This window comes from Tachypleus tridentatus, chromosome 8 (assembly GCF_004210375.1).
Source record: "Tachypleus tridentatus isolate NWPU-2018 chromosome 8, ASM421037v1, whole genome shotgun sequence".
Classification (NCBI taxonomy): domain Eukaryota; kingdom Metazoa; phylum Arthropoda; class Merostomata; order Xiphosura; family Limulidae; genus Tachypleus; species Tachypleus tridentatus.
Window position 1 is genome coordinate 80,305,481 of NC_134832.1, and position 72,089 is coordinate 80,377,569.

General features: G+C 34.2%; 2 protein-coding genes across 8 annotated transcripts; both read right to left on the reverse strand.

Annotated features, from left to right (window-relative positions):
- Positions 1 to 872: 872 nt before the first annotated feature.
- Positions 873 to 33,560, reverse strand: LOC143222781 (RNA polymerase II-associated protein 1-like). 7 transcript variants are annotated; one of them, XR_013012482.1, is made up of 12 exons: positions 33,342 to 33,560; positions 30,314 to 30,476; positions 20,252 to 20,365; positions 19,147 to 19,187; positions 10,567 to 10,650; positions 9,959 to 10,085; positions 8,168 to 8,218; positions 7,089 to 7,241; positions 3,418 to 3,606; positions 2,139 to 2,214; positions 1,337 to 1,396; positions 963 to 1,096 (listed from the first exon to the last, which is right to left on the reverse strand). XR_013012482.1 is itself a non-coding variant. In XM_076449744.1 (11 exons), the coding sequence occupies exons 2-11, from the start codon at positions 30,468 to 30,470 to the stop codon at positions 909 to 911; spliced, it is 1,164 nt and encodes a 387-aa protein (XP_076305859.1). In that variant the 5' UTR covers positions 30,471 to 30,476; positions 33,342 to 33,560; the 3' UTR covers positions 873 to 908. The 7 variants fall into 7 exon arrangements, 4 of the variants coding, with proteins under 4 accessions (XP_076305859.1, XP_076305858.1, XP_076305861.1 ...); XR_013012481.1 differs by lacking the exon at positions 33,342 to 33,560 and adding an exon at positions 32,943 to 32,966; XM_076449744.1 differs by lacking the exon at positions 2,139 to 2,214 and having other exon boundaries at positions 873 to 1,096.
- Positions 33,561 to 67,244: 33,684 nt separating this feature from the next.
- LOC143224194 (uncharacterized) lies at positions 67,245 to 70,845 on the reverse strand. The gene is made up of 3 exons (XM_076452627.1): positions 70,318 to 70,845; positions 69,573 to 69,742; positions 67,245 to 67,449 (listed from the first exon to the last, which is right to left on the reverse strand). Exons 1-3 carry the CDS (start codon positions 70,605 to 70,607, stop codon positions 67,253 to 67,255), a joined length of 657 nt encoding a protein of 218 aa, XP_076308742.1. The 5' UTR covers positions 70,608 to 70,845; the 3' UTR covers positions 67,245 to 67,252.
- Positions 70,846 to 72,089: the final 1,244 nt, after the last annotated feature.

A 72,089-nucleotide genomic window follows, 5' to 3' on the forward strand; every position in this document is an offset into this window, starting at 1 on the left:
TTTATATAGAAATTTCAATATCAGCCTGATTTCTCCTTTATGACATTGCTAGTCTATGAAACAGTCCTATCATAAAGTGTTCTGATTTTTATCATGAAAATTTATTTTTATTTTAATTTTTATATCTTTCTGTTTGAGAACCTAAAATTTAACTTTATTATGTTTCTTTTTCAGCTTTAGTTTTTGTTTCTATTATAAATATAAAATTTTAAGATCATTTTTCACTGTCAAATCTACCTATTTTTTAAATAATAATAATCAAATAAATTGTTAGTTACCAATTTTTTTTTGTAATTAAAAAGTGATTTACAACTTATAAGCATGTGAACAAAAGTTAGTCATGACTCAAAGGGCAATAAAACATTAAACTTTAATTATAGATAGACATATACTGTTATGAACTTAAAGTTAATTAGGATAAACAGATGTAATTTTATATTACATTACAAAGTCATTATAGAAAGAAAAAATGGTAATTTAGATAGATTTATTTCAAATTTTCTTGGTGGCTATGAGGTCAGACAGATTCACCAATCCCATTTTAAGTTAGAGAAAATAAACTTTCAGGTTTTACTGGACAAAAACATTTGAAATATATTTAGGAGGTCTTAGAGATTACACAAAGGAAGTTTAAGATTTTTAAGATAAGGAAAAATATTTATAATTTTAACATGAAAATTAGTGTGCACATCAACTATTCAAAACAGATACTCAATATATTTGTGGACAAATCTTTATATTATCAGAAATACTTTACTAAAAATATGATTTTTTGCATGTTAAAAATTTATAATATTAAGTGGAATATTGTCAAATTTTATGAAGATATACACACTATATTGAAAAGTTAGAAGTATTAAATTTAAAAAGACTTTGAGTTCAAGGAGTCACGTAATCAGCCATATTGACTAAGCTTGTATTGAGAGAGTTAAGGTATTCTTTGGACTTATAATTTTTATCACCTTAGAATGTATTGGGTTTGGTTTTGGTAATAAAGTCATCCAGGACAGTTTTTCCTTTTCTACTTTGTCCATATGTAACCACTGTTGAGCTTCACAAGGATTGATTGGTAGTTCTGATTCATTCAACTCAATGTCTACAAAGTAAATTCAAAAGTAATTTTATTAAAATTACTATATGAATACATAATATATTTACAAAATTAAATCTCTAGAGAAATTTAAAGAATTTATCATGTTCAAGTACATTTGCATACTTATTAGGTCTGGTATCAATCTTTCAAAAATTTCCAATAAAAATTAAAATTTTGTAAGTAATAAAGTTAAATATTTTCCTAAAGTTGAAGAAACCCCACTTTGCTGTCTGATGAGTTTACCTTTATGTCCAGTAGTACTTGAATCAACTATCTCCTTTTCACTGGATTTGTCTTTCATATCTGTTTGTAAAAAACAGAAGAAAAAGCTAACAATTATAGCTAACTGTAATATAATCAATAATAAAACTTCGCAAGTTACTACCAAAGCATGTATAATAATTTTACACACAAGAATGAAATTAATAAAACTACAAACATTGCAATTTCAGAATCTTAAAAAAAATAAAAAAAATATGGCTCTATTAAATATTAATTTATACTGTTAAAATATCATAATCTTTAGGGTTATAATGTGCCAGTAAACATATTTTGTAAATTTATGTTTGATCTTCAATACTTAATTTCTGCTTATAAAGATGTTAATCTTTACAGCATTTGTAGATAGCACAAAGTACCATTTAATTTGAATATTCCAGCATTTGTTTTTTTACTGTAAGCATAAAACAGTTTGAGAAGGTTGAGTATAATGTATTAAAATAAGTTGAATCTGCAAATCAACAAGTTGTATGAACACAATAAGTATAAATTCAGGGCTTAACAGAATGTATCAGAGCAACATTCTGAGATTGTTTGGCCCTTCAGATACTGGTTGCTTGTAAGAATAATATGTGACAACCCTTTCTTACACAAAATATTTATACAGTCAGACCACAAGGGTGTGGTTAAGATCAAGTATTTAGAATTTTTGATGTGTGAATATTTTTTTTTTTTTACTTAATGACATTGGAAAACAAAGGAATATGAATTAAACTGATGTACCAGAACTATCCAGAAAAAAAAGAAAAAAGACTGCTCTCCTTACCATAGTTAGTATAGTAATAGATACGAATCCACAAAGTTCACTAACAAAGGACATCCTTCACATTTCACAGGCAACACTATGAAACATAATCAAGATGATTTCCATCAGGAAAGAGAGACACAAGTCACATGTACACAAGCAAGTTACTTAAGAAACATATCCAGAAAAGGAAGATCAACTGTATCTGGTACTTTGATAATAGTAAAAAGTCTTGTAACATTTCCTAGTGATCAGTTGGTGGGAAAAAAACATTTCAGAAGTGATACAACATAATGTTTGCAATATGAGAATATTCATAATCATTTCTAAGCACTAAACTAAGGACAAGTTATGGGTAAGGAGAGTGAACACAAAGGTCAAGGTGAACTCTGCCTACAATCAAACCAATGTCATGTAAAATTACAAGCTTTGTATGGAAAAAAAAAAATCTGAATTAACCATGATAAGCTTTCCAGTCATATTTCTCCATCAACTGCCACATATCTGAAGCAGATAGAAAATGATACAAACATTCATGTTATTTCATGCTAAGACCTAACAGTCTTATTTAATCCAGTGCTTATGGAATGAAGAATGTAACAAAGTTATACATGTATGTTTTTCTGTTATACTTTTGTCACACGTAACCACTGCTGAGCTTCATGAGGGTTGATAGGTATTTCTGATTCTCAAATTACTACTAAAGCATGTATTATATTCAATAATTTTATCAAAAAAAAAAAAAAAAAGAAGAGGGACACTAACTGCATACATAAAGATGAGCATTTAATTTCATTAATTAATATATTATCTAATAGGATCAAATACCTAAATTAGTATCACTTACAATAACTGGTAAATCATATATGGAAAAACAAGCCACACGACCAAGAACTTAAAACATACTTTAGAAAATTTTAACTTTATTTGTGAGTTATACCTATAAAAAAAATAATAGCTTGTAGAATCTAACCAAAGAAATAAATAACCTATTTTCAAAATAAGTAGACTGAATGTTGAATTTATTTATACGAAATACTCAAAAAAGAGCCTGCAAATGAAAGAAGCTCCTTGCAAGAGAATCAATGGTAATTTTTTACCACTAGGAGACATTTTAACACACATTTTAATAAGAAGACCTAATAACAGTGTTTAGTTCATTAACAAATAACAGAACATTATTTATTTTTTAAATGGGTAGATTTTTTTTAATAATATGAAAATGGTTGCAGGCTGAATTAAAGCAACTAGTAAGCTTTTTAACCTTATGTTGTGCATCATTTCTCTATTAGATTATTACATGATGTTAAAGATGGGCTTTGTGTTTCCTCCATTTCTGAAGCCAGGACATGAACTCTACTGACTGCATTTTGGCTTGATCTTTGTTCATCACCCATAGTTGTAATTTCTTGCTGATTTCTAGTATCTACTGGACAAGTTTCCTTATTTTGTTTCCTCTTGCTTTTTAGGAATCTAACAATGCTTGGATCTAAACACAAAATAAAAGAAATCATGTGAATAGCTTCAGTCTTGACTATTTTGTTACAAACCAATCTTCTTCAATTAACGTAACTAAAAATAACGTGTTATTAGAGACTAAGTTTCATTTTGAATTGAAATATTTAAATGATTTATGCTTAATACTTAGAATTTCCAAACCTAATTACTGTATTATAACCACAAGAAAAATAAAAAATTAATACTATGAACTCCAAACAGGGGTGTTGAATATTGCAAGTTTTTGTTTAAGAGATAAATTGTGAAAACATTTACTTGCCCTCTCCCCATCTAACAAAACACACAAAAAAGTAGAATATAACTTAAGATTTTGAGTAATGATACTTACACAATTCTGCAATTTTAAAATAACCTTTTTTATTTTGTTTTTCCACCTTTCATAAAACCTGATATGAAATCAAGTGGGATATTTATTACATAAAACCATTACAAGTTATTGTAACAGACAAAAATCTAGATTACTTCTGTACTGTTTTAATATGGGTGTACATACCATCCCTTCATAAAATGCTAGTGCACTCAATGATGAAAGAATAAACCATCACTCATTTAAAAATTTTACAAAATCTATTTTATTTTTGACCAGAACCTTTATGTCAGTAACTCAATTTTATCATGAATGATGTGCACAACGTTTTGCATTTAAGCTCCTCATATATACATACACACACATATATTCATTTGCATGTATTAAGATTTTTACCATTTAGTCCTCAAAATTTCACAAAGCAGAACATTTCAAATTTCAGCCACATTGGGATTTTCAACTGGAAAATGGCAGAGTTCATTCTTGTTTAAAGTATTAACTTAAATCCATAATTTAAAGTGTGACAGGATATCACTAATTAGAGACAAGTGTCAAGATACATAAAATTATCAAAAGTCAGCTACTGAAGACAGTGGGTTTGAAAAATTCTAATTTATGAAAAACATTAAAATATTTGACATATTTAGATATGAAATTGTATGAAACTGAAGTTTAATGATTATTCTTTAGTATTATTAAATATGGTCAGGAACCATTAATAAAAAATTGAATACCCAATTGCATTGACAGCCCTTATTATTATTATAATATAAAAACTATATGTTTTATATACAATGAATTCCAAAGCCTGTGTATCTTACCAAAGAAAGGAACATACAAGTTAAATATGACACACAAATGTAATTTAAAACAATAAATTAAAACTCTTTAATATAAAGAAATCTTTATTTAAAACAGAAAACATTAAAATCAGAGAAGTTAAATAATTCTGTTAATTTCTCACTGCTAGTAATACAGCCATCCTTCATTTAATCAACATGGTGGATTTCTTGTACCCTTGTAGTTGACACTTTGGTTTCCTAGTTTCATATCTCTAAGTATGTGAAACACATCTTTTTGAGTGAAGTTGACTGTTTTAAAGCTACTACCTTCTCATGTTACTGACTTCTTACTGAAATATGTGCACTTCTTGTTGCTAATAATTAGTAAGACTGTTGACTGAGGTTTTGTTAGTTTAACCCTTTCATGATTGGCTCAATATAATGTATACAAGTTTGTCTACACATATGTACATGTTATGTATTTGCTCTGTAACTTTTGGTATAGCATGTGTATCTTCACAAAATTTGATAAAGTTTTAGTGGAGATTAAAAGTACATTGTACACAAAAAATCACATTTTTAATGAAATATTTTTACTAAAAATTTGTTTGTGAAAATATCAAGTCTGTTTCATTACTAGTCTGAATAAGAAGTGATTTCATGTTATAATTCAAAAAACTATTCTTCATCCCAAATGTCTCAAACATTATTTGCATAATCTCAAACCTCTTAATACATTTCAAAGGTTTTTTTTTCACTAAGACTTTATATTTTGTCATTTTCTATACTCTAACTATGTGGGGTCTGTCACTTGACCAACCTTATAACCATTATAAAAAAAATTATGAAATAAATTTAAATCATGCTTTCTTTCTTGCAAGAATGACTACATATTATAACACAAAAATACAAATGTTTAGTCTTAGTAGCTTAAGTCTCATAACACTATATACTTATTATATTTAATTATATTGACCTTCCAGATATACCTAGCTGACAATACATAACTTGTATTGATATGGTGCACATGCACTAATGTTACATATTGAATATAAAACTAACCTTTAGTCTTTCTTCTCTTTGTTGTGTTTTAGTGAACTGGTATTTTGTAATACACAACCACATTTCAATTATTATACATTACATATATGCATATAGGTTACTATTTAGAAATAAATTATCAAACTTATTTTTCTTAAAATATATAATAATAAATCAAGAAGCAAAGCAAACAATCATCTCCTCCCACTACAACCTTTCAACTCTGTTGCTGCTGGACATAGGTTGCTAAGCCTTTTAAAATTTTGTATGTGGAAGATATCAGTTTTTTCTTAGGTTTTATACACACAGTTGAATAACCTCAAAATCATAAATAAATACACTGATATCAAAGAATTCTACCATAATTTATTAAGCTTAGTAACGTCAAGCAAACTAAAGACACGACCTACCTTTTAGAAATCTTTGTTCAAAAGAATGTGATAGCCTTTTTTTCACAGATTAAAATGGCTGTGAAAACCACTAGAGGAACATTTTAAGCTGTCGATTGGTTATTCATATGGCATATATTAAAATAAATACATACAAGGGATAGTTTCCAAAAATGGAAAATGGTGAATGGGACCATTGTGTTTGATTCAGTACATAAGCCATATCTTAGTAAAATAAATAGATATGAAGTTCTTATTTAATATTCTAGCTTGCTAATATCAGTAATTTGAGTTCCTAATTTGCACAAAACTTCTGACTTAGTATTTTCACATCACAAACATCTTATTTTAAACAATGCTGCATTAAACATACCACATGACTCATTCAAATCTATATCTGTATATGTTCTTTTAACACTTACCTTCAAATTAAGAAATGAACCCATATATAATATTGAAGTTTGAATTACTATTTAAAATTTTAATCCAAACTTACCGAGATAAATTCATTAAATAATAGTTCAATAAGATTTTGAATGCAAGTAAACAAATAAAATGACATGGCCTTTGACCCATAAACTGTTGCAGAAGAGTGATATGATTATGTATATGTGTTAGTCTTCTGCAGTTAAGAATTTTCAGCAATGTGGAAGACTTCCTAGAAGTCTATAGAATGAATTATTGGAAAAAGAAGACAGCATTTTCCAACAAGCAAAGTACAAAAGTTTAAACGCATTGCCCCAAGGGTCAGGCAATGTAATTCCAAACCATGTTTGAATATATGTTTTATTTATATTTTTCAACAAAGATAAAGCTGAACTAAACTGTAAAAGAATGTATAAATTAAGTATATTGATTTCATCCATATCCAAGTTTAAGCAAAAATGTAAAAACTAAATCATAAATGTTAATATACATGTTAGCTAATAATTACCTAACTGGCCTAATAATTGCTTCTGTGCTGCAAGAATTTCCTCATTACTCATTTTAGCAAGCTTTGCTAGATTCTCTTCATGAATCTTCTGCATCACATCACCAGGACAAGAGCTGTTTAAGCCACTTCCATCAACTATAAAACTTGAGGAGGCTACAAATATATTAATGGTAATAATACAATTATTCATAAATACTTTTAATTAATAATATTAATTAATCTTTTAGGACCATAGGGATGTACTGATATCTCAGTAACATTAGAAGAGACTTCAAACTATTAATTTTAAAATTAGAGGAAATAAAACAAATTGTCAAGTCAGTAAACAAAGACTAATTGTATCGAGGTGTAAAATGCTGGGTTTCACTGTGATGGTTATTTACTAATCAAGAGAATGGCAAAATGGTCTCAAATGTCAATGTTTTACCTTTGTAAATAAAAAAAAACATTTTAAGGCATTTTAGGCAAAAAAAATGTTGCTAATTTGTCCTTGGCATGCTTCAGTCTGATACCTTTTGCTAGGCCTAAAAAGCCTCACTTTTTCAACTTAGGTGTTCTACACCACTGAATTAAGATCAATGCTACAGGTATTTTTAAACTTTAAAGTTTATGATGATAATACAAATATCTTTTCTTTTTACCCCAAGTACAAATGAAAATTTCATCTGTGCAATAAATGCCTTATCTATTTTTTATATTATAAGAGAAAAAAATCTGTTTCCAAAGGCCTATAGTTTAAGCAGTTCTTTTTTTTATCAAATTGACAGCACATTTTAATGCAAAATACACACATACACAATCAAAATATAATTCTCAGCAACTTTAAATTACATTTGATATTAACTTTTTAATTTCTTGTTTTCATGCTAGAAAGTTTCCCACTGTTTATATTTTTGTTAAATTAATTTTACACCTTTAATTGTATGCAATTTTCCTTAGATTCCTTTGATATGCATGCTTGTCACAAGCATATCACACTTTCTAAAAATTGTAAGAACAGATATTTTTAAAGTTTCCAGTTATTTAAGTTTTGTGATGTAATGGTAGCAACACATGGTCCAGAAAGTTGTCAAGATTACCTTGTTCTAGTTGCTTTGTTTCTTTGTTCACCATAGTAAGTGATGTCTCTTCTGTTAAAGAAAATATACAGTAATATTTAGCATCCAGGTAAAAAGGATTGATACTAAAAAATCCTATGCTGATTGCTTATAACATTGACTGTCTCTAACAAGTGGCCAATGTTATGAGGAAACAAAGGTTACAAGGTAACACTATCAACAAGACAAAGAAAGTGAATCTATCTTGTTCTGTTGAAATAGCTTTATGTTTTTTTTCTGAAATTTCAAGTAATTGGGTTTAGTATCAAAACTACAAGGTAGAAAAATGAGGGAAATATCAATGCTATCCCTCCAGTCAGAAAAAGGGTTAATACATCCCCAAAAATTCCAGAAATCTCATCTATAAATTCTAAAATCTGGATAACTCTCACAGATCCCAAGTTTGAGATTCTCTTTATTGCAGTATATCCCTAATTTTAATTCAAATAAAATATTAAATGATAAAACAAATTTTAAAAACAATTAATTTAAATGGGGCAAAATTGTTCAAAATCATCTTTTCATTTAGTAACATACCAAAAATTTTAACTTTATTTTTTCTTATCTCTAGACAAGTCTCCACTCAATTGGAAAATGTATTGGAATATAAAGTTAAAAATAACAAAGGAGCTTTCATTATGTGTTAAGATCTCTAGCCTATAACTTCTAATAGCTGAGATATAAGCAATTTATATAACTGAGGTTGCAAAACGGTAAATAGCTAAAACTGATGAAATTACAAGTATTGAAGTTATATAATTCAAACTAGTGCCATTTAATTATAAACTATTTTGAATTTCGTCCTACAAGTATAAGAGTGCTGTATTATGCTCAGAAAATAATTCAGGAAACTGACATACAAATATTTTCATTCAACACATACTGAAATCAACCAAAAATTAAAAGTATAAACATTACACAAAAGATTTTACTGAATAAATTTGACCTCTAAACTACGAAAATGTTTTGAAAAATGACTAAACACTTTTTTTTTTTTATAATGTTTCATTTCAGTGGTGCAATTTTGTTCACAGGCAGTGGGTGCATCCTGCCTTACACTATAGTGTTACACAGTGACTGTAATTATACATTATTTATGGGTGAAAACATATATTACACATACAAATAATCTTACTTAATAAAAGTAAAAAAACATTTTATGAAAATGTTAATTCACCTTATAATTTAATCTATAAATTTTATAAAATTAGAATATATTGAAATATAGGGCTGCAACAAAGAGTAAAGTTTTACATCAGAAGATTCAGAACATTAGCAAACAAAGTTTTGAACCTTTGATCACTAACTTACATGATTTATAAGTAACCATCACTATAGGTAACAGTATATACTTGACTGAAAATACTATTTTTTTACAGGTAGTCTACATGAATGAAATGAAACATATGTATGTATTTTTAAAATCATGTTTTATAACTAAATAAAAATACTTGTTGTATATCTCAAATAATTGATACTGTTTGTAATACTTATACAGAGAAAAGAGAACTAGTCATATTATCCTATGAGTGAACATATCAAAATGTAAATCATGGGCAAAAAAATCAATCTTATTGTTTTGTTTTATACCTTTATTACTTAAGTAAACAGGGTTATTAACAATTTTTAAATTAAGCTAAGAAACAATACACACATTATAAGCCAATGAAATGCAATACATGCTTATTATACTTATAGGATGGATGTTAAATCTTCAACTATTAAAACAACAAATCCACAGCTGTCCAAAAATAACTAATTTATTTAACATACCTTCAGAATGTGATGCTTTAGATAGCCTAAATGTAGTCTCTTTACTGATAGAAGAGGAAGTAAAATTTTCTCTTTCCATTTGCACAGCAAATATACTTTTCTTCTTTTTTCTGGCTTTGTCTTCAAGCTGAAGCAAATGCTTATTTTACTATAAACACTAACAATTATATACAAGGATATTTCAAACCACATTGATCTGTGTGTAGATATCACTCAAAAACCACTCTTAACAGGTTATAGGATGACTCCCATTATCAAATAGATTTCACGTGTTTATATAATTTATAATACACCTTGTATTAATCTCTTTATTCAATACAATTAAATACCATGGTTTTCAAAATGAAAATAAAAAATATGCAACAACTAAATTTGAGTAAAAAAGTGATAACATATCAAAATCCAAATTAGTGTCAAGATTGCCATTTGCAATAAAAATGTTGACCACTATGTTACTATATATACAAAACTGTGCTATAACCAACTTAAATATAGCAACAAGGATGAAACAATAGTATACAAGAATACCAGCAATCACACACAAAATTTAATTCTTGACAACAGATCATATAAACAAAGTAAAAAAACAACAACAACAGGAGGCATACCTCTTTGTCCCTTAAAATAACTTTTGGAAATGGTTCATTTACAGAGCCAGGAGCAATGACTGGATTTCCAGTGACATCTCTCTCCTAAATGAATAAGCAATATAATTAATGTCTGCAGAGTTTGAAACTCAGATAAAAATAGGACTAATACATTTTAATCGACAAGCATTTATTATTATACTTGAATTTGTAAAATGAAAAATTCTTAATTACTGACCTTATCAAATTTTAACTTAGTTTAAAATCATTTCCTACTTCCACTTTTCATGATACATATGAGAAAAAAATTCCTTTCTGTCAAGTGATTTCAAATATAAAATACTAAATTTCTCACTACCATCATGATTTTATTAAAATATTACCAATAATTATTTTCAAATTAGAAATCTATATCCATGTCAGAATTGTATCTACATTGTATCAACTGGTCCTTTAATTTATAATTATGAGATTTTTGTAATTATATTAAATCCCACTAACATTGATGTTTTGCCACATTACTGTTTTAATAACAATTGAAGTGACAAGTTTCACTGATATGTCACTCCAAGTAGTCTTAAATTTCTGGAAGATCAGCCTACAAAAATTCTAGAAAAAGGATCAAAATTCAGCCTTCCTAGGAATACAAATAAATTTACTGTTCTAAAATCACTAGAAAGAAATATAGTTTACTATATTCTAAACATCAAGTACTTTTACAAAAGGAGGAAAATTTCTTCTCAATATAGTAAAACTCACCCCAACAACAAACATTTCTATCTACAAAGTTGACCTTTTATATCACCTGTTAAAATTAAAAACCACTAGCTCAAGAAAACATTTGCACCAACCCCTGTAGATAAAGTTGGAAAGATTGGTTGGTTGGTTGATTTAGTTTTATGGCACAAAGCAGCTAGGCTATCTGTGCCAAATGTCCAGTAAAAAGGTAAAAACTAAAGTAAATGTAGTAAAATTCATAAAAGGAGATGAAGGTAAAACAAAACAGCATTTAAAAAGATAAATAGCATACAACCAATTTTGATATCTAGTCTACAATGTTAAGAGAGAAACCACAGCAAGAGAAGTTGTAAAGGACTTTCTGTAGCATAATGGTAATTATCATAACTTGCCAGAAAGACTAACAATGTACAAGTAAGTCACCTGATCAGTCCTGGTTTAACATTACTGCATTATCAAAAGTAAAGTAATAAAAGTTTTAAAAAAGACTAACTTGCCAGGACGGGTAGTTCAAACCGACAGTTCAAACAGCAGTGTTAGTCACCTGAAGTTGGCCTTTCCAGTCCTGGTGTCAAGTTATTTAATGTTATGGCCATTTTCTAATTTCAAATCAAAATAGAGAGATTGTGATTCTTAAAAGGGAACCATGATAAAAAAGGTTTAATGAATAAACATAAAACACTTAAATGACATTAAAAAGATTAATTACCTTTAAAAAACTAAAAACTTTATCAAGGTGGACAGTGTCACTGTCACCAATAACACTGTCTAATGTTATGGACAAACCTTGGGACAAAATGTATAAAATAGTGCTGTCATTGAGAGTCTTAATGATGGCAAGAAAATAAAATGTGGCTTACAGTGATCTGAGTGTTACACAAACTACACACTGGTGCAACAGTTCCAGATAAAAGAAAACAATGAGTTAAAAACTGTGACCAATGCATAGTCTAGTTAGAACTTCCTCTTTCCGATCCTTACGTAAGCAAGATGGCCAAAGTTCAATATAGGATTTTATTTGGAAAAGGTTGTTTTCGTGTTGCTCACTCCAAGTCGACTGCTAGCTGGCATGGAGCCAAGCCTTGAATATAGGACCATAATCCATGTATGGAATAGGCACTGCAGTGATAGTGCCAGAGCAGATAGATTTAGCTGCCGTGTCTGCAAGCTTGTTCCCACGAATACCAACGTGGCCTGGTATCCAGAAAAACTGGATAAAAGTAGATGTTAATGAGAAATGGGCCAGTCGGTTTTGAATATCAGTGAGAATAGGGTGTGAACCAACATGAAGTGATTCCAGACCCAGTAGAGAACTAAGCAAGTCATTATAAATAGTGCAGTTGGAGTACTGCTCAGCTTCAATATGATCCAGGGCAAGAGAAATGGCATACAGTTCAGCAGTGAACACAGAAGCTGTAGAGGGGATTCTGCGAGCAACCACAGAACTGCAACAAACCAGAGTAGAGCCCACAGAGTCACCTGATTTGTAACCATCCATATAAATTGGAATGGAAAGATTGTTCGAAGGTGTTCAGTAAATATAAGACGGTACTTCCAATTGGGAGTAACTGCTCTTCTCAGATGACTTAAAGAAAGGTCACATTTGGGGACTGTTATAAGTCATGGTGGGATGGGCTGACTAGTGGATACTGCAATGTTATCCAAGGACAGACCCAATTCATCCAACTGTACCTGGGTGCGAAGGCCAAAAGAAGCAATGGCAGATCGTCTGTTCTGAAAAAGTATGGCCCATCAAGGAAGGAAAACACAACCCCAGGTGGGATGCTTTGATAAGGAATGAAGTTTCAAGGAATATAGTAAAGACAGTTGCAGATGGCGAAGGTGCAAAGAAGGTTCAAGAGACTCTACATATAAGCTCTGAACTGGGGAGGTGTGGAAAGCCCTGCTGCAGAGCCAAAGTCCATGATGATGAATGGGGTTCAGCATCTTTAAGGCTGAGGGTCTGGCAGAGCCATAGACCAGTGATCCATAGTCAAATTTTGATTGAATAAAAGCACGATATATCTTTAACATAGAACATCAATCTGCTCCCCAACTGGTGGTAGAGAGGACACTGAGGATGTTCAGTGCTCTTGCACATTTGACCAGTAGCTGCATAATGTGTGGTATAAAGGTCAGCTTACGGTCAAAGATAAGCCCCAAGAACTTGGTCTCAGGGACCATAGGCAGGCAGCAAAACTTCACCAATATGGAGTTCAGGATCAGGATGAATACCCCTGTTGGCAGCAAAAGTGCATGCAAACAGTTTTAGAGAGAGAGAAATTAAAGCCGTTCACTGTGGTCCACTTCAGTACACGATCGAGGGCAGTTTCTAGTTGCTGATCAATATATCTCATGTTTGAAGACTGACATGAGTTGTGAAAGTCGTTGACATAGAACCCGTTTGCAACAGTGAGAGGGAGTTGTTCATCAATGGCATTAATCTTTACACTGAAAAGTGTGACACTCAAAACACAGCCCTGAGGGACTCCAAGTTTCTGTAGAAAAGAACAGGAAAGTGTCGAACCCACACGAACTTGGAATCTTCTGCCCATTAAAAATTTTTTAATAAAAATGGGTAAATGGACACACAACCCATATATATGGAGGTCTCGCAAAATTCCATACCTCCATGTTGTGAGATAAGCCTTTTCAATGTCAAAGAATACTGACACAAAATGTTGTCGATTGAGAAAGGCTTCTCTGATTGACATTTCAAGTCGAATCAGGTGGTCCATGGTGGAGTGCTGTTGTCAGAACCCACATTGGGTGGGCAAGAGGAGGTTGTTTGATTTGAGGAACTAAACAAGAAGAGCATTCACCATCCAATCCAAGGTCTTACAGAGACAGCTTGTCAAAGCAATTGAATGGTAGATAGAAGGAATCTTTCCCAGGCTTAGAGCAAGGTAAGATAATAGCCTGGCACCAGGCATTAGGAAAAACATTCTCCTGCCAGATCCGGTTAAAAACAATTAGAATAATATCAAGAGAAGCAGGAGATAGATGGCACAGCAAGTCATAGTGTACATCATCTGGTCCAACAGATGTACTGCCAGACCAATGAAGGTCCAGTTTCAGTTCCACCAGTGTAAAGGGATGATTATAGTCATAGAGACAATCAGTTCAAAAGGAAAGAGATGACTGCTTTGCCAGAGTCTTGATGGCCAAGAAGGTAGAGGAACAAGCAGAAGTGCTGGATATCTGGCAATAGCTTTCAACCTAGAGTATCTGTGATGCTCCAGATATCAGCTACTTCCTGGCCATAAGAGATTAAGATCAGAAGGGGGACAGAATTATATTGCTCACTGACCTTTCAAATCTTGTCCCATATGACTATGAAACTGGTGGTAGAAGATATGCCAGTTGTAAACTTAATCCAAGATTCCTTCTGGCTTTGACGTCTTACCCACTGAGCATGTGAATGGGCCCACTGGAAAGAGATGCAGTTTGAGAGTGTGGGATATCTACGGAAAGTATCCCAGGCCCATTTTTGATCCTTCCTTGCCATGTGGCAGGTAGAATTCCACCACAGACAAGGAAACAGTGAAAATGTGTCAAAGTTTTAGGAATACATTGAGCAGTTGCTTGTATAATACAGTCAGTTACTGCTGCCACAGAGTCATCTATTGATGGCTGACAGACGATGGCAGGATCAAGTTCTGCGATGGACAAGTAAAAAATGGACTAGTCTGCCTTATCCAGCTTTCACCAGGGCACGCGGGTTGGGTGGCATCGACCATGGCCAGTCTCTCTCAAAAGTATAGGAAAATGATCACTGCCTCATGGATTATTGTGAACCCTCCAAACAAATGGGAGAATAATGAAGGGGAGCAAACTGAGAGATTAATAGCAGTAAATGACTGACTAGGTGCATGAAAATAAGTGGAAGAACCAGTATTGAAAAGAGAAAGGTTGTGATCAGAGAGCATACACTCTACAGAACAACCCCAGAGGGAATTATGTCCATTAAAGTACCCCAGGATTAGAAAGGGAGATGACAACTGTTCAATGATATCATCAAGATCTGATTGATCAAATGTCTCTCCAGGTGACAGGTAGAGAGAACAAACAGTGATGGAATGACCCAAGGAAACACGGATGGCTATGGCCTCCAAGGGTGTGTTGAGTGATAAGGATAGGGTCGGCACTTGCTGATCAACCAAAAGTGCCACCCCTCCACCATTTAGAGCAAGAATGAAAGTAGAAAGGGTGAGAACCATTACAATTGACACAATATAGGTCCACTTCACACTCAATGGTATCTTGGTCCTTGCCACCACAACAAGTACATGTCAGGGAACCACGAGGGTTCAGAATGTACGGGATTAAGATAACCTGCCTTGATGTTGGCAGGTGCACGTGATGTAAATGTCAAAAACGAGGATATTTGACGGCAGTGTATCTCCATCTTTGTGAGTGGAGATGCACCTCACTGCAGAAACACCTATAGTGGAGAAACCAGAAAGAATCTCTGACTTGGGGATGTTCTTCAAATCCCTCTCAACAACTCCTTGTGATGAATTCAAAGTAGCATGAGGTGTAACCTCAATAGGTATATTCCCAATTGCCTTTGAATTCAAGAGGTGTTCACTGTATTGGGATGTGGATGTTTCAACCAATATGTCTCCAAATCAAAGCTTCTTTACTGACTTTGGAGAGCCAGCAAGTCCCTCCAGTCCCTTCTGAATAAAAAAGGGGGACATTTGCCCTAAAGGTTTCTCTGAAAGAGAATGTAGGATGAGAAAATGAGGTACAACTGGTGGCACACATGTTGAAGACTGCTGATCAGAGTCTTCAAGATGTGGTCGTTTACCTATTGACTGTTTTTTCACTATTTTATTTAAATTTTTATTCGGAGGATCCATAGGAAAAAAATAAAATTTCGGTTCCCACTGACCCCACCCACCATGGAGCCCTACAAGTGGATGCACTACAATGTCAAACAAGGACACTGCAGCAACGCCAGGGTTTCATGAGCACTATACCCAAACACCAGCATCAGATACAATGTCTACAACACCTATTGAGAACTTCCAACACTGGTACTTGGTTGACTCTAGCCCAAGTGGACCAGCTGATTGACCCAAGGGGGCCACCCAAAGGCCGCCCATCTACAGGAATTCAACACCAAAGTGATGTGTTAGGGTTGGACCCCTCAACCACCAGGATCATCTCCTCCCCTTCACGGGTCACCACGCATGACAAACACGTGGGTGGATGTTTAAATCTCAGAGGTAACCTGAAAGGACAGAACCTTCCATGGAAGTTCCCCTCACCACATACAGGAATCCACACCGAGGGGAAGTTAGAAAGAATTTTATATTTATCTGTAAAATATTTTATTCTCTTTCTATCTCAAAAAATGTTGATACTAACATCAGTTTTTCAGCAAACAAAATCAATACTAATTCTATAAAAGTATTAAAAAAACCAAAATGTTCCAGTTGATCATAAATATCAAATTTTTTTTGTGCTGTCCTAAACTGCATAAAATTCCTATTAGATTTAGCTTTATCATCATCTCAGTAAAAGCACTACCAAATATACTATTTAAGCAATTCTTAAATGTTTTATCAAACAATATTAAAATCAATACAGGTAATTCTTATAACAAAAATTATTGAATCACTAACAATAAAAAAAAAAAAGATACAAGGCTGCATTAATAAATTACATATTACAAACAATGTTTTATTTATTTCTTTTGTTTTATATTTTGATTACATAAGTAAATAGGGTCATTATAAAATCTAAAATTAAACTAAGATAACAATACATACATAATACTAAGGTTCTTAGCTTTCTTTTTGACTGTTATTTGGAGAGTATCTGTAAACTTTCCCATCAATTTTAACTAAAGAACAATACAATCGTTTTCAATTACTGTATGTTTAGGTGAATAATTATGTTAAATGTAACCATAATATTTATAAACCATTAGGAATTCTGATGGGTTCCAACTACTCATTAAATATAGCTAATATGTGTCTTTTTATCTAACAATCACCAAACCTAGATCAGTATCATTTAACCTTTTGATACACAATACAGATAACTTAATTTCTTTAAACAATCCAGGCTTTGAGCTATCAGTCTCTTCCATTTATGTTGTGGAAATAGAATTTGAAATGACAACTTCTCATTTTCTTAACTGACATATCTCATTTATGGCAATTTGAATTTCAACATTTGCAATAAAAGAAATGACTTCAAATTCCATGTATACATTATTCCTTCTGTTCATAGTTTAATCCCTAATACCTTAATCAAGGGTGTAATTATTTCAAAACTAAAAAGCTTTGTATTCATTCTAATTAATTTGAAAACTACAACTGAAAAACAAGTTTAATGGTTGTGATTTTCCCACTATAATCAAAATGTAAAGATTGTTTCTTTCAATAAATATAAGATTACATTAAATAAATATGGTACAATTTTTATTCTAGAAGTTATAAGTTTCATCTGAAAAGACGGTTTTCTCACTCCTGAACTTGCATTGATCATATTATTTGATGTCTTTTTTTCATTTCTTATTTAGGAAAGGACAAGTTGCTTTTGATTATGTATGGTTGGTAAAAAAAAAGTATTCATTTATTATGTAAATGTAGAGTTTTTGGTTCAGAACATTATGGGTTCAATCACATGAACCAGGCCTTCTAATAACTTTACATCTGTTGCCCATACCACTGATTCTTATCTGGAATGTTGTATAATTGAAAAATGGACTATCTTAAATGCTATATGAATGCTACTATGCTGTTACATGCCACTCATTATTAAATAGGTTTTGACATTTTTATTTCAGCATGTTTTGTTGTTACTGACAACTTTCACATGATGATATTTAGTTATGATTTTTAACTGCAAATTCATTACTACTATTAGAAAATTATGTATGCAGTAAATTAAAACATGTTGCAAAATAAATGCAACAGTGAGGACAACCACAAAAATAACTCATAAATATCAAATTAGCAATAAAGTATGGAAGTTAAGGAATTACAAACAAACCCACAACTGGCTTTTGGAAGCAAGTAATACTATAACATCAGGCATTATGAATTTGTGCATTTGTCTAACATTTTCTGCTGCATGCCTTCTAGTTTTATACCTGCATTTAGAAGAAACTGATCAGACAGGGCATCTTTACTACTACATTATCTAGTTTTTAAGATTTTTAGTAGTTTCTCACAACTGGTATAACTATGAATGTACTCTTTATTGTTTTAGTTTTGCAAAGATATTGATGGATTTCATATTACATGACCAGTAATTTTTCACCTGGATTTAATAGATAATTATGAGACAGGATATATTAACACTTCTCAACTGTTACAGCTCCATAGTCTTTGAGATTTTACAGGTACCTTTGATCATTTTCAACAAATGTTATACATTTTTTTTATCACCTATGTATATATGATGTCTTTTCTTTGTTTGTCTATATATAAAACCTATATCAGCACTGATTTGAGCTGCAACTGATCAAAATTTATTTCAAAAATAAATAGAGAGTAGGGCTTTTTTTAGTGGTTTTAATTAGTTAAAGATTCTTGTACTTTGCTGTTGAAAGTTATGTTTAGGAATTTCAGAGAAAAAATTAATTTGGACTATAGGCAAACTGCAGTCTCCACACAGAATTTAAAAAAAAAATCATCAAAATACCCTAAGACGTAGTTGCTACAGGATAATTCTCTCAGTAGCTTTTCTTAAATAATTTTTGTTTAGAATTGTCTTCCCAGATTAATTACTGAATACCAAAATAGTATAAAAATAATAAAATAATTTAAATGTTAAATGGGTTTTAAACACAAATACTAATTTACAAGTATAACAATAATTCTGATGAATAAAAATACTCACCACAATGTCTTTAATGACAGATGGAAAACCAAAGTCATGATCTATAATGATGGAGAATTAAAGTTCTTTGGTTACAAAATCTGGTGTGCAAAAATTTCAGGTGTAAAAAAAAAAAGTGAGATACTATGAAAAAATATTGAAACATTTTTGAATAAAAATTATGCTCAAGCAAAATTGAGAAACAAACTTTTTTATGTTTTAAGAATGACAAAGCACAACCACACAATATAAATTGTTTTCCTGAGTTCACTTTTATGCAGAATGGATTGTGAGGTTACTGTTTGAATAATTTGACATACACATTTCAATGATAACAAAAAGTGAAAGAAACAGAATATTTTCAGCACTTTGAACAAGAGAAATGTTTGTGAATTTTTTTTCTTTTTCTTATGGCAAAGCCACACCAGGCTATCTGTTGTGTCCACCAAGAAGAATGCCCCAAATTCTTCAAATACAAAATTCAGATACCTTGTTGCAATAGATCTGCAAAGCAAAACTGCAAAATATAATTCTGCTGCTGTGCATGTATGTGTATTTAAAAAATAGCTATAAAATATACTACACACTGATTTTGATTTTGACTGGATAACATTTTTACATTCCAAATCCAAGTAAATGTTCAAGCTGCATTGTAAACACACCATGCTTATGCTCATTTTTTTACATCCAAATAGTTTCTTAATTCTTTCACGCTCAGGTGCATCAGTTCATGTTTTTTTTCATTGAACTGCAAAAATGAACTACTGGATGAAACAGTCTCAAATTTCAGGCAAATTTTTTATAAACTGTGTAGTTTCATAAATAAATTATTATTTTTATATATGATATTTGTATAAATTTACAGCTTTGAAAATTTAAAAGGATTTCTTGTTGGTGTGTTTTTTCTTAAGAAACAATTAAAACTTGTACTATAATAATATTCTACATATGCAAAGATAAACAGTGTAAGAGTAAGTTTATTATTATTAATATGCCTAAGTTAGTGAAGCAATACAGCCTGCTGGGTTCTATTGAAATCTGGCTCTAACACACACAAGAAATTAAAATGATACATATTTCATTACATATTTTGAAACATGCAAAGAATGATACTGATATACTCAACTATCTAATATAAGGTTTTCATTCTTTTTAATGCTGGCTTTTTCTTCATTCTTCTTTTCTTTAAATTTTGACTTAATTTTTTTACTTCCTCCCTCTCTTTGGTTCTGTGATAGACCTAAAACAATACAAGATTCTTTATTAGTAAACAGTTACCAATCATGTTAAACATATGAAACTTGCTATACATTCTGACAAAATCTGATAAATCCCAACACTGGTGGCAAACAAAGGTTACAAGCTGAGCTCATGAAGGAACAGTACCCTCCAGGTAGCCAGCAAAATTGTTGGTCACACATTTGCATCATCTAGAAAAATGATGGATTGTGGCACCACAAAGAGGAGGGACAGGTAAGGGGAAGGACAGGAAACAGAAATCAGGTTCACACTCAGATCTGACTGAGATAAATAGGCTATCTAATGTGAAAAGGCAGGTTTTTGTTGGAGAGATGCCACTGGAGACTCCAAGGACTCTAGAACTTGACAATTGTCAAGTCATTTTGTATTTGATAATAGAGTAAGATGCAAATCCTAGAGATAAGGAGTATGTAAAATGATTTGAGATAAGATAGCATCATAACCTAAAAAATCCTATCATCAGATAAACCACATTTGCAATGCCAGAGACAAAGACAATAAACAAGCCAATCTGAAGGTAAGGAAGGTGAGGATGTCCCCACAAAATAGGATGGAGGTAGAACATTTGGTCATAGGTAAGACTAATGGAAGATTCAGGGCCTACTGCCAAAACAGATAAAATCACACTCAACAACTGTTGATCGAGATATCGATAGTCAGCTCTAGGATATGCAAGGGCAGACTGATCCAAAGTCTATGGGGGACAAGGCAGACAAATACCATCACCCAATTGAGAAGTGAATGGGACAAGAGAAAAGAAATTAGGGTTGAGAAGTAGATTCATGCAAGAATAAAGGACTTAGGTCGTATGATAAAGGAGCAAAGGGTAAGATAATAACATACCCAAGAAATAAAAGTCTGAACAGAATCCTCGGAAAGGGTACGTGAATGTCCGGCAAATTCAGGAGATGGAAACTTTGCTCCACATCTTCCTGAACATGTGAAGCCTTACATGATTCAATCCCATTGAGATCAAGTATACATAAATCTCCCAATGGTTTGCCAGTAGCAGAGGCCTCTGGTCAAGTGCCTATTGAACATGAGACACCCAAAGCAATGACATTAACTTCAGAATTCATGTTGTACCAATGAACAAGAGCATTTGAAGTAAGAAATAAATGCAACTATAATAAGGGCAATGAAACCTGAATGCTTTAAAACAAACAAGTATTTTAAATCAAACCACTTTGAAAATAAATTCAATCCAAAACACTAATTAAGACAAAAAGAAAAGTAGAAGTGCAAATGCTGACAAATAAAAAGTGGTAATTTAGTGGAGGTGCATCGAAAAAGTAACTTGAGTGTACTACACTCCTATTGGTGGAGATGTGATGCATGATTTGCATGAGAGACATGTTTGAATCATTTGATTCCAAGAGGGGAATGTGGAAAGCTTGTGGCATGTGTAATAACAGTTCATGTATAGAGGGCAGCTACAAACAAAATAGCTAACCTTTTGAGTGGAAGGAAATACTGGATTGGAAAAAGTGTTATTAGCTATTTTTATAATGTTTGAATTTGTTTAATTTAAATGTAAGATAGAGAGCAACTTATAAGATCAAAAGTTAATATTTTCCCCCCTAAAAATATATTTCTGATTGGTACTTCCTTCCTCTTGCACAAAAGCTATCTAAATCATTGTTGAAAGAATTTTTAGTAATCAGTGCACCAATCTTTATACTCCACCATGCACATGTTATGTCACTGCTCTTCAACAATAGTATTGTGCCACCTATGATAGCACAGCTATCTTTCTCTGCTATTCCCACTCAATCCCCACTTTCAAGAACTGGCAGATTCTAGAATAGAAACACAGGTTTTAATGAGAAGGAATAGGAGGAATCATATGAGAGGAGCTATGTACCTTTTGTAAATACATTTTCAGTGGAAGTAAATGTGCTCTCCTCTCACACAATAGCTAGAATCTTACATTGCAAAAGTGGAAGACAGGTGTAGGTGCAGAAATAACAAACCAAGTGGGAAGCAACCTCCCAGAATGAACAGGTACGCTCAGGGATGAAAATGAAGTACAAGTGGGACATTGCACAACTTCTGGAACAGACATGCTCTCTACTGATCATTCTCAAAGTTAGACAAGTAATAAATAGATAGAGATGAATAAAATCTGTACATAGTTCATAGGTCAAAGGTCATTTGGAGTCAAGATGAAACAGAAGCCAGAAATCTTATAAAGCACTTGTTCTATTTATGTTTAAGTCTGATCTTTATCAGAGTTGGATAAATTAGTAAGTGGATAGAGATGCCTGAGATTTATTCATGATTTCTTAGGTCATCAGAGGTCTAATCCTGGAAACCTTTAAAATAATTCTCCTCTCAAGAATTTTATTTCATCCTTCTCAAAGTTAAAAAAATTAATAAGTGGAGAGAAGTGCCAAAAAGTTATGTGTGATTTTCAGGTCAAATACCATTTTGGGTCAGGTGGGGATAAAAACTAGAAATCTTATTAAAGTCACAGTATATTTTAGATCAGCAGGATACTTCTTTTTTTCATCTCAAAGCTGATGTACTGTTCTTCCATAACTCTCATTAGTCAAAATTTATACTTATCTACCTTATAATCTGGAAGGAAGGCCAGCTTCCAAAGCCACCCAAACCAAAAGTAATGCTATATTTATTAAATTAATTGTAAAACTCATTTCTTTTCCCTTACCATTATTGTGTACTGTGGCCTCACTGCCATCTACTGAATTTTGTTTGGCCTTGGTACCCTTGAAAATGAGAGAAAATCCAAGGCTGAAAGGCTTGACCTAAAAATGATGAATTTTCTAACCCTAGTTTATAGAACACTGTAAACTGAAGTTTTCTAATGAATGAGGAGTCATGAATATGAACCCTAAAAGGAGGCAGATAGTGCCACATAACACACAACATATAAACCAGAAAAAGGAGTATAGCTGCATAAGAATGGAAGGTATTGAAATGGGTGTAAAAGTCAAAATACAGTAACTAAAGCATAAGTTTTAGAAAGAAAAACCGAGGTCAGGATATAGAAGGACACAGAAGAAATGCTAAAGATGTGGGCAACATGAATGGTATAAAAACCTGAACAAGGACAACCACAAGCAAAGAGGACAAGGAATTAGGTTGTGAGGGAGGGAATGTACATTGAACATTAATACAAAGGCTGAAACATTGAAAAGGAAAGTGCATAAAGAAACACAATGATATTCTAACAGACAAAGCAAAGGCATGAAAAATGAGAGGAGAGGGAAAGAAAAAACCCAGAAGAAACATAAGAAAATAGTCAAGGCTGCCCAAAAGTTGGACACAGGTAAAGTGAACAAGCTTATGACAAACTACTGGATGAAGAACAGTGAAGAAAAGGTGTGAAGGATAGAAACCATGGTGAAGAGACAAAAGTTAGAGACATATTAAAACCCGTAGGAAACAGATATGGAAGGTACCATGAATTGAGAGTGACAGAAGCAACATGTGTAGTCAGATCTTCAGCTGAGACAATAAAAAAGTCAAAACCATGTATGAAGACTGAGTGGCAACATCTGTGGAATAAGGGACCACTTTGTAATGAGAATCTTTTTGGAAGATAATCAAACCACCACCAGGTAAAAGAAGCCAGGAGAAAGGCAAGCAAAGACCATAATGTGATGAAAATTGGTGCGAAAGAGACCTAACATGTGAAAGGAATTGGAACCCCACGATACATTACCTAAGTAAGAGTAACTTGCCTTAAACTCCTTGGAAAACAGTCAAAAGGAAATTGGTTTAATTCATATTAAACCTATTGTACCCCCATTCCATAAAAATTGTGCAGTTTCTTTGTACCCATAGCTTGTATGTAAGTATATGAAAGGTTTCCCACTAACACTTATAGTATTTACTGCTGAAGCTGAATAACAAAGGTAGAAAAATCAGTCACCAAGGTTTGTATCAAAATTATTTAAATATACAATTCAACTTGGTTTTTGAAAGTTGTAACATTTGTTTCTAAAACTTATAAAAAGGAAAATTAAAAATAATTAACAAGTTTTCAAAACGTATCTTTATTTATGTACTTTTATTGTTATTCACAAATTGAAGATGCAGATAATAAAACATATATGAAAACTGATTTCTCAATAAAGTAATAAGGTTTATATATTGCTTATTACCAGGAAAGGGACTAAGATAAATTTTTCAAACAATTAATGTACTTGTTAAAAATAAATCTATGTTAGTTAACCAGTAATGAATTTAATTTACTTTAAAAATATTGATTAAAAAAGGCAGAATTACCACTTTCACAATTGCACATTGTTGCTAAATACTTGTTATCACAGTTAATATAAGTCATCTATAGATTTTCTGTTGCTCTTCCATGTTGCAATACCCACAAACATTTCTGGATTAAGTTTTATTCACAATAAATTTTCACTGCTTTGTTGAAGGTTCCACTGCATGAACATTAAAATTTTGTTTCTACTCTGCCACATCAATTTATGCTCCTGATTGTATATGGTAACACAGCATGTTGACTGTTAGAAGTGATAACCAATTATTATTGCTCCTGTCTTTTAGAATTAGTAATTTCATGTAAAGTTTAAATAAATAAAAGCTTGTATTTAAGCTGTTGTGTGTATTCTTAGGTAATTAATGTCAAAGTAAGTTTAAACTCATGCTAATCAATTAGTATGTTTTATGTAATTTTGGAGAATCTGTTAGGAATACTAATTTTGGTTAGAGAAAGCATTTTCCTACATTGAAAATATATTTCCAATAATACCTACCCCCCCTCTTGCAAAATCACTGTTCTTCACTAGCACTACTCTCTATCAGCACAAAATTTCAATGCATTTCATAAGCCTTCCATCTCATACTTCTGCATATTTACATGCAAATGATTTTACAGCACTCCCATGGTAGATAACATCCTCTTCACACCTACACTCATTAATCACTTTACTAGTGGTCAGAATACCTAAACTATATACCACTAGAAGTGGAAAGAATGGGCAGAAAATGTGAGAAGAGATATCTATTGGAAATACATTTTCAGTGTAGGGAAATGCTACCTTCCAATACGATATCTCAGATCTGCTTATAAAACAGAAAGAATCCCAAACTGAACTGATGGAGGACTGATAAAAAAAAAAATGTCTCCCTTCCAAAAATACAAAAAGAGAGACAAAAGGTGTACAATTAAAAGAGAACACATTACAACTCAATGGAAGACTTAATTACATCTGATCTAAATATACTATTCATTCTTTCATGAGACCATCATGAACAAAAAAAGGGGTAAAAACAGGAAGAAATTGTGGAATATGTATGATCAATGAATGAGACTCTTGTATCAAGTGGCAAGGATGCGACAGACTGTAATGGTAGTTTAACCTCATCCAACACTAGGCTGTATCTGGAATTGTTAATCAGATCCATAACAGGTTAAAAATCACACACCCTTTCATGTGTGTTTTCTTATAGCAAAGCCACATCAGACTATCTGCTGAGTCCACAGAGGGAAATTGAACCCCTGATTTTAGTACTACAAATTTGTAGACTTACCACTGTACCAGCAGGAGACCCCACCTCTTCATCTTGAAACAGGAAAAACAAGTTTTTGTGCCAAAATCTGTTTCCACTTGTGTGCATTTCAACACTGGGAATCAACATCTCATAGACAGTAAGACATAGAAAGCCCCAACCAGATAACAACTCTCATCCAAAACCTAACTGCAATGAGTATGGTACTTATAGCCCACAGCAGGAGTATGTCCAATTGTACACAAGTGATGAAATATGTTGCATCCAGCTACAACCAACACCATATCTTCCAGAACGGTCATCCAACAGATGACAGACCACATGCCTGAAGTGCATCTCCAGTCCAAAACCTGGTAGCAGTGGGTATTTGTCATCTGGTTCACAATAGGAGGAGGAATAACAGGCTGCAAATGTGAGAACACGTGCAGCTAGGCCATCTCTAACCAACATCAGACCTAGTACATTTAGAGGATGGTATGGAGGAGGAACATATCAGCTTGAGGGGCAAACTGCAATATATATATATATATATATACACACACACACACACACACACATACAGTAATGTGCTATAATGTTAGGGAAAAAATTGCCATTCTTTCAATTTTATGGGGCTAATTCTTCTATGTCATACAGGAAGTAAATTCCAACAGTGTGGTAATGTTTCACTGATCCTTGTTGACAAGTGAATGAGCCAGGGTGACAAAACTTATGACTCTTTAAAATTCCCATCTACTTGTACCAAAGGCACATCATATGGGTTCTGCCTGAATGAACATACTGATCAAATTTCGGGTCTGAAATAAATGTTGTGGTACCCCATGCAGTGTATTAACAATATATATATATAAACAAGCAAGGAGCTAGTATATGGTACAGGTATATTCTAGAAGAAATCAATTTAATAGCGTCCACAAATAAACTTTGATAAAACAGTATTTAACACCATATACTTAGTTTTGTTGTCATGCCATAACCCAAAAAGCATAGGGAATCATCAATAGCATAGAGTTCACATTAAAGTTATGTGATGCTGGTTGGGCTCTCAAACAAATTATTGCAGACTTGAAATGACCCCTGAACACCACTGAGACTGAGACAGGTAAATCTGAAAATAGGAAAGGAAGAAGCAAAATACCTAAACTCAATATCTTCGTTTTTGCAGCCTTCATGAAAGAAGGAAAACTTCCACTGATTTCATGCATAAGATGAACAACCACAACAGAAAAGTGTCTAGAGAGGACTCAAGGAGAATGGAATATTTGGTTGTGTAGCAGTTAAAAAACTTTTTCTTTGATCTTCAAACATTGTCAAGACACTAAAATTTGTTAAAAAGTACAAAAACTAGTCTACTGATGATTGGAAAAGGGTGTTAAGGGTGGATGAGTCCATGTTTGAAATATTTGGTTCAAAGCATAGGTTTTATGTCTGGTCAAAGAAACTTACCTCAATGCATAACACCAACCATGAAGCATGGAGGAGGCAATGTAATGGTTTGGGAGTGTTTTGCTGCTAAATCAACAGGAGATATTTACAAAATAGATAAAATAATAGACTAGCACAAGTACCCTCAGTACTAATCGACCATAGTATACCCAGTGGTTTTTGTATTACACTATGTAACAATATTTTTACTTTTTCTTGTTCCTGGGCAGAAAGTGTTATTTCCCAATTGCTTATGCCTAAAGTAAATGGAAAAGACCTATTTTTCTCTTCAAACTTTGTTTTTGTGACCTGGGTAATTAAATTTTCAAATTTACCCATTTTCCAGAACATTCTAGGTAGATTCAGTGCTGAGTGGTTGATACAGAATTTTCTCAAACTTACAAGAATTTTCATGAACTTTCTAGAATGTTGTAGAACTTGTGAGAATTTTCAAGAACCTTTTAAAATGATCTAGAACTTTCCATAGTAATATATACATACAGGGTCCTACCACTCACCACTTCAGTGTAGTTCTAACTGCACAAGTGAACACACAGACCTATCAGATTTTATCAAAGAGAGCATCAAGAAACTGCAAGCATTTTGCTATGTATGTGACCAATTTATCAAGACAATAGCAAAAACATACTCTGTGATAGCATCTGCTAAAATGTGTGGAGCTTACAAGGCACATTTCGGCATGCCTGTCAGGGATCAAGACTAACCCTGGGCATCTCCATTTTACCTGTAAGCACTGGATAAAAACTCTAGAAGGTAAGACAGACAATTTTTGCTTGCTGGAATAGTAAGATTTTATATTATACAAATTTTAAACCTTTTAAAATTTAAATATCTTTTTAATTTTTTTTACATTTCCAATAGTATAAAAAAAATATCGCATATAAAATATTTTGATGAGCCTCTTACACATTACTTGTGCATGAAATAAGTTTATTCTTCATAATAACAATTTTATTTTGCTCTTTTGCAGGATGGTACAGAGGGAAAAGAGAGCCGTGAAGTTCGCTATTTCAAGAATTTGGCGTGAACCCACTGACCACTCAAGCAATTGCTACTTCTGTATGGCAGACCATTCCAAACATCAGGCCAGCAAGAATGCATCTGCTATCAAGTATCCAGACCTTCCATCATCCATCGCCCATAGTGCCACACTGTCCTGAGCTCCATGTACCCACTCCACCATAGAGAAAGCAGCAATCCTCAGAAGAGAGTAGCAAATCAAAAGAGGAGATAGACGTTAAAGATTCAGATTACAATTTCAGAGGTGCAGCTGGTGAGAGAAACCCATACTACCCCAACCAAAGAGACCTCAATGACTTGATCAGAGATCTTGGTATAACAAAGTTGAATGCCAAGCTTTTGACATCTAGACTCAAGGAGTGGGATTTGTTAAATGAAAGTGTGCAAGTCCCAAGTCAGAGGAAGTGTCACCAACATTTTTCAAGCTTCTTCACTCATGAAGATGGGCTCTGCTTCTGTCACAATATATCTGGTCTGTGTAAGACTATATTTGGGGACTGATACATGAAAGTGATTTACATTACAGTCACAAATCCTGTTGTAAATTTGCCTGTTTTTACACAGAAAATAGGTTAATTTCTAAATTTCATTATCTAGGTCACAAAAGCAAAGTTTGAAGGGAATATTGGCCATTTTCTGTACTTTTACAATATAAGCAATTAAGAAATAACACACACTATCCAGGAACAAAATTTGTGTTACAGAGTGTTATTCATAAAGGATACTACTACCAAGAAGATAATAACCCCACACACTCATCCAACCTATGCAGAAATTACTTAAGAAGGAATCTACTGGAGTCATTCAAATGATGCAATGGTCCCCAATGAGCCACATTTTCAACCCAAGTGAACAGATGTGGTACTTGATAGATCACAAACTTGACAAATCAAAAGTTACTTCCAAAGAAACTATGAGAGTGTATTAAAGAAATTTGGAGTAAAATCTCAAAAGACACTTTAAGTATGTTGCAACAATGCCTTAAAGACTGTCTGCAGTTATTAAAGCAAATGGAGGGCACACAAAATATTAATTTGTTGAACTCAGGCACATGCATTGAGTTTCTATTGTAGTAAATATGAAGATCAATAAAATTTTGATGTTTCAACTGCGATTTACCTTCCATTGTTCTTTGAAGGTAGCCTGAAATCACATTTCTGGTTTTTGTCCTAACACTTTTGCATAGTACTCTATATATTTGTGACATGGTGGAGTACTTCAACCAAAACACGGTGGCATCTGGAATGGAGCATTAAGTGTGTGGTAGGAAGGTCAGTCACTCCATCTAGAAATGATACTAAATGTAACCAGGTTATCTTCTACCAAAACCAGACCCGCTGGGAATGTACATCAAGATGATGGTGGAAGGAGGAATGCCATAGGAGAAAAAAGCAATCTGCTAGATATATATATATTGTGCTACAACCAAAACCTTTAATATTTTGAACTATATGTCAGGTCTACAGTAGGAAGTACAATATACCAGTGATACTTGCAAAATGCCATTGTCTATTCTCACCTTAGTGAAAAAAAAAAAAAAAGTCAGTACTATGATGGAAAATGTCAACAAATCCAAAAACACAAATCAACATGTCTGTACAGTACTGCTGCCAATTGAGAAGTGATTAATGAGTGAAGATGTGAAGAGGGCACTAGTTACAATGAGAGTGGTGCCCAGTTCCTTTTGGTGAAGAGCTGCTACATAATCATTTGCATATGGATATGCAGAAATTGAAGATGAAAGGCTAGTGGCATGCACTGAAAATTTGTGCTGATAGAGCACAGTACTTCTCAAGAGCATAAAGAGAGTGCAAGTTGATCCCCAAATAAATCAAACTTGTTTGTATATTATGATACTCATAAAAATATCTCTAATGGAAAATATCTTTTATAATACAACTCATTTGTCTTTTTGTTAAAAGAAAACTTCAGAATATAAAATGAAATATCAAGAACATACCTCTTGAGGCTGAATCTTTCACTTCCTCCACTGCTTTTCTCTTTTCTCCAACACTAACAACTTTTGCTGAAGGTTGAAGTCTACCTGCTAAAAATTCTTCCTGCATACGTTCAAGTTCCTCTTCTGAATCTCCCCGTGAGGGACGTTTAAAATCCATATTTGCCTAAATTTAATGAAAATAAAATAAAAGCTGTATATTATTATAACATCTCACAACAGTGTTCAAAGAAGATTGCTGCTAATAACCTAACAACAAACTCAGATATTTCCAAGAGAATGAATAGATACATGTACAAAGCAAGAATATTTTTTCATGGGTCTAGATACTCATCATTATAAGGGTTCCCAATCCACCTTTTCTTTGTGGTTAGTCTTTACTCTTATTCTTTTTTTAAGTTGTTATAACCTAAATTAACTCATTGAAATACATTTTTTAAAAAGAATTAACAACTGTGTTGTTGGAACACCTTTTCATCCATAATTTCAGATGTGGAATGCCAACAAAGCTTAGGGCATCACTTGTCAGTCAAAATTTTAAAGAATGGAATGCCATAGAGATTATTTTATATCTTTTGAGTTAACAATATATTTTGATTACTGTGTATTTCAGAAAGAAAATTATGGCATTTTAGTTATGAAAACCTATTATACATAATGCAAGTCATCAGAAAATAGTAAGTCCAGTGAGAACATTTGAGATTCCACACATCATGCATGCATCTAAACAACTAATTCTACCCTTTATATCTACAGGGTGGCCTGTAAGTCCCTACCCATCCATATGTTATTATGTTATATTCAATTACGCATGTATTATAAATTTCTTTTTTTCAGAGAAATATGGCCAATTTAAGCCCATTTACACTTGAAAATATCTCAGAGAACATGGTGTTGCACAATATTATGCAGTGAGAATGAGGAACAGCACACAGATACACTGGATACATAAGATATATGGATGGGTAGGGACTTATGGGCCACCCTGTATGTCTATAGATATGTTTAAAACTGTCCTCATAATTTAATTAAGTTACTGAAAAACTACTACAAATAAAGTGCACCCTCTACAAATCAAGGGTGTGAACAACTACTAATCAAGGACAGTTTAAAAGTAGCTATAGGCAAAGTTTAAATACCAGTGGATAGAAAATATTGTAAACAATTATACATAAAGTGCAACCTCAACAAGTCAAAAAAGAAAGAAAAAAAGGTAAACTGTTTTTCTACTTCTTTATAATTGTTTCTATTCAATGGTATTTAAATTTTGCCTATAGTTTATTTCAAACTGTCCTTTATTACACCCTTTTATATCCTCAGAGCATGTAATATGAACAAAGGCCTAAACAAATAAACAATTTGACAGATAAAGGGAATCATACGAAACAAACACAAATTGGTTAATTGTATTTTCATAAAATTACAGTTTCTTACTGAATAAAATTTGTACATTAAGACAGGCAGAAAAATTCTAAAAAAATCCTTAAGTGCATTGGTTACAAGTGAAACTCCTCAGAGCAGTGCAGAAATATAAATTTCAACATTTAATACACTTTTCATGAATTACATTATGTAATTGTTACAAAATATGGAGATAAGGAATAATCATATTTTGATTACAAATTTTTGAAGGGATGTATCAAGAAGTGTCTGTTGTGAATTGGGCAGTTCAGTTACTTGGAGATACTGATCAGATGTGGAAAAAATTTTAAATGTACATTTTTAAACATTCTAGGTAAACATATTCCTTGTAGAAAGAAAATGATAGCTTAAAGTAAAAAGCAAGACAAGCTTACAAAGAATTTAAGGTATAAAATTAAAGCATAAAAATTTATGAAATTTAAGTTGATAGGTATGACGGGAGATTTTATTTCTAGGCCAAATGGGGCTTGCTTGTTCACAGAGGCTGTATCATTCATTTCAGAAAAATTCAAGTTCAATCATTATCATTTACACATTTACTGAGCCTTCCCTTAAGTTTACTGTATTAACCACATTTTACTTCTGCTAACATTTGTTATCACCACCTAGTTTTCATTTAACTTTAAATCAAAGCCTTACTAAGTAACTGTATTAGACTGAAATTTGAAAATGAGACTGGGTGGTCGTAACCCTCAAGTTTAATTTTAATTGTAACATTAATTACATGACACTACCACAGTACCTAGTATTAGATCTTAAACCTATAAGTACATATTTACATCATTACAATATCAAATTTGATGAACATCTTAAGTTCTATATTCTTTTCTTCCATTGTTACAATTGCAAAAATCACACTTTTGATACTTTAACTCCAAGTCTGGCACTGAGCATTCAATACCAAATTGATTCACCTTATCTGAAGGCTGAAGCCATTAAGACACTAACTAGAATTTATAAAAACTAACAATAACAGAATGCTACAGATCAGTCAGTCTAAAGGAATTTGCAGCCCTAAACTTTTAAAGTTGAACAAACTGCCTGTTATTTCAGATATCATGACTTGTTTTGCAAGTGATATAAAACACAAAAGACAGTTGAATATTATATACTTTATGGAGGTACTTATAATGTACATTACATGCAAAAGTTACAACTTGTAAAATATAACTTTAGATTAACTTTTGAAGGATAAAGCTAAATTATTTACAGTAAACATCTGTTCAGAACTGTCACTGTGTCAGTGTCAAAACTGACAAAAGTCAAAATGAAACTTTACTTAAAGGTTTCTTTCGGTTTCATTTTCACGAATAGCACAAATTAACACTGAAGTAATTCGTGATGAAGAGAAACCCAACTGAAATAAAAATGTATCTCATGATGGCTGATACACGTATTAAAACTTTTACTTATAAAGCATAGAACGTTTCAACTTTCTTAGGTCATCTTCAGGTTGACCCGAGATACAAATTAATGCTGAATTATTTATTGTGCGATCTTTGTTTGAGTCAATTATAATGTGAGGTAACAGAATTTTACTTTTATTTTATGGTGTCGCTTAGTGCAGCTAATATTTTTAAAATTATATTCAAATTAAATATTAACTCACCTAATATTGATCTAGCTACAACACGTTTAAGATTTTGTGTTTGTATTAGGCAATTGAGATAAGGTTCTCCTAGCGATAAGTACAAATATTAAAGTTGTCTGGAGCTGAGTAAATTTGCAAGTCTAACCACTAAATAAAAACGCTGCCTTGAGTTCGTCCACATAACATAGTTAAAACAAATTATTTCCTCTTATTGGTCTATATTGTTTTTATCTTAAAGTATTTTGATCTTGGAATATTGCGTTTTTTAAAAAATTAAGTTATTCTTCTATTTCTGTACCCTTACCAATTTATTTACTGAAATTAATAACTGATATGCATATTGTATTCTTCGTTAGCTGTTTTTTTTTTATAAGCGATAAAATTTGTATTCAAATTGTTTGAAAGTTTTGTTTTGAGCTTCTATAATTGTTAATGTTTATTAAATTATGCTTTTTGTTCAACTCAGGTTGTAACGGCGTTTTGTTTTAGTATGTTACAATAACTACAAAATGTACAAGCGATTCAAACCCCTGTACATAATTGAAATGTAATCTTCCTTTAAAAGTTTAAACGAACGATTTAAATTGCATGATATAGACACCAATAAAATTATTAATAAATTCATTTATCAGCCATGCTGAATAATTAAATAAAATACAACATATTATGAAGTGTTAAAATGTATTTAACATTAAACTATGATATCAGAAATGCAGAAACGTTTAAAAGCTATGTTTGCTTATAATATCGAAGAAAAATTACCGAAGGTAGTCTGACTCAACAATAGTAATAGAACTTGCACGAGGGCAAACATTTTTCATTAGGCAAAATGTGTGGTACAGAATAGTGCCATACGTTTGTTATCTTTGTTAACAATTGTGGAGATTTTGTTGTTGAAATGTGTATTGTTCTTTTTTTTTTAAATATAGTGTTATTAAGTCTAAATAAGATTGATTCTTGAGGAAATGGAATGCTCAGCAACTCAAAGAAGTTATGGCCAAGAGTGAGAGTTAGTCACTCAAAGGATACAGAGGTATAATACAGGGTGTTCGGAAAGTCACTGTGCACTTACATATTTATTGCGATGTGGAACAGGTGTATCTGGCAATTTTTCAGCAAATCGCTGTCGCACCACATCTGTGTATCTACCACCTTCTCCGAATACGTGTTCGACGAGCCATACACGTTCTTCAGTTGTTAAAAACATATTGGGATCAAAATCTGAAATATAATAACATATGATTACAAAACTGCACAGTGATTTTCCGAACACCCTGTAGAATTTCAGGTTCGTGTGTTTGTTTGTTTGGAATTAAGCATAAAGCTACACAATGCTTTATCTGTGCTTTGGCTTTCGCTTGTTTCGAAACCCCGGGGGGATGGATATTGGGTTTAGGAACAGTCCTTTTCAGGATGTCAAACTCTGTCGATGCTGTGAAGATTCATGAATTCTTGCTTGTTGATGCCATAGACTCAGAAAGGAGAATTGCATATATCAGTGCCCAGAATGGCTGGTGTTTTCCATTAAGGATCGACTTCAGTTTGAAAATGCGATGATGACTAAAGATAGTCAAAGTGGTATGGTGTCTGATGAGTCTTTTACCAAAAGTAGAAATCTATAGCGAGCTCCCAGACCTTTCTTAGCTACAATATTCTAATCTTAGCTCTTGCCAAAGCTACTCAAGAACATAGGAGAGAAACTGTTAGTAGATGGCCAAGTGGGTTAAGGCATTCGACTCATAATGTAAGGGTAGCGGGTTCGTATCCCCGTCGCACCAAACATGCTCGTTCTTTCAGCCGTGGGGGTAGTATAATGTCAACCCCACAAGTAGCCCAAGAGTTGGCGGTGAGTAGTGATGACTAGCTGCCCTCCCTCTAGTCTTATAATGCTAAATTAGGGACAGCGAGCGCAGATGGCCCTTGTGTAGCTTTGCGCGAAATTCAAAATAAACGAATGTTGTTGTTTTTTTATTTTGAGATAACATCAACCAAAGTATTTGGAAGGACATGGAGTAATATTATTTGACATTCATCCTTTTTTTTTTTAGCTATCTATATTAAACAAATCTTCAACAATAATATTATTTAAGGAATAATCTTCATCTACCCTATCCCAACCTACTGGAGCAGCGATAGGTCTATAAACTTGTTACCCTAAAAATTAGGTTTCAAGACCATAACTATTAATAACACTAGATTTTCTAATCAGCAATTTTTTTCACTGAAGGACATGTACGCAGTTCGAAGCGGCAAATAGTGTTGCCATTGACATGGTGGTGTCATTGAACAGGCGTAGATGTTTACATCTAATGTGTGCGTGTGCTTTCTTTTTAGCGAAGCCACATCGGGCTATCTGCTGAGTCCATCGAGGGGAATCGAACCATTGGTTTTAGCATTGTAAATCCATATACTTACCACTGTAATAGCGGGGGGTACACCTCTAATGTCAAAGAATAAATGCGAGTCTTCTTTTGTAAGACATTTTACTCAGACGATGAAATAATCAGGATGTTCTGAAGCCGGTCGCTGGCCACTCAGGCTTTACAGAGACGCCGCCAAAACATAGATTATCTACAGATACAGTTTCGGTGTATGTTCATTATGTATTCTATAATTGAGTATTAAGATAGAAATGTATTACTTCCCTTAATAGACTAAACGTGAAGTTTGAGTTCATTTGTATGGTTTAAGACAAGTCTAGTCTGATCAGTAACGTAATGACTTATCCGGGAAACAATTAAAACATAGGCCTAATATTGCCCATAGATTTATTCTTAGAATTGCATGAAATATCAAACTTTTGCATGTGATCTCCTCCAGTCCAAAATCTTTGAACTGTCAGTTTTGTTATGATAAGTAACCAGTATGCAGTACAAGTGGTCCAAAATATTTTGTGTTGCCCAAGCAATAACAACAACAACAAGACATTAATGTAACTGTGATATATGTAGAAGAGTGCTTATAACAGAATGATCCCAGTTTTATTACAATACTATTATCCGGCGTAACCCGGATATTACCTGAACAAAGGGCTGATATTTAGCTGTTTTTAAACAAAAAAGATAAAAAATTCGCTTTGATAAGCGCTGATCTAGTCCCTTGGAAATTAAAAAAAAGAAAGAATGGTGTATAATAAATGTATTCTTGCCACACTATATTGTCTGTGTTTAGCTCAATTCAAAGCTCCTCACACTGGCTGGGTTCAGACAAATGTAGCAGTAGCCGGAACATATACAAGTCATTTGATACAACAAAAGTTGTCATGATGTGTATGATTTTTACAAGCTGGCAAAGAATTATTACAATTACACTTGCTATTAGACACAAGTACAGTCATTAATGTAGAGGGTGGCCCGTAAGTCTCTACCGATCCATAATCTTATGTATCCAGTGTATCTGTGTGCTGTCCCTCATTCTCGCTGCATAATATTATGCGACGCCATGTTCTGTGAGACATTTTCAAGTGTAAATGAGCTTACATCGGCCATATTTCTCTGAAAAAAAAAGAAACAAATTTATAATACTTGCGTAATTGAATATAACGTAATAACATATGGATGGGTAGGGACTTAGGGCCACCCTATAGAGCTAGTACTTTTAAGAAGTCTAATGACCGAAAATATGTTCTTTGTTAATTAGTGAAAAACTGTTTTGAAAGTGTAAATTATTAAGCCATTATTAAATGACAAACTATACTCTTTTTTTTTTATAAAGGCATTAAATTGTGTAATTTCGGTAAATGCTAAGTTCATCAGCACTGTTTGGGACTAGGTCTACAACTCTTTGATGGATTCTTTCTACATCGAAATTACACATTTAAATAACAAGAAAAAATATTCATAATTAATTCATTGCCTATTGAATAATTAATTGTGACGATATAGTTCTTTGTTGTTGAAATATCTAAAGTATTTTACATGAGTAAAGGAATTTATCAAACCCTGCAAATAATAATTCTTCATTATAATAGGACGACTTTTCGAGTGAGAAACATTGTTTAATTTGCTTTGTTATCATTCCTTCTAAAAGTCTTAAACTAGAAATATTTCATTTAATTAACAATTTTATGTACGTTGTTATATTTATTTTGCTACATCACAAAATAAATTAATGGATATTTTATCGTGCTATTAAGTATGATTCTTATTTTATTTTATCTTTATTTTCGGCTATAGTTCGAGATTTATATTTAGTATTCTTATACTATTTTAATTATCTTCAAACAGTGTTTAGATTTGTGTTATTAATATTGTACTCGTGTTTTGTATAACAGCGAATTATACTGGCTATGAACAATGTTCCGTAATTCACAAAGAAATGTGAAAAGATTGTACAGAACATGTCATACTGCAACAATAAAGAAGCATGCTGGCGCGACAATCATGATAATGGAAGACGTTTTTTCCTGAAAATTATCCATTCCACGTGAGGTAATAATCGTCTCGGAACTACTCAAATTAAGGAATGTGGATGGAAAGTTCATTCCTTTCGCATTTGCTTCTTGACCTACCTTTTGGGGTTTTCATTTACTTTCTTTACTGATATTGTAAGAACAGCACTACGCTGTTAGATTCGTAACACAAAAAACTGAATTTTATTGAAAGCATGTACGTTAAATTGAATAACGAAATAAAGGAAGGGCAATATGTTGAAATAATAATCTCTTTGATGAACTGGATATGCCGCAACTTTAGTAGACGGTTTCTGGTCATTATCTAATAAGATTGGAAAGAAAGTCCTTATTTTTCTGTATTTTTTAATTTAAATAATTAATATTGACAGGAATATTCTTAGTGACTTACGACAAGGATATGACTATTAAATACTTCTTCCCAGTTTGACCCTGAATAAAAAAGGCCCACTTTTCGAAATTTATTCGGTTATACGTTTTTTTTATTTCGTTTCCTCAAAATATATGTCTATTCATTACCTGCTACCATGAAGTAAGTACTTTATTTTTTATAGAAAATGATGGACCTATCTTTCGGATTCCCCAGTGGCATAGCAGTATGTTTGCAGACTTTAAATTCTAAAACCCTCGACTCAAAATCTGAAGGTCGCGGGTTCGAATTTCCGTCATACCAAACGTGCTTGCCCTTTCAGCCGTAGAGGCATTATAATGTGATGTTGATAAAAGAGTAGTCCAAGAGTTGGCGGTGGGTGGTGATGACAAGTTGCCTTTCCTCTAGTCTTACACTGCTAAATTAGGGACGGCTAGCGCAGATAGTTCTCATGTAAGTTTCGTGAAATTTAAAAAACAAACTCTATAAACTCGGTTTTGATACCTGTGGTAGGCAGAGCACAGGTAACCCATGTGTACCTTTGGCTTAGGCCCGGCATGGCCAAGCGTGTTAAGGCGTACGACTCGTAATATGAGGGTCGCGGGTTCGCATCCCGGTCGCGCTAAACATGCTCGCCCTTTCAGCCGTGGGGGCGTTATAATGTGACGGTCTCTCCCACTATTCGTTGGTAAAAGAGTAGCCCAAGAGCTGGCGGTGGGTGGTGATGACTAGCTGCCTTCTACCTAGTCTTACGCTACTAACTAATTTAAGGACAGCTAGCGTAGATAGCCCTTGTGTAGCTTTGCGTGAAATTCAAAAACAAACAAACAATCATAAAACACGAGTGAAATGACTTACGGATCAAACTGGCGAAGCGTGATTATAATTAATGAATTTGTTGTCAGATATAAATGTTAAACCTATTATATTTATAATACTAAATTCTATGTTCAGTCACTTGAAAACTTTCAACAGTTAGGAGAATGTATAACAATAATATTCAAACCACTTTAATTTCGACATATCTGTTGCATACGACGCGTTTCACTCATCAATAAAGTGCATTATTAAAATATATAAGTTGCTTAATACTAATATATGATAACAAGTAAGTTACTTATGTCATGCTTTGCCAGCTTGAATGTGTTTCCTTATAGCAAAGCCACATCGGGCTATCTGCTGAGTTCAACAAGGGGAACCGAACCCCTGACTTTTGCGTTGCAAATCCGAAGACTTACCGCTGTATCAGCGTCCCCCACTTGCCAGCTTGAAAAAAGGTGTTCAGACCATAACACCAGTGGCTGAATGATTAGTCTGAGGATTTGTTTGGTCAGAATTAAGCACTAATCTTCACGATTTTTAGCGGTCGGAGTCCGCAAACATAACGCTGTGCCATTGGGGCACTAGTGTAAGGAAATCACATACCAATAAAAATATAATCTTAGTACTTTTGGTGAAATAGCAAGTATAGGCAGTTGTGAAATTTTGCACAAAATAACAAACAAAATGTGATGAAACTTTATAAAATAGACGGCAACTGCCTGTTGTGGAGACACAAGTGTAGAGGACGACGTTTTGAAAGTTTTTCGTCTTCAGGTCAGTGTGTGTGTAAAACGATACGAAACTGTGGCAGGGGTTTAGTTTAGAGAAAGAGAGAAGTCTGAGGAATTATCTCCCTAACTGGTGTGTTCAGAAACGTTGTAGTTCCTTTTCGTCCCCACTCGTGAAAAAATATTTATTTGTACCTGACGGTTTTCCTATATTTTAATTTGGCTTATTTGAAACAATAAAGTGAGGTGGGGCAGAATGAAAATGTTGAGTGAAAACGCTGAGCGAGACAAAAGCGGCAAAAAGGAAGTGGACAAGTCTGGAGCCCGCAGTCAGAAAAGAAGCAAGCCGCAGACCACCCTCCGAGGGCCCAGCACGGCCAGGTGGGTTAAGGCGTGCGACTCGTAATCTGAGAGTCGTGGGTTCGCATTCTCGAGGCGCTCACCTTTTTAGCCATGGGGGCGTTATAAAGTGACGGTCAATCCCACTATTCGTTGCTAAATTAAGGACAGCTAGCGCAGATAACCCTCGAGTAGCTTTACACGAAATTCAAAAACAAACAAACAAACCACCCCGCGAGAATCTGTGGAACGTCCAATGATGAGGGCCATGGAGTGGCTGGGATCTATAAATTTTCAAGTGCCTCAGAATTTGTTGTGAGGGGAAACGGGAGTGCCCACGATAAAACCACTTTCACAGGATAGGCGCCAAATATTCTACCTGTCCTGTGCCCAGAGCTGAGAAAAACAACAAACATATACACTGCTGGCCAAAATCTTAAGGCCAATGAACATAAAGAAAAAATATGCATTTTGCGTTGTTAGACTCAACCACTTATTTGAGTAGAGCTTCGAAAGATGAAAATAAGAAAAAGGAAAATAAAAACGTTTTTAGCATTTTCTAGGGAAAATGTGAACACTATGAAATTAGCCTAAATACTAGCTGGTCAAAAGTTTAAGACCATGATGAAACGAAGCATTAATCGGTAAACACATAACGAAATTTAGTCATTTGTGTTCAAGCATAAGCGTTGTCAATATTTCCCACTGACATCTCCTGTGTTACCTTGGGTAAAAACATGGCAAAGGCTAAAAAGTTGACAGAGTTTGAACATGGCAGAATTGTCGAGCTGCAAAAGCAAGGTCTCTCTCAACGTGCCATCACTGGTGAGATTGGGCGTAGTAAAACTGCTGTTGCAAATTTCTTAAAGACCCTAAAAGATATGGAACGAGAATTTCAAGTGGTCGACCCAAGAAAATTTCACCGGTGTTGAGCAGGAGGATCCGACGGGTTGTCCAGCAAGACACCAGCCGATCATCAAACCAGATTAAGGCCCTTATGGATGCAGAATGCTGCTCAAGAACAATAAGATGGCATTTATGAGAGTAAGGCTTTAAAAACCATAAACGTCTTCAAAGGCCACGCCTCCTTCCACACCACGAAACAACTCGATTAAACTTTGCTGAGAAGCACCAAACATAAAACATAGAAAGGTGGAAGAAGGTTTTGTTCTATGATGAGAAAAAATTTAACATGGATGGTCCAGATGGCTTCAAACGTTACTGGCACGATAAGGATACCCCACCAGAGACATTTTCTATACAACACAGTGGAGGAGGTTCCATCATGATCTGAGGTGCTTTCTCCTTCCAGGGAACAATGGAACTTCAGATTATACAGGGGCATCAAACAGCAGCTGGCTACATTGGCACGTTGGAGAGAGCATCCTTACTGACTGAAGGCCCTCGCTTGTATGGAAATGACGGGATTTTTCAGCAGGACAATGCTGCAATCCACAATGCCCGCAGAACAAAGTACTTTTTCATGGCGAATAACGTGATTCTTTTGGACAATCCAGCGTGTTTGCCCTAACTGAACCCCATTGAAAATGTTTTGGGGGTGGATGGCAAGGGAAGTCTATAGAAATGGACGTCGATTCCAAACAGTGCATGATCTTCGTTAAGCCATCTTCACCACTTCGAATAACATTCCAGCCAGTCTTCTGCAAATGCTTATATCGACCATGCCAAAGCAAATGTTTGAAGTTATTCGCAACGACGGCCGTGCAACTCACTACTGAGACCTCTTGTTGGGCATTTCCTACCCTGTTTAGGACTTCTTTTTGGTATGGTCTTAAACTTTTGACCAACTAGTATTTCGGCTAATTTCATGGTGTTCACATTTTCCCTATTAAATGCTAAAAGAATTTTTCTTTTTTCTTTTCTTATTTTCGTCTTTCGAAGTTCTGCTCAAATAAGTGATTGAGTCTAATAACGCAAAATGCATATGTTTTCTTTATGTTTCTGGCCTTAAGATTTTGTCCAGCAGTGTATATACAAAATGAAAATAATAATAATAACAAATATATATATACATAAAATTATGAAAAAAATACATATATATATATATATATATACAAAAAATACAGTGAAAAGCAACAGCAGAGATAGGGTTGTTCAGAACCCGAGTTTTACCCGACCCCCCACCAATGCACAGAAAAGCGAAACATCTGGCTGCTACCAATGGATAAAGTTTCAGGAGCTCAGCAGCTGATAGTCTGACTCAAGGTGGAGTAAGAGCTTATACTGGGCCTACCCAGTATCTTAAAGTACGACACCAGTGGCTGCTCGAGAACTAATTCATTTTGAACAAGCCAAATGATATACTTAAAGACTGTTAGTGTATACTGGAATTAAAAAACCAAGTGGCTAGGAATAGGGCCCGGCACGTGATATAAGATAATCCCAGCTGAGAGTGGTGGGACCTGGAAAAGGTGGGCCACCCTTTCCCAGATCTCCACCGACGTCAGACAGAGGACTAACCTGTACACGGCAGACTCCACCTGAGTGTGACTCAAAGGACATAACTCAGTTGGACAAAGTTCCACAGGTGCATACGCTGCCACACCAGCAGGATGTTATGCACGACGAGCTAGTTGAAAGCCTGGAGGTAGTTATCAACATGATGCAGCATCACGTGGCCCCAAATAATGTCCCATGGCAGAGCAGGGTGAGATTGCTCAATCCTGTGGGTACATTCAGGGACCAGCAGGCAGTAAAAGGAATGGGAGTCCATTTGAACATCGGCTGACACGACACGACATTGCCGTATTGCCTCAGCAGCGTCCCCATATAAGGAAGGAGGGTCAAAAGACATTGGTGTTTGCAGACTCAATGAAACACCAAAGAGCCTGTGACCCGTGCCAACCAAGAATTTAGTAAGGTGGCAACAGGGATGACCCCCCAAGAACAGAAAGTGAAATGTGGTGGACAGAAGGAGAGAAAGTCACTGAGTTCAGACACATGGGATACCCAGACCTCCACTGCAAGGCGGCAGGATCAAAGAAAGCTGAGACACAGTCTCAGGCTTGCCACCCCACAGGAAAGTGAAGACATGGTATTCAATAGCTTTTGCAGTGCAATCATCCAAAGAAAGAATAGCTTCAAGATACCAGACCAAAGAAAGTATCCTTCAGGCAACCTCAGGGCACGTGAGAAAACAAACCCCAAAGCAAGTGACTGAGGAGGAGGTCCAATCCAGTCCAAATGAGGAGTCAGCAGATGAGGCCCACTTGCCCATTCACGAATCCCGAGACTTGACATAATTGAGCTGAACAACATTGGTCTGAGAGTAATGGTGGACAATGGCCAGTGCTGAACCTAACAATGTTGAGTTCTCAAGGAACAGGTTTACATCATCTGCATGAGAAACATACTTGACTTTATATCCTTGGCAACTGGAGGCCACACACCAAGACCAAGCGATACAGATAAGAGAGCAGGTTTTCGATCATCAATGCATAAAGCAATGGGGATAATGAACAACCCTGATGAACTCCCTGCAAGATGGAAAACGAAGACATCAGATGTCCATTAATCAAGAGCCTGCTCAAAGCGGTTGCATACAAGGTTTGCACATACTGGGCAAAAACAGGAGGAAGGCCACACCTCCCCAGAACAAACCAGAAACAATTGTGGTGAACTCGATCAAAAGCATTGCTCTGGTCGAGGAGCACAAAGATTGCAGGAATATTCCTGCCCTTGATGTAATGGAACAGGTCGCTGAGAAGCACCAGAATTTGTTGGATGCTTCTTCCCCGCATGCTGCATATCTGAGGAAGGCAAACTGCACCTAAACGTGCACACAAGATTTTCGAAATAATCTTTGCATCCACATTCAAGAGAGATATGAGCCGCCACTAGGAAAGACCTTTAGCCTAGCTGGGATCCTTACAGACAAGTGTAATGAGCTCATTCAGCATTCCCAGATGCATAGACCCTCCAGCCAGACAGCTGTTAAAAAGTCTGACGAAAAAGGGTCCGACAACATGCCACCCATGGTGGTAGAATTCCACAGACAGTCCATCTGGCCCAGGACACTTACCAACCAGATGGTCATGAAAGGAAGGTCGAGGTAGGGCAAAAACTTAGTAATGTCACTCCACAACCCCTCATCCATGGGTGAAGCCATGTCAGATGATAATTATCCATTCTCCAACATCAGACGGGAGATATGTCTAGTCTTGACCATTTCCCATGCCTTGCACAGTGGAACTCAATTAACACTTCTGGGATCAAGAAATTCTGTCAGATTAGAGATGCACGCTGCACAGAATAGTTTGGAATGCTACAAATCTGTTTCCCCACGGAAGTTCTCAATGTTCGAGGACCCAGTGATCCATCGGCCTGCCATGAAGAAAGGCATCTAAGATGTCCTGCTTGCCTTGCAAAGGCAGGTGGCAGGCTCGTGAATGCCACATGCTTGCTTGCCTCAACAAGGAGGCACAGGCTTCCTTGAAACCTGCTTACCAGGATCCGTTAACAGATTCAAGAGAACAAAGAAACTTTCAAAACAAACACAAATGAAACAATTTTTTCCAACATACGTCTTAATAACCGATCAACAATCCCTATCCTAGACATATATTGCTCTCCTTCCAAAGATACTGACATTAACTTTTTACAAAAACGTGTGGATCGTAATTCGAAACCAATTATTGTAGGGGACTTTAATTCCCCACGTACAGAACTAAAAGGCACTTAGGAGGTCATTTGTAAGAAATTTTGTTCCCATGACAAACACGTATTCCTGTGATGTACTCGACTTCATCATACCTCTCAAAGAAAGCAACATCAAGCAGAATCTTGAACTTCTGTGTTCATGACGAAATCACCAGCGACCACTTCCTCATCTCCTGTGTGATTCATCCGCGCTGTTCCCCAGCGCAACACGTAACTCCCTCACTGTACATATACACTAAAGCTGACTGACTCACGTTTAACGCTAAACTCGACTCCCATCTACCACAGTTAGTCGCACATGCCAATAATAAAACGGAACTAAACAACTGGATAGAACAAGTTACACAAAGCCATTAAAAATACAATTCCACAAATAAGAAAAAACTCTCACAATGAATGGACCTTAACATCAGAACTTCACGCTCTAATAATCACACGCAGACAGCTAAGACGAACTCATTATGCAACACGCGACCAAACCATCAAAACATAGATCAACAGAACAAACGCAAATATTGAACAAGTTAAAATTGCAAAAGAAATAAGTTGGCTTAACTTTTGTAAAAACTTATAAAAAACTAAGAATAACCCAAAAGAATTTTGGAAAATTTAAGTGCACTTCTTGGGACAAAAACACAAATTACTTATTCCAACACATCACACACAACAACACCATCGTGAGGAAGGATTTAGAAAGACGACCTACTAGCCGACTATTACGAATTCTCCTTTAGCGACCTAAACTCCCCTGACTTTGACACACAACACTAACAACATGTTAACGATACAAATCAATCTTCCTTCACACCACAATTCCCCGGTAACATTCTAAATAGCCATTCCAGTTCAATTAATAGAAAAATCAACACCACTGAACTCAAAATTATCATTAAAAACTAAAAAAAAACACTTCTCCGGACATTATGAAATACCAAATATTATTTCAAAAAAAATGGTCTAATCTCCTATTAGAACATCTCACAAATCTCATGAATTTCTCACTAATAACAGATTATCCCGACATTTGGAAAAAAAACTATCATCACCATTATACCCAAGAAACAAACAAACAAACAGGACTAATCCTGACAACTTCCGTCCCATCAGTCTGTTAAGCTGTCTTGGTAAACTAATGAAGAAAGTAATATCAAATCGCCTCCTTCATCTCTGCAAAACAAATAAAATCCTCCCCGTATCTCAAAGCGCTTCTAGAAAAAACAGACAAACCATAGTTCACCTCAATTAATCAGTTTTCAAAGCATTCAATAACAATCAGGTAACCATAGGCGTATTTTTATATGTTAAAAAAGCATTTGACAATGTCTGGCATAACGTCATCAAGTATAAATTAAACAAATTGAAAGTAAATAAAACTATTATCACATGGATATCAAACTTACTTACAAATAAAACAGCTCAAATAAGAGTCAACAAGACTTTATCAAAATCTTTGAAAATCACTGCAGGAGTGCCCTGAGGATCCGTCCTCTCGCCACTTCTTCACATTATTTTCGTCAGTGACATACCATTCCCTTGTCTAACTTACACTTACAATTCACAATACTCTGACAACATTGGAGCATTTCTAAAAACCCGCTAATGGCTGTCTCGCATTCAGAAATCACTAAATTCTGTCGTGAGCTGGAGCAACACGTGGAGAGTGGTTTTAAACCCCCAAAACACACAAGGAATCACTTTTACAGGAAATTAAAGAGCCACAGAAAAACGATAGAAAAAGTAAGCATCTCACTCGGTAACTCGTCTATTAACATGAGCAAGCACATTACATTCCTCGGCATTACATTTAATGCCAGATTAACATCTCAACAACACGCATTTATCCAACTAAAAACGTATTTCACATTTGCTGCTCACCCGAAACCATCATTAAAATATGCACGGCTTACATCCACCCGTTAATAGAATATTGGTGTCAGGTCACATACAACATGTCTGACAATACACTACAGAAGATCCAAATACAATAGAATAAAATAGTAAGAGCAGCAAACCGACGGCCAACATACACACTTGTCAACTATATACACAAAATCAGTAATCTACCCACCCTTAGGAATAGGCTAACTGAAATAGCATACAAATATTACTTAAAAGCAGAACATAGAAATGAACTAACTGCGCCACAATACAAATTAGCCAGCGCTCCTACAAAATACGCCTTACCATACAACATATTTTAACAGTCACAAATCACTCAATAAAACACACAACATATATATAAGGTATGTATGTTTATATATGTTGTTTTTTGTTAGCTCTGGGCACAGGACAGGTAGAATATTTGGCGCCTATCCTGTGAAAGTGGATTTTTTTTTTAGCACTCCCGTTTCCCTCCACAACAAATTCTGAGGCACTTGAAAATTTATAGATTCCAGTCATTCTTTGGCCCTCATCACTGGACGTTCCATAGGTTCTCGTGGGGTGATCTGCGGTTTGCTTCTTTCCTAACTGCGGGCTATGGACTTGTCCACTTTCTTTTTGCCGCTTTTGTCTCGCTGAGCGTTCTCACTCGACATTTCCATACTGCCCCACCTCACTTTATTGCCTCAAATAAACCAAATTAAAATACTGGAAAATCCTCACGTACAGATAAATAATTTTTCACGAGCGGGGACGAAGAGGAACTACAACGTTCCTGAACACACCTGTCAGGGAGAGAATTCTTCAGACTTCTCTCTGTCTAAACTAAACCCCTGCCACAGTTTCGTTTCGTTTTACACACACACTGACCTGAAGACCAAAGAATTTCCAAACCTCGTCCTCTACATTTGTGTCTGCACAACAAGCAGTTGCCGTCCATTCTACAAAGTTTCATCATACATGTATTTGGTGTTTGTTACTATGGTTACACTACTTTGGAACTCGTCTTGTTCTTGATCCATTTTGTACAAAGTTATTTCTATTTTTGCATATTGTATGTGCTCTAATAAATACATAAACTACTGTTAGTGAAAAATGTCAAATTGAACTTCTTTATTTGTACTTAAACCTATTGATGAGAAACGAACGAATATGATAAATAAATTTGAAACATGTACAATTGGTTATTGGTTGTTGTAATCTTGTGTTTAATGTTATGTACATGTTTTATTAAAAGTTTATTATTAATTTATGACTTGCTTTCAAATGTGTGTACAGGCACATGATGAAGACATGTTTGACTTTCGAGAGATGTTACAACGTAATATAAAGAACTTCGAAAGGTTCGAAAACACATTAAAATACAGATTACTACCAGAAACATTGAAAGGTTCGAAAATACAATGATAACTAAATTACTGACACTTTCATTGAAAGTTTAGAAGATATATTTAAAAACTATTTGTTATTTTCACAATTTCAAACATCTAAATAATGGGCTCTGTCTAATGATATGTGACATTTTCCCTGTTAAGCGTTGGTAAGCATCACTAACAACGTTTATAAATTATTATAAAACAATATAAAGTTACAATACTTCTTCGGAATTATGTTCAACGTTTGTTTGAATTTCTTACAATTTCTATTAGTATTACATAATTCAAGTTACCATGGCATCTGGATGTTTCAACATAGACAAATCTCTACAACCGATTATGTTTCATGCCATTTCATTGATCAAATATGCAGTGTTAAAATTCACAAATTTAATAAGAAATGGTAAAGCTAGACGTTATCTGCTTATCTATTATAGAGCTAAACTCAAGAATAAAATATATTTTGATTGGTTGAGATTTAAATATAAGGATCCAATACAAACGTTTATTCAACGGCGTGTTGAAGCTGGTGTGACTGAAAAGCAAGGAGATAAGCTACATATTAAAATAACTAAATTAAATGTAGGAGATTCAAATATATGTACAGTTACTACAGAAAGTGTTCGTACCCCTGAGTCCTGAGTAGTTTTTTGCTCATATCTTATAAAGTATCACGATTAGGCTAATAGACGTATGGTATATTATAAATATTATACTAACACACATCTACATACATTTTTATGTAAATTAAACGACAAACAAACTGTTTATAAACAAATAATTAAAAATAGGAGGAACAGAAAGTGTTCGTACATTTCAGAACGTATGAAGAAACTGATATTCCCGTAAAAATTTTGTTTAGTTTGGCGAATAAACTACTTTATACCATTCCAGAACTAGAGACTGGGTTCATAATTATTGGAATTTAGCCAGCTAAACATTTACTTCCGGCAATTTAGCGCCGTCTCCGTCATTATCTGCTTGATTATCATGGCGAACAGGAAACGACTGTCCAGTGATTTAAAAAGCCGAATTATTGTAAAATACAAGTCTCGTGTGTCTCTTTCCGGTATTGCTACACAACTTAATGTGCCGAAATCCACTGTTCAAAGCATAATTGCCAAGTTTAAGCTTACAGGACAAACTGCTAACCTGCCTCACGCCCCACCAAAATTCCAGAGAGAACCAAGAGGAAGGTTCTCAGAGAAGTTAGTAGAAACCCTCGTATAACACGTAATGACATAAAGAAAGTGATAAGAGAAACTGGGGTTGAAGTAAGTACCTCTACAGTTACGAACATGTTACGCTCTTCTGGGTTCAAAGCATGCCGTCCTCGTAGAACTCCATATTTAAAACCTGTTCATTTAGAAACACGATTGAGGTATGCAAGAAAGCATGTAGATAAACCCTACATGCTTGAAGAGTATTCTTTGGCCAGACGAGACTAAAATCGAGCTTTTCGGCCATAGTGATGTTCGCAATATTTTCCGTAAGAAGGGGGAACGAAATCTTCCAAAGAACACCATCCCTATAGTTAAACACGGAGATGGCTCGATCATGCTATGGGGTTCCTTCAGCTCTTCTGGTGTAGGAAGCCTTCACCGCGTCAACGGCATCATGAAAAAAGAAGAATACGTTGATATATTAGGCACTTACATTAAGAATGGTACTTTAAAGATCCAACGACGCCCAAGCCACAAGTTCCACAAGTTACTCTGCAACCATATAAGCGTTCTGGAGTGGCCATCGCAGTCACCCGATCTCAACCGAATTGAAAACGTTTGGCATGAGTTCAAGACCAAGGTTCATCAGAGTCATCCGAAAAACTTGCAAGATTTGGAGGTCTTCTGTAAAGAAAAATAGAAGAAAATATCAGTCGAGTAATGTGAAACGATTATGGAGGGCTAAGAAGAGATATTGCACCAAGTAATTCACCTAAAAAGCTACACAGCTGACGATTAGAGTAGACGCACGAACACTCTTTGCCCCTCCTATGTTTCGTTATTTGTTTATAAACAGTTTATTTGTCGTTCAATTTACATAAAAGTGTATGTAAATGTGTGTTAGTATAACATTTATAATATACCATACTTTCATTATCCTAATCGTGATACTTTTTAAGTTATGAGGAAAAAACTACTCACGACGCAGGGGTACGAACAATTTCTGTCGTATCTGTAAGATATTTATCCTAAATAGTTCCAGACTCGTAATAATTTAAATTTTGTTTTCATTCAGTTTTATTATTTTAATATTCTTCTAACTACGTAAGTATAGACAACAAACCTATAAACACCTGGTAAACAAATAACTAAAGCTAGAGTAAAACAGAATACTAAATTATGTAACACGTGTGCATTTTACATGCATAGTTTCCTGAGAAATTGTTTCATTCATGTTTTCTTGTCTATTCTAATAATATTCTGAGTTTCATATTGTACTCACTTTATAACAATAAATAAGAATTATACTTATGAAAACAAGACTTTTAGTACTTACTTGTGGATCTTGTACTTTATTGTAGTAAGTCTGGATAAAAGTTAACACTGTTGTTAATACTATACTTAATTAAATTAGGAGCACAAAACAGTAACATGCAAACATTATATAATGTCCTATAATTAATATAATTTAAATGACTTTTTAACTAAGCTATATGTTTATTGAAATACATCCCCTGGTTGAGGTGTACTCAGTGACATAAATTTTGAACCTGTAGCCCCAATAATTCAACAGCTGCAGTGAATATGAGATAGCCTGTTATGTAATTCCATAAATCAAAATATCCTTATTGTGTTTGTTATAAATAATGGTTTAGAAAATGTCAGAGAGATATATGGATATTTTAAAAAAGCAACGTGTAGGAAGAGATGTGAAGCTAAGAAAACAGCTCTATCATTTGTTGACCCTCATTAAAATTTTTGTTTAAAGTTATATTTATTATTATTTGTTTACTTACTGGCAGTCAGACATCAATCAAGAAAGAGTTTCTTGCTGTCTACAACATAAATTTCTTCAGGTATGTGACAGTTCCTTCTGTATGCAGAAAACAATTTATTCCACCACAGTTTGTAGTTCTAATACTTAACCATGAATATTTTACAGCCAATTAAGTATCTAATGGTTAGGTTATGGACAAAATATCTGAGAGGGTCAAGATCCAACACCAATATAACTGTGGTGAGAACCAAACTCTTATTATTATTGTTGTCAGTCTTCTAGAGTTTTACATTGATTTACGTGGCCACAAAACAGGTAATCATGGGAGGGAGAGTTATTGTAGGTAGAATGTTGTATTCTATGTTGTATTAAATGTCTTACATGGTCCTCTTATTATGTAACATTTTGATAGATAATAAGTTGGTAAAACCATTTGCCACTGATTCATCCACCAAGGCATTATACAGACACTGTTTAACATCTTGAGTGAATGGTTGTTCCAAAAATCCACAGTTACTTGTGCAACATTGGAAATCTATGTTGTAAAGTTGGAGGGTTTATCTCAATTTTTTGTGATACTGAAGGAAGAAATATCAAGACAATAGAGCCTGCATCAGTAGCTATGTGAAAAAACCCCCCAACAGAAACAGTTAAACGTGAGTACCAGCTAATAAGAATATACCAGATTTGTTAATTTCCTGTTAAGTTTAGATATATTTTCAAGAATTATATTGATAGATTTGTCAAATTAAAAAGAGAAAGTTCTGGTTGGCACTCTTAATATATAGCATTGAATGCAAATCAAAAATATGTTGTACAGTATAAGGAAAAAGAAGGAGTGCATCTGAGCCCTGTAACATTGATAGGACAAGAAATATCAAAAAATAGGCATTTATTAAATATTTCTTGAACTTAAAACTCTTATAAATACCGACAGTGCGAAAAACAAACAAAAAGTTTTTTGTGTGATATATTGAAGCTAATAACAACTTAAATCACAATAGGTTACATTTGTGAACTTTGTATTGGTAAAGTATTTACCGTTATATGTTTATTTTGATATCTATGCTTGTTTCTGTGTGACTATTGAATATGTATTGAGCAAGTCCTGACTATTCTCTAAATTTGTAAAATATTTTTGAGAGTAAGAGTCAACAGCATTTGTGTTATGAAAGCGTCAGTGTGTTTCTCAACTGAAACAATTTAAACCAACATGCCATGAGACAGATTATATTGTAGGTTGCTACAGTCAATATATTAGATGCCTTGGAAACTGTAACTGTGAATAATATGTTTATTAATTGGAAAACTACCAGTTTGACCAAGAATGTTTATAGAATTCAAACATTGTGAACCGTTCAGCTTCAGAGAATTAACTTCAAACGTTAGCATTTCTAAGAGGACATTAAATATTTTTGTCGGCAAAAAGTCAGCCTGTAAGCGATGTGAGCCAACCAAGTATAGACATCTTATTAGCTTATGTGAAGTGTAACAATATCAATTTAGATGGGATATTGAACGAAGATATAAAGGGACGCTGAGTACTTGTCCGAGGCAATATCTGATTTTGTAAGCATAAAGTTTTGTGGTATCTACCCTATGACTCCTTGAAACATTTCAACGTTCTGAAACATGCCAATATAGTCGCCTTTCGGTAGTTTTATTTGTACAGACATGACAGGCTGTGTGGTGGACGAGTGTATGGAGAGGTGGAACTGTTGGTTGATCAGCATATGCCCACCCTGTCTTTGCCACTCGATATACCCTTGAAAGCTATAGCCATCCAAGTTTCCCTTGGTCATACTATCACTGTTTGTTCTCTCTACCTGTCTCCTGAAGAGACTTATGACCAAGCAGACCTTAATGCTCTCATTGAATAGTTGTCATCTCCCTTTTTAATCCCAAGAGATTTTAATGGACATCATCTCTTCTGGGGATGTGCTGATATTAATTAGAGGAGTTTCTCCATAGAATATATGCTCTCAGATCACAACTTTTCTCTTTTCAATACTGGTTCTTTTACTTATTTTTGTGTACCTAGTTAGTCCTTTAGTGCTGGTGATCTCTTAATTTCCTCCTCTTCACTATTCTCCCAATTTTCATGGACGGTTGACAATAACCCACGAGGCAGTAAGCATTTTCCTATAATTTTTGAAAGACTGGCTGTGGTCGATGCCACCTGACCTGCGTGCCCTGGTGGAAGCTGGATCATGCCAACTGGCTCTTTTTCACTGCTCTCTTAGAACTTGATCCTGCCATCATCTGTAAGCCATCAACAGACGACTGGGTGGCAGCAGTTATTGACTGTATTATAATACTATATTCTATATCTAATTCCATGAAAACTTACAACAATTAGAATAATGTATAACAACAGTATTCAAACCACTTTAATTGCGACATAAATGTTGCATACGACGCGTTTCACTCATCAATAAAGTGCATTAAAAGATATAATATGCCTAATACTAATACATGATAACAAGCAAGTTATGTTATGCTTTTGCCATCTTGAGAAAAGGCTTTCACTCTATAACACCGGCTCTGTGGGCTCTGCTGTGCTTTTTGTAATTATGTGGTGACACAAAGGATCCCCTCTTCAGGTTCTGCGTTCACTGCCGAATTGTACGCCATTTCTCTTTCTCCAAATGACGAAGAAGCTATTCAGTACACATACTGTACTATTTATACTGACACGCTTAGCTCTTTATTGGCCTTGGAATCGCTTTACTTTTGTTTTCACCCTGTTATTGTCAATATTCAAAATTGACTGGCCCATTTTTCTTTTTCATCTACTTCTGTCTAGTTGTCCTAGATACACTGGTGGTCAAAATTAAAGGGCAATGAATATAAAGAACCAATATGCATTTTGCGTTGTTAGACTCAACCACTTATTTGAGTAGAGCTTCCAAAGATGAAAATAAGAAAAGGGAAAATAAAAATAAAAAGCTTTTTTAGCATTTAATAGGGAAAATTGTACTCTATGAAATTAGCCTAAATACTAGCTGGTCAAAAGTTTAAGACCACACTGAAACGCAGCATTAATTCCAAACAGTGCATGATCTTCATTAAGCCATCTTCACCACTTCGAATAACATTCCAACCAGCCTTCTGCAAATGCTTATATCGACCATGCCAAAGCAAATGTTTGAAGTTATTCGCAATGACGGCCGTGCAACTCACTACTGAGACCTCTCGTTGGGCATTTCCTACTCTGTTTAGGACTTTTTTTTGGTATGGTCTTAAACTTTGGACCAGTTAGTATTTAGGCTAATTTCATGATGTTCACATTTTTCCTATTAAATGCTAAAAAGGTTTTAATTTTTATTTTATCTTTTCGTATTTTCATCTTTCGACGCTCTGCTCAAATAAGTGGTTGAGTCTAACAACGCAAGATGCATATTTTTTCTTTATGTTCATTGGCCTTAAGCTCAATGACACTGCATCTAAGTCTGTTTGCTCTGGTGCTATCATTGCCACTCCTATTTCATACATGGGCTCCAGCCCTTTATTAAAGGCTCGGCTCTGCGCAAGTTGGCGGTCGAGTTGGAGTGAGCAACGTGATAAGGAGCGTATCTAGATAAAACCTACTGGACTTTGGTCGTATTGTTTCCGTAAGGATTGGAAGGAGGAAGTTGTTCTAACTAGGCTACACTTTGGTCACAGTTTTTTAAATCATAGTTTTCTTTTATCTGGGACTGATGCAGTAATGTGTTGTCTTCGTGACACTGAAGTCACAACAGCCTATATTTTAGTGTGATACCACCGTGAGCAACGTCATCATTTTAGACATGTTTTTTACGTGAGCTTACCCCTGAATTTGGACAGTGTCATTGACGATGGTGGCACTGTCCACTTTACAAATGTTTTTAATTTTTAAGGGCCATTGGCCTTTTAAATTCTATTTAAGTTTTTATCCAACGCTGGGCCACTGTTTCTGTTTTAACTTAAGTTTCCTTTACACTTTATAATACTTTGACTGTTATTTTATTTTTTTACCTGTTGTTTGGCACAGATAGAGTAGTTGATTTGCGCTGTACAACACCAAATAACAAGAAGAAGAAACATACATGTAACGCTAAAAAGGTAAATCTCAGTTTCAGACAAATATGTCTGGAATAAAAATAGACATAGATTCAGCTTAGTATGTAAACCGAAAAATAATGATTTTTATACATATTTAGATTCGAGGGTCGCGGGTTCGAATCCAGGTCGCACCAAACATGCTCGCCCTTTCAGCCGTGGGTGACGATGGGTGGTGATGACTAGCTCTCGTCCTACACTGCTAAATTAGTAACGGATAGTGCAGATAGTTCTCGTGTCGCTTTGCGCGAAATTCAAGACAAACAAACGTATTTACATGAATGTTAGTGTTAGTTATTCATATACATTTGTACGGCACTTCATCATTTGTATTAAAAAATGACATACCATATATCAATTGAAATGGTTAAGTCAAAAATCTGTAGGCTTAGAACATTAAAAGCCTGGTTTTATGCAGGTGTTGGATACAGCATATACAGCAATACCTCGCACAGTGCGGCTTCAATCAGTACGGGAATTGCTAATGTTTGGTTTATAATTTGCGGCTGAGGACTGAATTAGTACTGTATAATTCACTATAATACGGCTACATTTATATACGTATACGTTTTTGGGTTCTTTTTATTGTGGTTCACGTTTTCTCTGAAAATGTCTAGAATGATCTCGATGAATTTGCATCACTCGCTTATTCTAAGTCTTTCTGCAAGCCTATACAATAATTATATACTGTACAGTATAAATCTGAGCATTACTTGCTTCCAGCGGCAGTCTGAGCTCAGCTTTTTCTTCTTAAACACGGGTTTGTCTTTTTTGCGATATTTTTACAGAGATCCATTTATTATGGCCCCCTGCTAGTACAGTGGTAAGTCTTCGAATTTACAACACTAAAATAAGGGGTTCGATCCCCCTCGATGGGCTCAGCAGATAACCCGATATTCTTTTGCTATAAGAAAACACAAATCCTTTATTATAAGTGAAAAACGAAAGTATGATGATACCGAGCCAAAGAAACGTAACTCCCATGAGACAAAGGAACAAACGAATCATCTATAAGAAGAATTGTAAAAAAAATAATAAGTACAAAGAGTATGGAATGGCTACCGACTATCTTACCTCGAAAATAATCGTAAAGAAACGGAGCTCTGCAATAGTGAATATGTAACGTCTGCTTTCAATATAGATAGAAGATTGCAATCAGAAGCGAATTCCTTTAAGTCAAAGGCAAATTCAAACGAAAGCTACGAGTCTTTTCAAGGCCTTAAAGAAAACGTAACGAAAAAAAAAAAACGATAGAGAAGGGGCGACTAGTGAAACATTTTCGACAAGGGTGGTTGGTTCTTTCTTTTTAAACACCGTTCGATGATGTTTGCATTGTAGGCGAAAGTTCAAGTGGAGACAAAGATGCTGCTGAAAAATTTCATAATGATTTTATTGAAATTATTGAAAAAGGTCAGTACAAAGATAACCTAATTTTTAATGATGATGAAACGGTTTATTTTGGGGAATGCCTCTAGAGCTTTTCTATCAGAAAATGAAAAAAACTCAACCAGGTTACAAGGCGTCAAAAGATCGTTTGACACTTTTGTTAGGCGGAAATGGACCTGGCGATTTTAAATTAAAATCCATGCTTGTGAATCGTGCGGAAATCCCCCAAGCACTTAACGGCTTTGCAAAGAATGCTCTCCCAGTTGTTTGGCAATCAAATAAAAAAGCAAGGGTCACGAAAACTTTGTTTGATGACTGGTTAAAAAGTTATTTTTGTCCTGCAATTGAACGTTACTGCAAAGAAAACAACTTGGACTTTAAAGATTTGTTGTTATTAGATAATGCACCAAGCCATCCAAAGGGACTTCGTGACTTTAATGAAAAAATGTCAAAATTCATTTTCTTCCACTCGATACAACATCTCTATTGCAACCAAAGGATCAAGGTATCGTAGCGACGTTTAAAGCATATTATTTGAGGCGAACGTTTTCTCAAGCAATAAAGGCTACAACTGGAGAAACTGCACTATCTTTGACTGAATTCTGGAAAAATTACAACATAAGTAATGCTACATAAAACATTAACGGGCGTGGCTCGAAGTTAGTGAGAGTAACATGAGACCCATGTTCTACCTTATTGCGAAAGCGATTCCTGTGGCTTTGAGTCCGAAATTAGGAATGTTTCCGAATATGTCGTTAAAATTGGACACAATCTTGAATTCGATTCTTTGTCAGTGGTTAACGTTCGAAAGTGCATTGACGCACATTCTCAAGCTCTCGACAATGATATGTTCCTTAATTTAAACCAAATAGACAATTATTAGCATTATCTTCCAAAACAGTAAGTACCCCGGTAATCCAACTGGTTACAGAACCAATTAGCTTGTTAAACAGTACAGAAAACCAAATGTGAAAATAATCACAACAATACTGCTTTCCCACTTATAATCCAATAAGCTCCTTTCCGATACACAAAACGCAACACGTAAACAACGACATTTAGCCAGTTTGGTTTGTTTTTAATTTGTTTGGTGCGACCGGGAGTCGAACTCGCAACCCTCAGATTACGAGTCGAACGCCTTAACCCACCTGGCCATGCCGAGCCTGGTTCTAATGAGTAGCGGGGAAGAGAATTTCCCTTACAGAAACTTGGAAAACATTTAGGGCGCTGGAAACTGCTTCAGACTTAATTCTGAATCATAATCCAGACATAGAGTGCAACATTAATGCCAGACGAGCATTAGAAAATGCCATTTGATGTTACCGAGAACTCCACGAAGAAAGAGAAATGGTGCAACTTAGATCAGATAGATTTTTTCTTTAATTAGTAAAGTTTTAGTTTTCATTTTTTCAAAATAAAATTTTCATTGTTTTAATTTTTCAAAATAAAGTTTATCAATTAATTTCGCTTTTATTTTACCTCATAACTAGTTGTGTTTATTTTTTCTAACTAACCAGGCTTAATTATTTCTATTATGAAGAAATTTTTTGTGATACTCACGTATCATTATTTTTTTTATTGAAACTATTTCCCGTTTAGTGGTGATTAAATCAATGCGGTAGTTTTTTTCCAATGCATTAAATGCACTATGCGAGGTATTCCATTTCGTAGTATTGTGCTCATCAAAAATAAGACTAATCACGTGACTTGTTAGTTAGAAGCTATAAATGCAGGGACGAACTGATATCAATGGACATGCAAGTAGGTATCCTATAGAAAGTTTGTATAGGCTGCATACATAGCAACATACGAATTCAAAATGAATTATACGTGTGTTCCTTGTTATTTATTTAGTGTTATAGCTGTACTGCGTTTACATTTATAGTGTGTGTGTCTCTTAATCTTTGGCAACTAAAATACAACATTCAGTTTACTGAATTCTATTTCTAACACATACTTTCATTACTTTCTGGCGTATTACAAGTCGCTAGAATCAAAATATCTGAGCCTTTTCAAATTTATTACAGTTTCTCCTGAACTCGTAAGAATAACACTGTACAACATTTCTGCCCAGTAAGAGAAAAATGGGCACATAATAACAGCAATAGCAAGTACTGGTTGGTTAGTAATTCAGTAAAAAACAACAACTTTTTTATATCTTTCTTTATTTTATGGGAATATATAAACTTAAATGATTTGACTACAGAACATTGATTAATAAGGACTTAAGGTATTGTGAGTGTTGGAAGTTGTTGTTACCTAGATTATCTCCGGATGTTGTTATTAACATAGTTTAATTAGAACACGCATACCTTTTCTCTTGCTAATAGTCACAATTCTGGAATCACCTTCACTCAGGGCCAGATTGAGGGCAACTGATGCCCTAAGCACAGCCCAACAATGGTGCCCCCCTCGGTCCCTCCTTTTCTTAACTGACAATTCATTAAGGCTCAATAAGTGCTGAAAGTTAAATAAAAGTTAGAAAATTTATAACACTTCTTCAGTTTTCTTTCAGTTCACATCCCACAACTATGTTAATTAAAAACTTTTTATTTTATTTATTTAACAGATTGGGCATGAATCAAAATCAAGCAATGACTGAGGCCTTTTATTTAGAAATGATGAGTGAAATCACATCTTTGATTAATGATAATTAAAAATAATTATTTTCACTGTATATTTGTTTTCACTCTCAGTTAACAATTCTCACTTTAATGTTAACTAATTCACACTTTGATGTTATAAATTTTCCCTTTGATGTTCACAAATTCACACTTTGGTGTAAGCAAAAATGAAAAATTTACTCAAAACCTTTTTCTTCAAAAAGTTCTCACTTTGAACTTAAAATCCTGTTAGCAAATTATTTACTTACACTTTAATATTTATTTAAATTTTAAAAGTTTTCTTCTAGATTTTTTAATTGCAAAGTCTTCGATCAAGTCCTCAAAACTAATTTGGCGTAACAAATCTGCTTTTATACTCAGCAGAAACAAGACTTCCAGCTTGTCTTGTTGCATAGTTGTTCTGTTGGGATTTTTAATATGCTTGAATTGAAAAAATCAACGCTCAGCTGTGTAATTTGTGATAATTAATGTCAAAAATATACGCAATCCAATGTCTTCGTTTGGAAACGCACACTCAATTTTGTTTTCTAAAATTATTTTATAAAGTTCAGCATGGCTGAATCTGGTTTTTATAGTTTCTGTTGCCCTGAACTTATGGCACATATATAAATGAAACTGCTGACACTCGGCAGAGAGATTAGTGTCCCAGTCATCTGGGTAAGCATCAATTAGCTTTTGGGAACACTGAGAGTATCAGCAGATGAAGTGACATCATTTGGCACATCACTTAGGAAAGAAAATCTGTTTGCTATTTCTTTGTTCACCTTTCCTCTTCTTCTCATCTGGGTTTGTAGTTTGTCAACAATTGTGTAGAAGGTGGAGATACAAAATTTATTTCTAGCATTCAGATCTACTTTTTGTACATCCCCATCATTAAGTACCTTCTTTCTGACATGTTTGCCAGTTTGAGCTGCATTGTAATCAACATCTGGTAGTATTTCCTTTGCAACTGCTTCATATCTTTTAAAGTCATTCCTTAATGTGTGTAGTTGGTTAGCTAATGACCTGCACAGATCTGCATGTTAGCATAGAGTCTCAGTGAGTAGTACTTTTTTCGTGATGATCAATTACAATACTATTTTACCAGTCACTGAACCTTTCTCTTTCAATAAAATGCGAGGAAAATTTAAGGGCAAGAAGCTTACGAAGCAGTAAACTGATCCTGTCGATGGTGAATACAATAACCACTCTGTGATGTCGAGAAAACCAATTATTGTAGAGAAAAATATATATGTAGAAACGGCTCGTTTGGGTTGAGAATTTTTTTTTACGTAGAGGAGCGAACAACGTTTCGACCTTCTTTGGCCATCGTCAGGTTCACAAAGAAAGGAAGAGGTAACTGATCGAAAGCTGACCACATGTTTGAAAGGGGTTGTGTAACTGAGTGTCGGAATGTAGAGAGCGTGCTTACATGTTTGAAAATATAATTTTATATTATTTATTTTAATATAATAATATTTTATAATATAAAATTATATATTCAAACATTTATCACGCCCTCTACATTCCGACACCCAGTTACACAACCCCTTTCAAACATGTGGTCATATCCTCTACGTAAAAAATTTTCTCAACCCAAACGAGCCGTTTTTACATATATAATAACCACTGTCTCTCTTTTGTATTGCTCACCATTGGTTTTTACCCCAAAGAAAAGTTTTTGTGAACATTCACCGATTGGTTTGCCACTATTGAGAGTACAGCGATTTGCCAAATGGCCCATTGTGGTGTTGACAGTCAGTGGGTCCACAAGCAATCCTCCAATAAGTCACGTCATCAGCAGAGAAATCGAGCTACAATCCTGGATCTTTTGCTTCAGTTTTTTCATCTTTTGTAGACTGAAGCATTTTACCATAGTCCAGTAGATTTTCATCTTCAGCAATTATTTCAACTTCAGACTGTCTTGTAGAGCAACTTGTATCAACATTAGCACTAGAGATATCAGGAGAACGTACAGACAGTGTAAGATCAGTTGTTAGACTTCTGCCAGTTGAGCCAGCCTGTGACACCTCAAAGTCATGATGATGTTTTGACCTTGAGGAGGACAAAATGGTACTTGTAGGTGTGGAACTTGGTTCAACTTCAATTTTAACAGAGTCAGATGGAGTACAAGTGACTTCTGATGGCAAAAATGGGTTTTGATTTGGAAGATCATGTTGTGTAAGTTGAGTGAAAAAATTAGTCAGCTTTCCAGTCTTTCCCACTAAAGCCAACGCTTTTATTGTTGTTTTTTTGCCAGTTTTCTCTTTTGCACATCACTTAACTGAACACGTTTCATCTTGCAGTACGAAAAATACAGAAACAAAAATAAAAAACACAAAAGAATATGATTCATATATAGTTATAATGACAAGAAAAACACTGGAATTCATAAAGAGAAACGTTGGTAAAACAGTCAAACATACTAAACTCTAGGTCTACATTTATACAAAGATTGTCAGAACTTATCCTAGGACTTAGGTCCATATGCACATAAACATGAACTCTTTTGTTTGTTTGTTTTGGAATTTCGCACAAAGCTGCTCGAGGACTATCTGTGCTAGCCGTTCCTAATTTAGTAGTGTAAGACCAGAGGGAAGGCAGCTAGTCATCACCACCAACTGCCAACTCTTGGGTTACTCTTTTAACAACGAATAGTGAGATTGACCGTCACATTATAACGCCCCCACGGCTGAAAGGGCGAGCATGCTTAGCGCGACGGGGATGCGAACCCGCGACCCTCAGATTACGAGTCGCACGCCTTAACACGCTTGGCCATGCTGGGCCTAAGCTGAAAAAAACATACAACTAGCCACGTCTCTGTACACATCTGTCACCATTCCGTTTGACTTATGTTTCTGTGGTATTAAAACTCTTATTTTTCTGTAGATGTAACTGAATAAAGCAGTAAAAGGTAAAACAAAACAGTTCCAGTGCGTATAATTTCTTATAAATAGCAACAACAGAAGGAATGATTGAGAAAAATATTTCATCTTGAATGTCAGACTTCATAACACATGATCATCTTTTACCTGAAGTTTTATCAACATTTTGTACTGCTCTTTACAGTAATCTTTCACAAATCAATGACTTCTTACTTTAGATACATAGTTTAGAAGTTTCTCGAAACTTTAATCACTCACTGAGCCAAAGAAAACGTTTTTAACAATGCACAGTAAAGGCAAACACAGCTGATAAGGACAATTACAAAAAAATAGAGTAAAGTTGAGCATGGCATTGAAAGAGTTAAGGGCATGATAGCTAGGGGAAAAACTGTGTTTTCACTGATCCCTTGGTGCCCCAAGCACGTGCTAATTTTGCTTAATGGTTAATACAGGGCTGATTAAAGGTCAAATGATTTTTCTAAATTTAACGACCTGTTCTATAAGTTTTCTAAAACCAAGCTGGTCAGTGTCCCTGAATATCAAACTCGCCATTCTCGAACCATCACTCTCTTCTTAGTTAAAAGCTGTTTGAAACACGGACGATAACATTATTGATATCTACATGTCCATACGTATGCATGGACAGTCTCAACACTTATGTAATTTAATATTTTATATAATAGTAAAGTTAAATAGTGAATCGTTCATTTATTATGTTTAGTTTTGGGACGATAAAAGTAAATTATTCGTGATAAAAACTGTCACATTCGAATAATATGTAAGTTTTACTAGTGATAGCAAAACATTCAATTTTACTATAAGACAATGCCTGACAAAACAGTTTAAAAATGTATTCTATACTTTCACAAGATTTTTGTAGCCAAAAACGATTAGAGGTGTGTTAACAAGTAATCAACACCTAACAGTATAAGACGATCTCAAAGTTTAATACAACTGTAATTTCCTTAAGAAAATGGATGGATTGCTAAACAGTGAGACATTCATTTAATATTTTAGTTGTAACATGCAATATTAATACATATGTTAAAATATGGAAAATAATAATTTAGAGATTGATGACATCATCATATTTGGAAGTATAGTTATACTGTCACAGCGTATTTCTTAAATGCTGGAAACAGTTGTTAAAATAATGATTTTAATGTGTGTTTGTGTTTTTCTTATAGCAAAGCCATATCGGGCTATCTGCTGAACCCACCGTGGGGAATAAAACCCCTGATTTTAGCATTGTAACTCAGTAGACTTACCACTGTACTAGTGTGGAGTATGATTTTAATATAATTTAGACATTGAACATATGTGAAAGTATAATATCCATTTTTGTAAAACTTTTAAGATAAAACTATAAAATGTCATGTGTAAATGAAATGCTTTCTCAACTTATAGCATTAAACCAAGCTACTGAAAGTGTATGTTTAATTATTGAATAATATTTAAAAATGTTTTACTGATGACATAATTTCGTGTTGAGACCATAATGAAACAATTTGTTCTAGTAACACAATGTACGAGGTGTGATAAAAAGTTATAAGACTTTACTTTTATTCTGACGAATAATGTACATACATCAGTATTACATGCTATTCCATTCAAAGTAATCCCCACCCAGCTGATACACTTGTTCCAACGTTCCTGTCATTTCCGAAAGCAATGCTGGAAGTCTTCAACTGTTATGCGACTAAGTTCTGCTTTCACATTATTATGGATGGTTGGAATGTCATTAAATCTCTTTTCTTTCAACTTAATTTAGATGTTTGGGAACAGGAAAAAATCACACGGGGCAAGATCTGAAAATACTGGGGGTATGATATCACAGGAATTTTGTTTTTGCCAAAAATTATTAAACACACACAGCATTGTGTGAAGGCGCGTTGAAATGATGGAAAACCCAGTGACCATTCTCCCACAATCGTGACGGTTTCTTCTAACTTTCTCCGTCAATCGAAATAAAACCTCTTTACAAAGGGCCTGGTTAACTGTCTGGCCACTTTGATTTTTCTTTCTTTCACGTTAGCAACCGTTTTAGGCATGGATGATGTCGACGGTTGCCCAGAACCTGGGTCATCTTTGACCAATTCCCGGCCATCTTGGAAATGTTTTACCCATTGGTAAACAACAGCTTTACTTAAGCAGTCATCACCAAAGGCAGTTATTAACGTTTCGGGTATTTCTGTTCCTTCTTTACCATTTTTTCACACAAAATTTAATGCAAACACGTGGCTCTTCTTTTCTGTCCATTTTTATTTTGACAGGGGCAAGAGATATGTGTTTTTGAACACGTTTTTCGCAACACGGTTAAAACGATTTGTTTACTTGTTTTGAATTTTGCGCAAAGCTACTCGAGGGTCGCGGGTTTGAATCACGGTCGCACCAAACATGCTCGCCCTTTCAACCGTGGGGCGTTATAATGTTACGGTAAATCCCACTATTCGTTGGTAAAAAAGTAGCCCAAGAGTTGGCGGTGGATGGTGATGATTAGCTGCTTTCCCTCTAGTCTTATACTGCTAAATTAGGGACGGCTAGCGCAGATAGCCCTTGAGTAGCTTTGCGCGAAATTCAAAACAAACAAGCCAACCAGAACTTTCTCTTGTTAATTTGGCAAATCTATCAATACAGCTCTTAAAAATATTTATTAAATTCAACAGGAAAATGACAAATCTGGTATATTATTGTTATCTTGTACTCACACTTAACCGTTTTGTTGCTTTTTTTCACATGGCTACTGATGCAGACTCCATTATCTTGATATTTCTTTCTTCAGTATCAGAAGAAATTTGAGGATAAACCCTCTAATTTTATAATGTAGATTTCCAATGTTGCACAAGTAACTGTGGATTTTTGGGACAACCACTTACTCAAGATGTTAAACAGTGTCTGCATAATGCCTTGGTGGATGAATCAGTGGCAAATGGTTTTACCAACTTATTAATTATCAAAATGTTACATAATAAGAGGACCATGTAAGACATTTAATACAACATAAAATACAACATTTTACCCACAATAACTCTCCTCCCATGATCACCTGTTTTGTAGCCACGTAAATCAATGTAAAACTCTAGAAGACTGACAACAATAATAATAAGAGTTTGGTTCTCACCACAGTTATATTGGTGTTGGATATGTTTTGGTACAAATGGAGATAAATGATAAAGATATTTTGGTTACAAGTTTCAAAAAATGTTTTGAGAGGATACAACAAGAATTATCTGTTGTTAATTGATCATGTAAGTTATGTGGCGACACTGCTCAAATGTGGAATATTTTTAAAGATAATTTTTCAATATTCATGTTAAATATATTCCTCAGAGAAAGAAAGGGGTAGCGGGAGGTAAAAAAAAGAACAAGTTGGCTCAGAAAGGGTTTAAGAGATAAACTCGAAGAAAAGCATACTAAATTGACTTGTATGACAAGAGTTTCACAGGATTATAGAAGATAAAAAAATCGTGAAACACGAAATTAGAACATCGGAAAGGATGTATGATAAAATACTGGCTGGAAATTTAAAAATTAACAGTAAAGATTTCTTTACGTACATAAAGAGTAAACAAAATGTAAGAATGCTGTTAGTTCGGGCCCTTCAAGGGTGATATAGAAAGCTTAGTATATCGTGATTATAAGATGGCTGGGTTACTAAAATTTGTTTTTCTTCGATTTTTATTTACGAATATTTAAGCAGTATTCTACGTTTTGAACAATTGATTAATGTAAACGAGTTTGAAGTATTTCACTGAATTAATTTTGAACTGGTTAAGAAAAACATTAGAAGATTAAAGAAATGATAAGACTCCTAAGTCAGATAACATTTCCCTAATGGTTTTGAGGGAGGTTAAAGATTATGATAGGTGGGACATTTACTACTATTTTTTATCAGTTCTTGAACGGTTGTCAAAAAACAGAGGATTGGAAGTTAGCTAAGGTATATTCTCTTTTCAAGAGAGGTAATACAAATTGTCTCAGTGAATGTAGACCCATTAGTTTTACATCAGTTGTGGGAAAATATTTGTAAATTATATAAAAAGAGAAAATAAACGGGATATGAGTTTTAATTATGGAAAATGAAAAATATTACATGTGAGTATTTATAATTTTATTATAAGTATAGTTTGAATGGGAACGACCTTATCAATATCGTGAAAGAAAAAGAGCGTGGTTTAATGATTGATCAGTCTCCCTCTAAGTAGTGAGATGTTGCTTGTGATAGGGCAAATAAAAATTTAAATTGTAGCTACAGAAATATTGAACATAAGTCTAAAGAGGTTATGATTTCATTGAACTTGTCACAAGTTTGGTAAGATTTGGAATATTGTGTTCAGTCTTGGGATCCTTACCTTAAGAAAGACATTGAATTGTTGGAAATGGTTCACAGAAGCGTTACTAGTACCGTGTCTGAGATGAAGGGGTTGTCATACGAGGAGATATTAAATCTTCTGAAATTGTTTTCTCTTGTTAAAATAAGAGTTATGGTAGATCTGATTTAAATATGGAACACAAATATAAGTTTTGACAGAGTAGAAGTCATATTCAGCTCACACAGTTTCAATTTTCCAAGAGAGTGGTTGGCGTTTGAAATGGGTTACCTTCAGATGCTCAACGGCTGACTATAATTCTTAAAGTTGTTTTAATTTAGTTTAGAGAATGAAACAGTTAAGATGGACAAATAGGCTGCATGCTGTTCCAAAAAGTTAATTTAGTAAACGTGTCATGTTGTGTCATCTGATTCCTACATACATCTGACTGCGTATTGCACAAGAGCCGGAGTAACTAGTTATGGATATTATATTTGGTTTTCATAACTATTACATAAAGTTAGAAATTGCATGGAAAAACTAAAAATATAATAAAAGTTCGGTCATACAAAAATATTTTTAATGAACAACAGTTAACTAGAGTTTATAATTTTTGTTATAATTTGAGTAGAAAGTTTCTGTATGCAATGTTCCACATAACCTTTGTTGTTTTTTACTGTTTATGTTGTTTTCAACAGTGATTTATCTTTAAAGCGCTGCCAACCACGTAAGATCTGTTGGTAAAGACAGTTACATTGTTTAATTATTCTGGTTGTAGGGACTGAAACCCTTTAGTCTCAGTAAAACTTTATACAGAACTTAAATCTCTCATCGATTGATTCATCTATAGCTGTTCTGCAGGTATGATTCAGTTTATTGACCAATAAAATTTTGTAACACACATATAATAAAGAATAAGAATAGAATTTAATCTTTAAGTCGTAGCATATATACATATGTACAGATTAATACTGAGAAACAACGGATGTAAACTAAAATTTTGTAATACACATATAATACAGTAAATATAGAATTTAATAGAATTTAAGTTTATTTTACAAAAGTGTTTAATAATAAAATCGCTGGCGATGGTCGATGAACTTTTTTCTATATTTTTATTTGTTATTCCGTTTTGACCGAGGTAGTACTTTCAACAGTACTTTGTTTTTCTTCATTATTAGGTGGTCTACCTCGTCGATGTCTTTTTCTTTTACATTTATTTTGTCAACCTCTATAATCTCATCGCCTACGTCGAGAAGCCCAGAGAGAAAAATCGATGATTCACAATCTCTCATCCGGGTTACAAATGTTCCTGAAACCAACAAAACGATACATATATATATGAATAGTGAAATATTTGTAGTGAATTTGCATTTTTATTGCATTTACCTACCCAACTAAAATTCATCCACTAATATCTAATTTGATTTGTTCGACTATGCTTGTCGAAATACATGAAAAATTAGATTGCGTTTTTTCTACAGGTAAGGATTTCCCAAACTAACAACTCAATGTTTTTAATATATTAATCATATATCAGTTATACTGAAATTTATTCAACTATTTTTGGCAGAAAAACAAGTAATAACTCATTGTGGCTTAAAGCAACATCAAATAAATTAAAAACATGCGAAACAGCGAATTACAATTATATAGGCGTAATTATCCCATTTCTTTTAATGAGGTTTGTTGTATAACTGTTAGTATTACAACGTGACCTGGAGCAAATGGGTCATTATTAACCATGCTCAATTTTGCATCCTTTTTCCCTGACTTGTATCTCAAATTACAGACATTTTTTCAGGCTTCTAACTACTGAAGAGAGGCAATACACAAGGTCATATCGAATAATTTTATGCTTTTTTCCTGTTGAAAGTGCTAAGTGGACAGGGCTTGACCTTAGAGTTAGCAGAAAAGGAAAGTGGACCCGCGTGTATAAAAGTTCATATCTCACCGCCATAAGAAGATACTTCAATCTTTAAGGCTGTGGGTATGCTTTGAGAATAAAAGTCAAATCACACTTATTCGGTTAGAAAATAACGTTTTGAGAGTTGGATTGTTTATTTGGATTAAAAAACAGATACACAATGGGTTATCTGTGCTTGACCCATCACGAATATCAAAACCCAATTTTTAGCGGAGTGAGTCCACAAGCATACCGATGCCATTGTTGGGTGCAGCAGTTGTTGGTGAGTGTAATTCCGTGAATAACTCCCATCTACGTTATCAGTTATCTGCGTTATGTCCACCATAGCTATTTTCCAAACATTATTTTGAAACCTTCTTTCTTTATCCCAAAAGGAACAACTGGTAAAGGTAAATTGTAAAAAGTTCAGATGAGATCGTTTCAGTTACGATATAAAACATTTAATCTATATATCATTTCAAAATCAGTTAATACAGATGATATTTACTTTCTCCTGAAATAAAAAAATAACTAATTGATAAAATATTATGTTGCGCTGAAACAAGCTTCGTCTTGATATTTAGTTATGAATTTGCTCGATCACATAATTTATTTCAAAATACAATAACAACAACTTCGACATGAAGTAAATTCTCACTTTTAATAACTACATCGTTTGAACCTTTAACATGGTACCATCATCAGTTAAAATTGTTGTAATTCTATTTTCAAATTAACGGTTACTTTATTTTATTTAAGATTATGTCATGATAATTGTCAGGACAATATTGTTTCCCCTACAATGAATTAACCTGAAAATAACAAATAATCCTTTCATCTTTGGTTAGATTTGCACCGATGAAATATATTCAAAAAATTGATGCTTACTGAAGGGTCCTCTGATGTGTTTTGTTTCAAGGGTAGATAAAAACAAAATTAAGAGTAACAAATATTTTCATTTCTTGTTTTTCAAGTTCACGTGTCGTGTTGCATGTTATAGAGTGCATAATTATTCTCATGATTCATGGCATGTGAACGTTTTACCAATATCACGGCAATACAAATCATAATGTTAAGTCTCATTCATATTACATCATCGTTTGTTTATTTTTTATTAATTTCGTGCAAAGCTACTCGAGGGCTATCAGCACTAGAAGTCTCTAATTTAGTAGTGTAAGATAGCAGCTAGTCATCACCACCCACTGCCAACTCTTGGGCTACTCTTTTACCAACGAATAGTGGGATTTACCGTCACATTATAACGTCCCCACCGCTGAAAGGGCGAGCATGTTTGGTGCGACGGAGATTCGAACCCGTGACCCTCAGGTTACAAGTCGCACGCCTTAACACGCCTGGCCATGCTGGACCATGACATAATTTTAGTGCCTTCAGACTGAGAAACAAACAGAGAAGAAAACAACTGTACGGCGGTGCAAATGATAACAACAGGTAACACCTCTAGGACCTCCTTTGTGGAAATAGTAATAATAAAAGAAACGATATTCTGGTACAAACAAGAGGATGCTTACCTCTGCTGTTTCCGACCTTTCTCCGAGCGGTAAAAAATCCGTAGGGCTTATTTGGAGGTTTTGTTATTTCCACAACACGTGTTCCATCCGAGAGAAACTGGACGAATCGACCACACGTGTAGTCGGAAAGAGGTAGGGAATTGTTTTCAGATTCCTCAGACGTAGAGTGACTGAAATGTGGTTTAAAACGTCATGTGAATAAATAAGTTAATGTACAGGTTGAAACTTTCCTTTTATATTAACATGGATGAAAAAGTTAAAACATTCAATTACTGTTATGTCAAGTGGACGATAGTAACAAACATAAAAAACACGACATGGTTGTTAAAAGAAGTTACACTAATATCCATAATATACAAACTCCATACAATTTAAGCTTTGATATGAAATGAATATTAAGTTAATAATCATAGATCATCCAAAGTGATGTCAAAACTACTGTATTTTTCATATCTGAAAAAACAAAACACGCTTCTTTGAAATAGATCTTCACTGAAGTTAAACTTAAACATTAATTTATTCTAATCTCTTCTACTAAGACAGTCCAGCATATGCATATATGTATAGTCAAAAATGTATGTTTCTAAGAGAATCCTAAGAAGCGATAAGGCCAGTCAAGCCATGGCCTGAACAAAATTTTTCAGGTACAATTTATTTATTACAACTTGTTTCTTGTAATTCAATAGTTTGCGTTCAGTATATGCAGAATGAAAATTTGGTATCCCATTTAAATCCTCGTACTTACGACAAGTAGTGACACACAGAGTCATTCTGGTCGTGAGAACTTCTTTTTTCTCTTCCGAAGCACGTGGGAAAACAACATGATTTTCTCGACCTTCGCGGATTTTTCTGTCTTTCTTTCTTCTTTGGTCTGTTGGCATCTTCCCTGCAGAAGATGCCTTTGATGGTATTTCTGGTGGATCTTGCAAAGACCTGAAGTCGCTTTTTGAGTGACGTTTTCGGCGACTTCGATTCTTTGCACAGGTCGCTGGAATAAAAGCAATTATTACAAATAATGAATACGTCATAATACATTTACACCCTTCACGGCAAAAAGGATGAGGTTGTTCGGTGTGACGAAAGTTCAAATCTGCGTCCCATAGACTGTGACTAGAAGACCCTGACAATCAGTAAAGCTAAGAGTTAGGATTTACTTCAAATACATACGTTTTGATCACTTCTGGAGGAGCTGACTGTTCTTGTTCGTCACAGAAGACGTTACCTTTTTGACATTGTTCAGTTGTACCCACGTGCTTGGTCGTCTGTGATAGTATTACACCTGAAGAAGAAATATTATACAGATGTTTTCTTTATAAACTTGCCTTCTAAAATGTTTCTAACTAATATCTTTACAAATTATTTCATTTTATACAAACACAAGCATATTTATATATATATATGTATACAGGATGTAAAATGAACAATTACATTTTGGTTTGGGGGAAACCCTACATTCACTAACTCACTACAGCATTTTATTACAATTATGTACTTGCAAAAACGACTTAGAAACTGAATTGAACAGCTTAAACCATATACTGCTGAGTTAAAGACCATATTTGAAGAACACAGGCCAATATTCTGTGGAAACATGTACATCACTTCATTGTATGTATAAATCGTTGTTTGCCAACTTATTATACCAGCCTAATGTGCTTCTTCACATAAGTATCAAAAGGAATGTGTACTTCTGCCTTATGTTCTATGTTTAATTATTATTTAATTTTATGTGTTTAATATCAGCAAAATATTTTATCCTATATTTCAATCGACGAATAAGATAAAGTAAATTTTCGTTAATGTTAAAGGATATATACAATTAAAACAAAAGGTTGAAACTTATCAATTTCAATGTTGACATTGAAGAAATTGTAAAGTACAGACAAAACATGATCTAAAATATCGTTTAACAGGACATCAGGTATGTAGAAAAAATAATAATATTTATTTCTAAGAATGTGTCAAGACTTCTTCTCACACTTTTTTGTTTATAAATATTAGAAGTGTAATAACTCAGCATGGTGTCTCATCCCCTATTTTGGTGCTTAGCTTTGGGTGATCATCAGAAGCACGCAATTGTGGTTTGTAATTCGAAAGTTATTTGAGATGTTCATGTGGTAAAAAGGTCATGCAAATTGGTTGTCTTATGATTTTTACTTTTCTTTCATCCAACTTTTCGCGATAATGATGCTGTAAATTGGTGATGAATTAAGTTTGCGGCATTGATTGGCTGTAATGTGAGATTCGATTTTTGTCTTATTTTATCTGTGTGTAGTCTATACCAGTTAACAGATTATTTGGTATTCCATTAAAATGTATGATAACTCATGCTCACTTAAAATATAGTCAAAACGATTTTGGTTTTGTTCCAACTCTTCTAAAGAAAGATGTCTGCTAGAGCGCGACAAGTCCCTGAGCAAGATTTTCTTTTGTCTTCAATATATTTCTGAGCTATAAGAAATGTGTTTTGCTCTCTACGTTTTGATCCTTTTAATTACATTTGATGTGGTAAGAAGC

Bases quoted from the DNA above. Each gene is read 5' to 3' on its own strand.
- LOC143222781 (XM_076449743.1), bottom strand. The intron at 20,366-30,313 runs GTATGTTCTTGA...GTATTGTTTTAG, and splicing joins GAAAGATTCAGCCTCAAGAG to GTCTATCACAGAACCAAAGA. The intron at 1,397-3,417 runs GTAATAATCTAA...TTTTACAAACAG, and splicing joins AAGCCCATCTTTAACATCAT to ATATGAAAGACAAATCCAGT.
- LOC143224194 (XM_076452627.1), bottom strand. From the start codon at position 70,607: ATGTATTATGACGTATTCATTATTTGTAATAATTGCTTTTATTCCAGC. The intron at 69,743-70,317 runs GTAAGTACGAGG...ACCACATTTCAG, and splicing joins TCTGTGTGTCACTACTTGTC to TCACTCTACGTCTGAGGAAT. The intron at 67,450-69,572 runs GTAAGCATCCTC...TGTTGGTTTCAG, and splicing joins AAAGGTCGGAAACAGCAGAG to GAACATTTGTAACCCGGATG.